Source organism: Sciurus carolinensis, chromosome 7, assembly GCF_902686445.1.
Source record: "Sciurus carolinensis chromosome 7, mSciCar1.2, whole genome shotgun sequence".
Lineage (NCBI taxonomy): Eukaryota > Metazoa > Chordata > Mammalia > Rodentia > Sciuridae > Sciurus > Sciurus carolinensis.
Genome location: NC_062219.1, coordinates 51,367,737 through 51,439,825, shown reverse-complemented (window position 1 = coordinate 51,439,825; position 72,089 = coordinate 51,367,737). Strand labels below are relative to the sequence as shown.

The 72,089-nt window shown below is 38.3% G+C and overlaps 1 protein-coding gene and 1 pseudogene across 1 annotated transcript; both read left to right on the top strand.

Moving 5' to 3' along the window:
- Window positions 1-44,240: 44,240 nt before the first annotated feature.
- Window positions 44,241-45,170, top strand: Rfpl4b (ret finger protein like 4B). The gene has a single exon (XM_047559171.1). It carries the CDS (start codon window positions 44,241-44,243, stop codon window positions 45,168-45,170), a length of 930 nt encoding a protein of 309 aa, XP_047415127.1.
- Window positions 45,171-47,871: 2,701 nt separating this feature from the next.
- Window positions 47,872-48,769, top strand: LOC124989213 (heterogeneous nuclear ribonucleoproteins C1/C2-like; annotated as a pseudogene).
- The last annotated feature ends 23,320 nt before the right edge of the window (window positions 48,770-72,089 follow it).

Genomic DNA, 72,089 nt, shown 5'->3' with positions numbered 1-72,089 from the left:
AGCATTGGAACATCTGGCGGTTTCCAATTTCCATGTTAGAGTGGGGTTTTGACCTCTATTTCACTTTCAAATGGGTCTCCTTGGCAGAATAACTCTTCTCTCTTGATTAATTTTACCGTTGCACCCTTAACAATGAATATGAAGCTTTAAACCTAATGCTTTAGAAGGGAATTGTGCATTTTCAGAGGAAACTATGACTCTTTCCTGCTCCTTTGTTAGATTCTCCTATTAACTGTGAATGTTCTGTGAATTTTATTCCTTACACCTGCATTTGTTAACATATTTCTGCATATGTGGCATCTGATGGCTTATCTATCCTCACAGTCCTAGTTATGGCATCTAAACCACTAACCTTTTAAGCTGGGTCATCTCCAGGGCATTGAAGGTGGAGCAGGGAGCAAGTGTTTATTGGGTGTCTGTACATGAGCAGAATTTGTGTGTGTGTGTGTGTGTGTGTGTGTGTGTGTGTGTGTGCACATAAATATATAAAATATATAAATATATATAAATTAAAAATTTTCATCTGGTCCTCTTCTCCAACTTTTCTCCACAGTTGCTATATCATTTGCCTCCCTTAGTTAAATTCTCTTGTTGCCTATCTTTCTTCCCTGGCATCAGACTATCTCCACTCCCTGAAGCTCAGCATTTGGGAAGAAGTTTGTCAGCATGTTTGATTCTGAATTTTTTCTTTTTCACCCCACTACCATCATAAAGGGCTCGGTGCTTCATATCTTCGTGGCTGCATTAACACTATAACTAATTTTTTAAGCCTCCAGCATCCTTTCCTTTTACCTGCTCAGCATGTGCTCATCACACTATTCTTCCTAAAGAACATGTCTTTACTCACTTTCCTCTCTCTTTGAAACCTGCAATTCTCCATTGCTCCAAGATTCAGTTTTAAAAGGTTCACTTTGGTATTCCAGGATCTTCAATTTCTGACTGAATCCCTCCAGCTAATACCCTCCCTCCTCTTAACAAGTCTTATTCCAACCAGGGCTGCCTCCCTTCCTCTCCACACCAGGCCTGCAGTCTTACCTTACTGTTTTCTCCTTCTGTTCCCCTCTAGAATGTTTTCTTTCGATTTATGTACCAAAATCTAACTTCCATTTAAAATACTATGCTTCCATCTTCTCTAATAATATGGCCAATATTGATATGATCCTTTCTTATCTAACTAGTCAGCATTTATTAGTAATATGATGTATTCATATTTTATTGTATTTAGTTTATATTAACTTTATTTGTATTTTTTGAATATTCCTCATTTTTCCTTCACTGCATCTTGCCTAACTCCGGATACATTCTTAACGATAAGAATATAGCCTGGTATTTCACACTGGGGTACCACACCAGGTTTAGCCAATTAATTAAACTCTCTGAAATTCGTTTTTCTCTACTGTAAAATGGAGATAATAATGCCTCTCTACCTATCTCATTTGACCCAAGGTTAAGATGAAATAATGTGGAAAAAATGCTTTAAAGCTTTTAAATGTATTTGTTACCATTAGGATGTCAGTGATGCATAACCTCCTTTAGTTCAGAGATGTCACCTAATGCAGGGTCATGGGATTGAAATATTCCTTTCCGAGGATAGTTAATCACCAAAGTGGGTCACTGCCACATGAGGAAGGCACTCTGAAGGCACATTAGATCAGTCAAATAAAAGACTGAGGTCAACATCTTCAGGTAGCTCTTCACCCCTTCTACCCATAGACTTTGTGGTGCCTGTCTCCTGCATAGAGATGCTCTGGAAATGTTAGACTGAGCTTACTACTCACACTATTGCAATTTGGGGGTCAAAGCCCACAAGTATATAGACACTACTCTCTAAATGCAAAAAAGATATTCCAATAGTTTAAAGGAATAACTAACTCTTAAGTCCTCATCTCCCTAGACCTCTCTGTAACATTAAATGCCAGTAGTAGAGTTGTAACACAGTTTCAAGAAAGTAATGTTTCAATGAAAAAGATCATGAAAGAAAAGACAGATTTGATTACAGTACATTTGCTAAAATTTGAAAAACATTTGCTGTATTTAACAATCTTATTATTATTCCTAATATTGAGGACTCTGAATACTGTGGAAAAAGATAAGTGCCAAAATAGAAAAGTGAGCAAATGTCATGAACATACAAACCACAAAGAAGAAAATACATTAATGTATATGCAATACAGATGGTCTCTGACTTACAATGGTTCAAGTTATGATTTTTGATTTTATGATGATGCAAAAGTGATATGAATTTAGTAAAACTGTATTTCAGTTTTTTAGAATTTGAGCTTTTACCAGGTTGGTGATATGAGGTACAATACATGCTCATAGAGTTGTGTAGTGGTGAAAGGTAGCCATGTAATTATGAGGGAAACAGAAACACTACAGAGGACTCTGTTACTAAGCTATGGTACTTGGTAGGTTGGGTGAATTAAACACATTTTTGACTTAGAAAGTTTTCAATTTAATGATGGGTTTGTCAGGATGTAAACCCAATATACATTGAGGAGCACCTACAGAGTATTCAAGTTCACTAATAATCGATGGAAGTCCGAGGCTAGTTTTAGGTCCTACATTTTCTTTTTGAAATATTTCAGAAAGATATTAAACTTTTCTGAACAAATTCCATAAAAAATCCTGTTTAACTTGCAAGGAGTTCTCTTACTGAGCTCAGAATGGAGGCCAGCTGGACACAAGCTTTGCTTTTTCCTTGAGGCGCAGGTGCACCCTAATGACAATCTTGAAGATAGCATCTGTTTGCAAATGTGTGTTCACATCAAGTTATGTCATGAACAAGGTGTACGGGCCATCCCTCATCCAATAAAAAACAGAATGTAGGAAACACAGGCAAATCATGTTAAGTTTTGTTGAAAGAATGAGTGAGGGGTTGTTTAGGAAGGTGAAGAATGAAACAATTCATTTCCATCTAAAGATTGCTGTGCTTCAACATGATAGGTTTGTATCCTTGATTTAAGGTTACAGATCTTACCTGGGATACATTAGCTGACTGCCATCAAATCACATACTATGTTGCCAAAAGCCTTCTTACCACCTTGAACAATCTCTGACTTCCCACTCCAATACTGAAATATGCTTTTAGGGACATAGCTTAGAAAAATGTGACTTTTTTTTTTTTAGAACTAGTAATTTAAAATGGAGCTAACACTCTGTGAAGAGTCTAAAAATATTGTCTTCTACCCTTAAAACAAATGCTCCATTATTGAGTGTTGAGATCCAAGATGGCGGAGTAGAGGGAGCCTGCTTTCCTTGTTGCTCCATAACTCAGGTTTCAAGCAGAGGATATCTGTTTCTTGTTGAGGCAGTCTTGTCTCTTGGCTGCTTATTGATCCCCTGCTATTTACCCCATTTGTCTACTGGGATCACCTGCAGTCTGCCAGCATATCAACTACTTTTTGAGTGAAGATTGCTTACTGTCTGGCACCTACCATCCGCCATTTGCCTGCCTCTTGCCTGTCCATCTCCTGCCTTTCACCTAACCATCACCCACTGCCTGAGGTTCACCTGCTGATTATCCGACAACAGCCAGCAGACTGACCACAGACCACCAGTGGGGCTCCAGCTGTCTGCTGTTGCCTGGAAGTTCACTGCCACAGTACCTGCAGGTTTGGTTACGTGGCTACCGCCATTGTGAGACAACAACCAGGACCAGTAGGACCCCTGGCTGGACTGACTGAGCCTTGTCTCCAGGATCCCTCAGCCCAACTGATCACTCCCTGCCTCCAGGGTCCTCAGACCGACTGTTCCCCACTGCCAGGACCCCCAGACCAACTGACTATGCCCTACCACCAGGATCCCCAGACTGACTGACTGTGCCCTGCCTCCAGGACCTCCATTATTGAGTGTTAACATGCCATGCACTTTTCATACATAGTTCACTTTGTCTCTGTAGAATAGTATAGGTTCCCCTCCACCACTCCCTTAAATTTTAAAGAGAACCAGCTCCTCAGATAAAAATCACTATTTCAGTTTTTTATTTTTTTTTCCCCACTGTGACCAAAAGACTGACAATAATTTTAGAGAAGGAAAAGTTTTTCTGGTATTCCTGCTTTCAGAGGTCTCAGTCCAAAAACAGCTGCTCCATTGCTCTGGGCCCAAGGTAAAACAGAACATAGGGTGAAAGGGAAGAAAACAACAGTCTAGGACATGGCAAGCAGGAAGCAGAGAGAGCTCTGCTCACCAGAAACAAAAAATATGCCCCAAAACACATCCACAGTTACCTACCTCCTTCAGCCACACCCTAACTACCTACAGTTAACACTCAGTCAATGCATTATCAATGCACTGATTAGGTTAAGGCTCTCATAACCCCATTACTTCACCTCTATACTTTCTTGCATTGTCTCACACGTGAGTTTTTGAGGATCACCTCATATCTAAACCATAACAATAAATGACACTTAAGTTTAATAGCTACTAAGATGCTCTCAGTGGAACTCAGGTCTCTCTGATTCTAGAACCCATGATTTTTCCATTTCTTTTTGTTGCATATTTTTTTCTTCCAAGTCTGTAACTTTTATGCCTTATTTATGTTAAAAATGAATACAAGTTTTACCATGCTCCCTTTGAGGTATGAATATATATCCCATGAGTTATGCTTTGGATGTGATGTGTCCCTGAAAAGCTCATGTGTGATACAATGCAAGAAGGTTTACAAAGAAATGATTGGGTTATGAAAGCCTTAACCCAATCAGTGAATTAATCCCCTGATGGGATTAACCGAATGGTAACTGAAGGCTGGTAAGGCGTGGATGGAGGAGTTGGGCATTTGGGGCATGCTTTTGTGGTATATACTTTGTATCTGGTGAGTGAGTGTCTCTCTCTGCTTCCTGATCATCATGTGAGCTGCTTTCCTTCATCACACTCTTCTGCCATGATGTTCTGCCTCACCTCAGACCCAGAGGTATGGAGCCAACTGTCCATGAACTGAGACCTCTGAAACAGTGAGTCCCCATATAAACTTTTCCTCCTTTAAAATTGTTCTTGTCAGGTCTTTTAGTGATAGTGGCAAAAAACAAACAAACAACAACAACAACAACAACAAAAACCCTGACTAAAACACCATGTAAAGTGCTTGGAACTATAGATTAGGGCACCAGTTTTTGATGGTTTCCATTGACTTTATACAATTATCTTTTCATTACATCTGGAACCTCTGAAAGTTCTTATCTATTATAAGCAAACTGAAAAACTCCCAGTTTGAAATGAAGAATAAAACAATAGTTATTGGAACACAGAATGCATTGTTATTAGAATTATTGATGGTCACAGGTAGATGATCTGATAGATGGGAATTTTTTTTAAGTTCTCAGGAGGGTTTTGGCAAAATCCTTTAAAGAACTCTGGCATGTTCAAAGTCAGTCTTAGCAAAAGCCAGGTGCTAATCAATTCAGTGACACCCTATCTTTAAATAAAATACAAAATAGGGCTAGGGTTGTGGCTCAGTGGTCTAGTGCCCCTGAGTTCAATCCCCCAGTACTCCTCCACTGCCCCCAAAAAACTCTTGCTCTGGTATATTCTTGGATGGTCATTGACATAATTTATATTGAATGCTCTGGCTTGACTCTGTTGGGGAGCTGTCTTTAGTGCAGATATACTAGTGTCACTAAATTTGGTGATATTTGGACATTTTTGCTTTATATATAAGAAATCTATGTCCTCACTAATCCATGGATTGTCCAGGGAGGACCAGATAGGTATTAAGTTAGATAAGCAGGGAGTCATCTGCCTGAGGCTGACTCTGTATTTTGTTTCCATATGTTGAACCACAGACTAACTTATACGTAAATAAACCAAAATGTAACTCAGGATTATGACAAGCTGCTAGGTTTCAGTCAATCACCAGAAACCAGGTTTCATGCAATCATAGGCAGCCAACTCATCACACCATGCCCAAATAAGGCAGTTGCTTAGCTGTAGCCAATCAAGTGGCTTCACTGCTTTGTTGTCTGGCCTATGAAAGTTCACTGCTCACAATGCTGGGCAGAGGTCTCTGCATGTCTTCTGGTTCTGAATGCTGCCCCATTCATGCATCATCCTTGGCTCAAACAAACTGTTGAATTTAATTTGTCTGAAGTTTTTCTTTCAATATAGGGTGTAAGAAAAAATTTCTATCTTCTTTTCCCAAAGCTCATAGTTATGGCAGGGAAATGTTCCTACTAGTTTCGAGTTCTACTTTGCTACTTGATAATATGATTAGTCTATCATCATCCTGATGATTTTTTCTTTTGATCAGTAGCAAATAACATTGTCATACCTTAATTTTCAATTTCTCTAAAATAATTTACTATGGTTCCTGAGGGAATAAGTGCTTTATGTTCAGAATTTTGTTCTTAAAATCTAGGATTTTTTTTTTCTTTTTCAGGATGTAACCTTTTAAAAAATTGTCGTCCTAGGAACTTTGGATTTTGTAGAGGGAAATGGGGCAGGAGGAGTTGGGGAAAGGAAAGATGGTGGAATAAGACAGATATCATTTCCCTGTGTATATGTATGATTATATGAATGGTGTGAATCTACATTGCTTACAACCATAGAAATGAAAAGTTGTACCCCATTTGTGTACAATGAATCAAAATGCAGTCTGTAAAAATAAAAAAAAAAAAATTGTCCTCCTAGAAAACAAAATGATTTTGTCCCATAGGAATTTGTTGCAATAAATTTTTATTTATTCTTCCTTAGTACATTGTACAGGCTTCAAGGATAAGGAGCTGTGTTTTATTTAACTTTGTGTCTTATGGACTTGGACCTTAGTCAGGCCTCAGCAAGTGTTTTATTGAATGATGAATAAATAAGAGAATGTAGAGCACAAGTTGAGTAGAAATACTAACATTTAACTGATAAACTGGGCTACCAAGATGGCCACTTTGAATTGGGTGAGTATTTCTCAGGGCCTCAGTCAATTAAACAATGAAGGCTTCAGATTTTGCAGGTTACCTTTAAGGGCTTACAGCAAGTTGAAATTTGTGCTCAATTTGAATTTTACAGGCTTTGACAAAGGCACTTTTGTGAGAGAAATCTCTTCTCAAATGAATGAGCATAATTGACCACCTGTCAACTGCATCTAAAGTCTGTGTGCAAGTATCTACTTAGCTTCTCATAGAGGAAAGAGAGGGAAAATAATTACTTGTGGTAACTGTATTCCAGAACTTTGAAGTTCCAGAGGTCTCCAGAAGCATCCCTTGAGAAATATCAACAATCTATAACACCAAAAGTGACTTAAAGAAAAGGTTAAAATCAAATTAAATATGAAATTGTGATGTGTGACAGGATTATGTAGATTATGAGAAAACTACCCCCCCCCCCCAGAGGTTGTTGTGAAATATGAGCAGGCCCCTTTCACCTTAGCAACCTGCAGAGTGTGTGGCGGGCTTCATTGGAAACCACTGTCACTATAGGTCACATGCTCCAGGGCCATCCATCATCCATTGTATTTTCTCTAATCTGTCACTGCCACCTGAGAGAATGTGGGTGAAATGTATTCCAAATAAGAGAAGCAAAAAAGCAAAAACAAAACAAAAACAAAAAGCACCTTTTGCACACTTCTGGAAGGCTAAGGGGCAATCTGTGACGTATTAGATTGTGAACAGGAGCAGTTCACAGGTTGCCAACCTCCACCACCCTCCCTTTTCTCACACTTCTGAATGCAGAACAATGTTGATGGTAAAGAATGCCTTTCTCTTTAATTTCCATTCTCCGAAAAAGAGTAAAACTCTACTTTGCATCTGTTATTTGACCACCTGTTGACAGGTCAGGCCAGTGTCCCCTTTGAGCATTTGCAAAGCATTCCCTTAATAGCTGATCATTTCAAAGGCCTCCCTTCCTAAGTGTACACACCTTACAGACCAAAATTGTATTGTTTGGGTTCACTTATTCTGAATCATATTGTACATGCTGACTTGGTAGCTTAATTACTTTTGGGAGTAATTTATTATAAATACTGAAATTGTATTGGGATATGCCCCAGGCACACTCTAAGTTTCTTCTCCTGGACAGGAAAATTCAAGAGAATAGCTAGAAATCAGGACATGTTGGATAGAAGAGAAGCTGAGAGAATAATCATCAGTCTCATTCTCTGTCAGGTAAATGAAGATACCCAGTTCAATCAGCTGAAGTACCCATTAGCTAATCAAGGATTGAATCTGAGTATGATCAAGGGTTTAAGTGCAGGGAAAGGTGAGGCAGGGACCTGGTCTTGTTTACTTAGCACTCAACAAATACATATCTGTGAGAGATGGGCCTGCTAGGAGCCGTGACATTTGCTTGTTGCCCTGAGGTTTTCATGATGACAAAGAACAAAAATCAAAGATACCATGAATGAGGCAGGTTATGTGCTACCAATGAGCTAGAGAACTCCTCACACTTCCCATTTGGGAGACTGAGAGAGAAGAGTTGGGCAAATTTAGGGAGCTCTCACCAACATCTGATGGTTAAAACTTAAATCTAAGACTTGGAGGAGTGAGAGACATCTCAAATGCAAAGACTGCTCAGAGGTGAGGTCCCCCTGCTGATTCAGTTTGCCATGAAGTCTTTTGAAGTGGGAATCAATTACTTTCTGTTCTCTGTTATCACAGAAATTCAATCAAAGCTGTTTCATATCAACAGCAACAATAGCCGCTCTTTTAACACTTTTACATTTAATATTTTGTTAAGTACTTTGCAAATAACTTTTTGGTTAAAAACTTTGTGATATATTATCATATCTATTTTGTGGAATGAAAATAGAGATATGAAGAGAAACAATAATTGAGTTAATCAGGTAATAAGTTTTGGAGGTGAGGTTTTAATCCATGATACGCTGCCTTGTTACAAATTCTTTTCATTAAATTCAATCTGCAAAAAATCACAATCCCTTACTTGCCCAATTTATCAGTACTAGCAAATGCTTGGTGAATTATGTCTTTGAATGCTTATTTTTAAGTGCTTAAGAATAAGATCTAATGTTGGGCTTGGTGGTTTGTGCCTATAATCCCAGCGACTTGGGAAGCTGAGGCAGGAGGATCTTGAGTTCAAAACCGGTCTCAGCAAAAGCGAGATGCTAAGCAACTCAGAGAGACCCTGTTTCTAAATAAAATACAAAATGGGGCTGGGGATGTGGCTCACTGGTTGAGTGCCCCTGAGTTCAATCCCCAGTACTCTCCCCACCCTGCAAAAAAGAATAAGATCCAATGAACAATTTTAAAAAGAGGAAACTCAAATGATGTCCTTTTCTACCTTGAGAGATAACCAGATGGCGAATATATGGAAAACTGAAGGAACTGGAGAGTTCAACAACTCTGAACAAATAAAAACCTTGACAGGGGCTCCTAAGAACTCACCTAGGGCTGGGACCAATTGCTTCATGTGTCCTGTGTGCCAAGAGGTCGTCTCTTTATCCAGAGTGTTCACTCTCTTCCACACTGGAGTAAGGAAGGAAGTAGATCCACAATTCAGTTTTGCTGTGTAAAAGCTGTGGAAGGAAGTAGTGATCAAGATGTAAAACAACTGGTGAGAGCAGGATTAGATTGTCATTCTGAACCTCGATACAAAATGCTTTACCCTCTTGGAATTGAATTGAAGAGGTGACTCAAATGATCTGAACACTCTCCTCCAATTCTAAGATTCTTTTCTTTTAGGTAAGGAAGCATGACATTTCTGTCACTGGTTTGTGAACCAAGGAAGGACTTTGCTAGAGTTTTGTCAAAAAAGGCCACATTATTGATTGTGGTAGGGGAAAAAATTCCATTTGAGGGCTATACCACAAGTACTGTTTGGAATTCAGGGGCATACCCATTCGTTTTCTCCATGGGATGTGTAGTGGGTAGTGTATATTTCTTGGTTTCTGATGTTTTGTTCTAAGGATCTGATTTAAGTGTTCATTTCCTTACACACCAGGAGCAGCGTTTACAGGTCAAGCTCCCACACTGTGAAATACTTGATCTCTCTAGGAAATATCCTTGGCATATGATTTCACTCCTGGCTGTGCTGGTTGTAAGTGGGGGCGTTAGAATATTTGGAACAGGAAGATGGGACCTCACCAGCAACTGTTGCAAAGTTGTCAGTTTATTTCTGACCATAAATGATTTTTGATAGTTGTCTTACATCATGAATTCTACATCTTTCCACTCTTTTGCATGGGAAACTAAAGTCTAGATCTACCTGCTTCCTTGCTCCAGTGCACAAGGGAGTAAATACTCTGGATGAAGAGACTACATCCTGGCAAATAGGGAAACTGGAAGCAATTAATCCCCAGCCTTAGCTGAATTCTCAGAACTGCCTGTCAAGTCTTTTATATGTACAAAGTTGTTGAACTCTCTGCTTTCCTCAGAGATTTCCATACCTTCACCATGTTTCTTACAGTCCCTCTGTAGTACCCTCTTCTTCTGCCTCTGCAGATGACCTTGCTTTTTCCTTCGCTGGGGACAATTATGTCTCAGGTAAGCCATCTATTGGCCAACAGTTGTACCTACCTGCTTCTCTCCACCCACATCTACACCAGTTCCCATAATCTGGCTTCTCCTCCCGGAGGATGGCTTGCTTCTTCCTCAAGTCCAAGTTTTCCAGGCCATGGATCTATATCCTTAACTCACTGGCCTCTCAGAACTCAGGTGTCTCATTCCTATAGGCAGTGGCCCTCTCTCTGGTGTCCCTACCTCTCCTCCACAGTTCTTAGTAAAGAAAACTGCCTTTGATGCCACTTCTCTCTCTAGCCATCATCAAGGCTCTCTCCTCTTTGAGAATTCAAATTTTTCAAAGGAATGGGCTGTCATGCTACTTTCTTACCTCATAGGGCTGTCTGGCTTTTCCCCCACCCCATTCCTTAACTATTCTCACTCAGGTCACCCAAAATGCCCCATTGATCAGGATGCAGTTGACTGTTTTAAGTCTGTGTCTTCCTGGGTCAGTGCGGTGCACATGGCAAAGCTGACCAATCCCTCTTCCTGGAAACATGATGTCTGTCCTTGGTTTCTCTAATACTGTATTCTTTTGGTTCTCCACTCTAGCCTGGATGTGCTTCTCTCTTATGTGGACTCCCTTTCTTCTACAATCACTGAGAAGTTGGTCGAAGGCAGGATTGGGTGGTAATCATGAGTGAGGTTTTCTGAGTCAGACTGCATCTTACTCTTTGTGCTTCTGTAGATTCTTAACTCCTCTCTGCCATGGTTTTCTTATCTTTTAAAATGGGTTTGAAAATATTTCACAGTGTTATCAGGATTAAATCAGATAATGCATATAAAGCACTTAATATGAATATTTCATTTCAAAAAGAAAACTTAATCATCGAATGCTTATGTAAAGAAGCAATCCAAAATGAGATATTTTCCCCAATTTTTAGTTTTCCAACAGCAGCACACTAATCATGCTTCAGGTTTTTCTAACTATAAATTTCCTAAAAACTATTTGAAAATGAAAGAAATGTGGCTTTCTGAATTTGTTATGGCAGAATCAATTAACATTTTTAATCATTGAGGGACATTTAATGAGATTTTAGAGGATCTAAGACTGTTTTAAAATAACTGGATATTGCAGGACATGATGGCCCATGCCTGTAATTCCAGCAGCTTGGGAGGCTGAGGCAGGAGGATTGTAAGTTCAAAGCCAGCCTCAGCAATTTAGTGTGGCCCTAAGCAATTTAGCCAGACCTGTCTCAAAATTAAAAATCAAAAGGGCTGGGGATGTGACTCAGTGGTCAATCATCTGCTACCAATAAATATCCCTGGTCCTGGATATTGAGTTTTGATGATTATCAGAGATTTTTAAATAAACTTGTCACAGAGAAATGAAGATTCAAAATCACACAAAATTTCAAAAGCATTTGACTTTTGGGATTACATAATTTTTGTTAAACTAGTCCCTATAATTAAAACAAGTCACTATTAGATTTTTAAAAAATACGTAAACAACCTTCTTTTTCTGATAAGTTAATACAAATGTCAGAGATTTATTGGCTTCTATATTAAAGTGTGATAATAATATATGCCTGACCTAAATAAGGTTGATTTCAAACTTATGGTGTATAACCCATCATAAATGAAAGCAAATAGTACTAAAATACTCATAAAAATTGTGATACATGATTAACAGAAAAATTATATTAGTTTTGATTTGATATTTCTTCTATATACTATTTGGTTATTTTAGAAAATTAAAAAACATTATGTCCATATTTCAGATTTCTGATGCATATATTTCCCCTAATCCCAAGCTTTACTACTTTTGATCAGGAAAGTTTTACAGATCCTTCTGAAGGTATATTAATAATTCAGTGTTAAGATTATTTTAGGGTTTTCAAGATGGCGGACTAGAGGGCGGCTGCATTTCATGTTGCTCCAGGAAGCAGGATTCAAAAGAGGAGATAGTGAGAGACTTGGGACCAACTCAAAGCCGCTGGGTGAGTCTCTCCCGTTGGGGAGGCGTCCCGGATGGGGCGGTAGCCCCGGAATGCAGGGAACTTTGTGAAGTAGAGTTGCTCGGCGAGACGCCCCTCCCCCCGCTGGAGCGGTAAACACGGACAACTGGGATCATCACAGAGGAGGCGGCTCAGCACAGCGCTTGGACTCGAGCAACCACTGGGGCTCCGGGCGGCTGCCTGAGGAGTGGCTGCACGGCGAGCTGTTTGGACTCAGAGCGATCGCTTCTGAACACCGGGGGGTTGCCCCGAGGAAGAGGAGGAACATGGCGGGTCGCTTGGTCTAGGAGTGACTGCATCAGAGCCACAAGTGGTTGCCAGAGGAGGAGTCGAGTGGTGAGTTGTTTGGACTCGAAGCGACCGCTCCCGAACACCGGTGGTCTGCCTGGAGGAGGAGCGTGGTGGGTCGCTTGGTCTCCGAGCGGCCGCTCCTGAACACCCGGGGGGCTACCCCGAGGAGGAGGAAGAACAGGGTGGGTCACTTGGACTCGGAGTGACTGCCTAGGGCTACAGGCAGTTGGCGGGAGGAGGAGACGTGAAGTGAGTTGCTTGGACTCCTAGTGACCCCGTCGGAACACTGGGCGGCTGTCCAGAGGAAGAGGTGTGTGGCGGGTCTCTGGGTCTCGGAGCTATTGTACGGGGCTCCAGGTGGCAGCTCAGAGGAGGGGCCGCATAGCCAGGTGATTAGGTGCAGAGCAGGATCCCAGGAACTAGGACGCTTCTTGCTGAAAGAGCCGCACAGAGACACGCCTAGGGACTGCGGGCAGATTCTCTGAGGAGAGGCAGCCTAAGGAGACTCATCTGTGAAGGGTGAGGCTCCCAGGCCCAGGAGGTAGGTCCGGGCCCCTGGGAACGTTGCAGAGGAAGACAGCCCAGCCCAGGTGGTTGTTGTAGATTGAGGGGAACCTCTAGGAGGGGAACTGACCGGCGAGACCTCCCCACCGGGTGAGTCTTCCCTGCCGGGTGAGGTTTTCCCACAAGGATGGTAAAACCAGAGACACAGGCACAAACAGGCCTTGCCTCAGCCCACAGCCTAGTTCCCCTTTGGATGACCATTGGTCAACAAGTGGAGGCACCTCTGCCCACTAGCAGGGAATATACCCCACATGAGGGTCACCAACCCTAGAGAGGCAGTTTCCTTGTGGAGCACCACATTATCAACTTCCTCCAAGACTGCAGGCTACTGAAGGATAAGAGGGTATATACTAGCAATCTTCCGGGACATTATAAGTCAATAGAGGAAATCTGCAATATCTTAATGACCCACTGATTCCTGAACAATATGAGAAAACAAGGAAAGAAAATGCCCCCAAAATATCTAGATGTTACATCAATAAAATTCAATGACAGCATGGCAGAAGAAATGACAGAAAGGGAGTTCAGAATGTACATAATTACAATGATCAGGGAAGCAAATGATGAGATGAAAGAGCAAATGCAGGCATTGAATGATGAGATGAAAGAGCAAATGCAGGCATTGAATGATAGCACCAATCAACAGTTAAAAGAGCAAATACAGGAAGCAAAAGATCATTTCAATAAAGAGTTAGAGATATTGAAAAAAAATCAAACAGAAATCCTTGAAATGAAGGAAACAATAAACCAAATTAAGAACTCCAAAGAAAGCATAACCAATAGGATAGAACACCTGGAAGACAGAACTTCAGATATTGAAGACAAAATATTTAACCTTGAAAACAAAGTTGAACAAACAGAAGATGGTAAGAAATCATGAACAGAATCTCCAAGAAGTATGGGATATCATGAAAATGCCAAATTTGAGAATTATTGGGATTGAGGAAGGCTTAGAGAAACAAACCAAAGGAATGAACAATCTATTCAATGAAATAATATCAGAAAATTTCCCAAATCTGAAGAATGAAATGGAAAATCAAGTTCAAGAGGCTAATAGGACTCCAAATACACAAAATTACAACAGACCCACACCAAGGCACATTATAATGAAAATACCTAACATACAAAATAAAGACAGAATTTTAAAGGCTGTGAGAGAAAAGAACCAAATTACATTCAGGGGAAAACCAATATGGATATCAGCAGATTTTTCAATCCAGACCCTAAAAGCTAGAAGGGACTGGAACAACATTTTTCAAACTCTGAAAGAAAATGGATGCCAACCAAGAATCTTATACCCAGCAAAACTTACCTTCAAATTTGATGATGAAATACAATCATTCCATGATAAACAAAAGCTAAAAGAATTTACAAAAAGAAAGCCAGCATTACAGAACATTCTCAGCAAAATATTCCATGAGGAAGTGATAAAAAATAAAGAAACAAATCAGCAAAGGGAGGAATTATCCTAAAGGAACTGTCAAATAAAGGAGGAACCAAGTTGGGTCAAAAAAATAAATAAATAAATAAAATTTAAAAAATGAACCAAATGACCGGGAATACAAATCATATCTCAATAATAACTCTGAATGTTAATGGCCTGAATTCATCAATCAAAAGACATAGACTGGCAGATTGGATTAAAAAGAAAGATCCAACAATATGTTGCCTGCAAGAGACTCACCTCATAGAAAGAAATACCCATAGACTAAAGGTGAAAGGATGGGGAAAAACATACCATGCACATGGACTCAGCAAAAAAAGCTGGAGTATCCATCCTCATTTCAGATAATGTGGACTTCAAGCCAAACTTAGTCAGAAGGGATAAAGAAGGACATTTCATACTGCTTAAGGGAAGCATAAATCAGCAAGATATAACAATCATAAACATCAATGCCCCAAAGAGTGGCTCATCCATGTATGTCAAACAAATCCTTCTCAATTTTAGAAACCAAATAGACCATAACACAATAATACTAGGTGATTTTAACACGCCTGTCTCACCACTGGACAGATCTTCCAAACAAAAATTGAACAAAGAAACCATAGATCTCAATAACACAATCAATAATTTAGACTTAACAGACATTTATAGAATATACCATCCAACCAAGAGCAAATACACTTTCTTCTCACCAGCACATGGATCCTTCTCTAAAATAGACCATATATTATGCCACAAAGCTAATGTTAGCAAATACAAGAAGATAGAGACACTACCTTGTATTCTATCAGATCATAATGGATTGAAGTTAGAAATAAATGAAAGAGTAAAAATCAGAAACTACTCCAACACATGGAGATTGAACAATATGCTATTATACGATGAATGGATAACAGGAGATATTAGGAAGGAAATTAAAAAATTCTTAGAGGTTAATAAGAACAAAGAAACATCATATCAAAATCTCTGGGACACTATGAAAGCAGTACTTAGAGGAAAATTTATTTCGTGGAGCGCATTTAATAAAAGAAGTAAAACTCAACAAATAAACAACATAACACAACATAAACAACATACAGCTCGAAGCCCTAGAAAAAGAACAGACCAACACCAAAAGTAGTAGAAGACAGGAAATAGTTAAACTCAGAGCTGAAATCAACGAAATTGAAACAAAAGAAGCAATAGAAAAAATTGACAAAATAAAGAGTTGGTTCTTCGAAAAAATAAACAAAATTGATAAACCTTTAGCCACAGTAACAAAGAGAAGACGAGAGAAAACCCAAATCACTAAAATTCGGAATGAACAAGGAAATATCACAACAGACACGACTGAAATACAAAACATAATTAGAAGCTATTTTGAAAATCTATACTCCAACAAAATAGAAAATTTCAAAGACATCAACAGGTTTCTAGAGACATATGAATTACCTAAACTGAACGAGGAGGACATACACAATTTAAATAGACCAATTTCAAGTAATGAAATAGAAGAAGTCATCAAAAGCCTACCAACAAAGAAAAGTCCGGGACCAGATGGGTTCTCAGCCGAGTTCTACAAAACCTTTAAAGAAGAGCTCATTCCAATACTTCTCAAAGTATTCCATAAAATAGAAGAGGAGGGAACCCTCCCAAACTCATTCTATGAAGCCAATATTACCCTGATACCTAAACCAGACAGAGACACATCAAGGAAAGAAAATTTCAGACCAATATCCTTAATGAACATTGACGCAAAAATTCTAAACAAAATTTTAGCAAATCGTATACAAAAACATATTAAAAAGATAGTGCACCATGATCAAGTGGGTTTCATCCCAGGGATGCAAGGTTGGTTCAACATCAGGAAATCAATAAATGTAGTTCACCATATCAATAGACTTAAAGTCAAGAATTACATGATTATTTCAATAGGTATAGAAAAAGCATTTGATAAAATACAGCACCCCTTCATGCTCAAAACACTAGAAAAAATAGGGATAGTGGGAACATTCCTTAGCATTGTAAAGGCCATCTATGCTAAGCCCATGGCTACTATCATTCTAAATGGTGAAAAACTGAAAGCATTCCCTCTAAAAACTGGAACAAGGCAGGGATGCCCTCTTTTACCACTTCTTTTCAATATCATCCTTGAAACTCTAGCCAGAGCAATTAGACAGACCAAAGAAATTAAAGGGATAGGAATTGGAAAAGAAGAACTCAAACTATCCCTATTTGCTGATGATATGATTATATATTTAGAGGAACCAGTAAATTCCACCAGAAAACTTTTAGATCTCATAAGTGAATTTAGTAAAGTAGCGGGATATAAGATCAATGCACATAAATCTAAGGCATTTTTATACATAAGTGATTAATCTTCAGAAAGAGAAATTAGGAAAACTACCCCATTCACAATAGCATCGAAAAAAATAAAATACTTGGGAATCAATCTCACAAAAGAGGTGAAAGACCTCTACAATGAGAACTACAGAACACTAAAGAAAGAAATTAAAGAAAACCTTAGAAGATGGAAAGATCTCCCATGTTCTTGGATAGGAAGAATTAATATTGTCAAAATGGCCATACTACCATAAGTGCTATACAGATTCAATGCAATTCCAATTAAAATCTCAATGATGTACCTTACAGAAATAGAGCAAGCAATTATGAAATTCATCTGGAAGAATAAAAAATCCAGAATAGCTAAAGCAATCCTTGGCAGAAAGAGTGAAGCAGGGGGTATCGCAATACCAGATTTCAACTCTACTACAAAGCAATAGTAACAAAAACGGCATGGTATTGGTACCAAAATAGACAGGTAGATCAATGGTACAGAATAGAGACATGGACACAAACCCAAATAAATACAATTTTCTCATACTAGACAAAGGGGCCAAAAATGTGCAATGGAGAAAAGATAGCCTCTTCAACAAATGGTGCTGGGAGAATTGGAAATCCATATGCCACAGAATGAAACTAAATCCATATCTCTCACCGTGCACAAAACTAAACTCAAAATGGATTAAGGACCTCGGAATCAGACGAGAGACCCTGCATCTTATAGAAGAAAAAGTAGGTCCAGAGCTTCAACATGTCGGCTTAGGACCAGACTTCCTCAACAGGACTCCCATAGCACAAGAAATAAAAGCAAGAATCAATAACTGGGATAGATTCAAACTAAAAAGCTTTCTCTCAGCAAAGGAAACTATCAGCAATGCGAAGAAAGAGCCTACAGAGTGGGAGAAAAGCTTTGCCAATCATACTTCAGATAGGGCACTAATCTCCAGAATCTATAAAGAACTCAAAAAACTCTACACCAAGAATGCAAATAATCCAATCGACAAATGGGCTAAGGAAATGAATAGACACTTCACAGAAGAAGATCTACAAGCAATCAACAAACATATGGAAAAATGTTCAACATCTCTAGTAATAAGAGAAATGCAAATCAAAACCACCCTAAGATTCCATCTCACCCCAATTAGAATGGCAATTATCAAGAATACAAGCAACAACAGGTGTTGGCGAGGATGTGGGGAGAAAGGTACACTCATACATTGCTGGTGGGGCTGCAAATTAGTGCAGCCACTCTGGAAAGCAGTATGGAGACTCCTTAGAAAACTTGGAATGGAACCACCCTTAGACCGAGCTATCCCACTCCTTGGCCTATACCCAAAGGACTTAAAATCAGCATATTACAGAGATATAGCCACATCAATGTTCATAACTGCTCAGTTCACAATAGCCAGATTGAGGAACCAACCTAGATGTCCTTCAATTGATGAATGGATAAAGAAACTGTGGTATATATATACAATGGAATAGTACTTAGCCATAAAGAATGATAAAATTATGGCATTTGCAGGCAAATGAATGAGATTGGAGAATATCATGCTAAGTGAGATAAGCCAATCTCAAAAAACCAAAGGAAGAATGATATCGCTAATAAGTGGATGATGACACATAATGGGGGGTGGGAGGGGTTAGTGTTAGGGTTAGAGTTAGGGTTAGGGAGGGGGGCAAGAATGGAGGAAGGAAGGACTGTATAGAGGGAAAAGAGGGGTGGGAGGGGTGGGGGGGAAGGGAAAAAATAACAGAATGAATCAAACAACATTACCCTATGTATATTTATGATTACACAAATGGTATGCCTTTACGCCATGTACAAACAGAGAAACAACATGTATCCCATTCATTTACAATAAAAAAAAGATTATTTTAGAAAATTTTTCAACTCATTAAAACATGAGTATTTTAGTTCTCTAAATTTTTTAAAATTTGAGAATCAATTATAATTTTATGTATCCAATGTGAAATGAAAGATTCAAGTTCATAAAAAAAACTTTGTTATTAAATGGCATTGATATTGATGTGACACCAAAAAGGAGATGTAAATTTTTCTGTCTATATGTGCCATATTTGTATGTATTTATACGTATGTATACATATATTACTATTCACATATGTATTATCTAATGTCATGATTACAATATCAATTAGATATGTTTAGCAAGACAGTACTGTGTATAAAAGCCAATAGAGTACTGAATTGTCTACCAATTATTTCCAGGTCTCAATTTAGATCAGTTGCCTTTGTTCTCAAAGCTGTTTAATATAACTAATATTTATAGTTGGGTTTCCATTTGCAAATCATTGATCTTCACATAACAAGTCAATGAAATACATGCTATTCTTAAGTTTGTTTTATACAAGAGGAAAGGGAGGCAGAGAGAGGTAAGTAGATTGCCCAATGGCACACAACTAGATGTTATTGGAACCAGCATTAAAACCAAAGCTGTGTGACTCTGGAGATTATGTTCTTAATCCTCAGGTGAACTGGTTCTTTATCCCCTTAATCCATGTAACAACCTTATGAAATAGGTGTCCTTTAGGTTGAAGCATATGAAATTGCCGATATTCACCTATTTTAATCCATACAAACAGAAATTTCATAGGGTTCAACATAATGTCCCCATTTTAACAAATGGAAACAGAGGTTTAAGTCATGAACTCTCTCATTCACATATGTGTCAACATGTAGGGAATGGAGGCAGGTTCCAAATCCAGACCTATTGGATTTAACGTCCCATCCTCCCCAGTACTCTCTATATAGAAAGTGGTGTCTACTTTCATTACTCTCACCATTTATTTTCTTTGTCCCTATTCCTTGCACTCAGGCTACTGGGCACTTGATCTTTTGGTCCCTTGTCAGATTGAAATTATTCTTGGTTAAATACCTACTGTTCTACTACCACTAACAATCATGGTTAGCTTCAAATTTTGTGATTTACATTCACTGTTGTCACTTCTTTTGTCATCATCTCTTTAACCTTGATGGCTCATACTAATACATTTTATTTCTTTATCTGCTTTTCAAATATTTTAGTAAGTTTTCTATACAATTTAAGTACTATGCTCTCTGTAGGTTCTTAATGCTTGCTGAGGCACTGATTAGCAATTTCTGCCCTCCCATGTTAGCAGAAGTCCCACATGTGCCTCTTCTGAAGAAGTCACAGTGTATCCTTGTCAACCTGCTACAAGTAGTTTTTCTTTGATATTTTCTTCTGTGACTTGTTTGCCTCACCAATAAATTATTGACCCCTTGTCATTATTTCCAACTCCTTTGAATATTGTCTTCAGGAACCCAGCTTCCCAATGGATTAAGCTATGGCTGAAGTGCAGTTTCTTCATCTCATTATTTTAAGAAAATATGCATTTTGTGAACAAGAAATTCTTTACTATAGATATAGTTCATGAAATCCCCCCATGGAACTCAAAGACTATGGAATCAATGTGTTACTCTGTCACTAGAGGAAAATTCCTTTTGGTGTCTGTTGGTTTCTCTGTAGTCATTCATTAGAAAGCCAGGCTCAGTGGATTTATAGATTTTGGAATGGTTATTGTTATCAAGCTTGAGGGAAACAGTCAAGAAGAAATAAATTGGTTTTAATTGTTCTTAGAAACAAACATCATAAAATGGTTCTTGAAAAAGATATGAGTATTAGTCCTTTGCAAAGAGTTCAAGCACTTCATTTGAAATCCTAAGTTCTTCATCTTTATGTAGAACTTTTTGCAATATAAGCCCAATAAGCAAAGCATTTCTTTCATTTCACTCATTCTGAGATCAATTTAAAATTATAAAGATTGAACCAGACAAAATATTTCATGTTTCAGGTGCTATGCACACTTTAGACTTGCTAAAATGACCATTTGTCCTGTTTTTTTTCTGGGGTGTCTTGTTTTTAGCAATGAAAGTCTTGCCATTTTGGGAACTCCTTGATCCCAGGCAAACCAGGAATGTTGACCACCTTCAGCTTGGCTACATCCACCAAATTTGATTGAACCCGTAATTTAATAAACTGTCTCTTCATTTCAAATGAAACTAACCAACCTTGTGCTTTCAATCCATGTATCTTTAATTTGAAACTGTTAAAGAGAGCAATTTTATGTTGCATGGAGCCCAGTCAGATTTGTTTATGTTCTTTGTATTTTTTTTTTCTTATAACCTAAAGCTGAATGGAAAAGCAAACATTCTCAGATCAAAATGGATAAAGTTGGTTGTACCTTTCAACATCAAATGTCTGAATAGATTCTTTTTATCAAGATAGCTTTCATCTTTCCCATCTCCTCACTATTTAGAAACTGATTAAAAACTTGAGGTCTTTTTACATTTAGAAATGTAGGACCATAGTAATATAAAAGTAGATTCATCTCTCGGCATCTTAATGGGAAGATTATTCTCATCTTGATTTATTTCATTTCGTTGGTTAACCCACTGAGCGGTTCATCATTTACTCCCCCTGTGGGAAGAAACAGAAAACTGCATCAGTTTCTAAGACATGCCACATGAAGGAGACACAATGCAAACTGGCAGCAAGTGGCAGTGCCACTTAGTGACTTCCCCCTCAACCATCTCTGGTGGTGCAATTTAAGGTGGATGAATGGTTTACTCTGGGCTCTAGGCCAACTAACTGGCCCTGGCGAAAATCATTCTCACACCCACACTTGATGCATACACCCTTCAAACCCTCTTTCCTGCCTTGCAACCCCCCAGATGAAATCCTTATACTCTAGGAAGCAGCATGTCCTTTCATTGCTGTCTCTGGGCTACAGGAATCAAAGAGCCAAATGGATGTTTTCCTCTGAGAACTGGCACTGAACAGAAGAAAGGAAATGCCTACTCCAATACAAGCATTTTTTAATCTCTAGAGAAGTGGGTACTAAGGAGGGGCAGAATTGGCTAAGGAATCAGTGGGAAAGTCATAAATTTTGTCTCTTATCCCAGCAACTGAGATTCTTCCTTTAGAGTACCGCCCACCCTTTTTATTTTTCTCTCAAAAGGATTTGGATAATGAACAATCACTTTCTAAATTCTCAAGTTCAAAAATCTCTCGGTGCAGGAAGAAAAAGGAGTTTTAAAGTAAATCTCCAAAGGCTGGCTGAATCGTTTAAAATGCTCAGAAATTTCAAGACTCACACACACCTCATGAATATACCATCTGAATCTCATCTAAAGAATCTGGCACCAAAACCCATCAACAATTCTTTACCTCTTCTCTTTGATATTTTCAATATCTAAAGAGGTCAACTCATATATTGTTAATGTCTTTTAAATAATTGTCTATTATTGAAAGATAATAATGAGTTGCAAACACTACTATGATCTACTTTTAAAACCTCTGATCGAATTTGACCTGAAACTAGTCACAAACTCACTTCAGACAATGGAGATGGAGGTGTGGGGATTCTATAAGTCAACGGACGTGGACTTATCAAAATGTCAGTGTCCTAAAAAGCTTTTTTAAAAGAGTGAAGGACTGCTTTAGAATGGAAGATTTAAGAGACATGAAGGGAAAATTGAATGTAAGTTTGCAGCTTGAGTTTTGATTGTGGTGATACTATAACCATGAAGGAAGATGTCTTTTGCTCTTAGGAGCTGTATGCTACAGTATTGAAAGATAAAATGTTTGAACTCATCCAGTTTGGTTTTTTAAAACAGCAGAGAGAAAGGGAAATGAGATAAAGAGAGGAGAGAGAGAGAGAGAGAGAGAGAGAGAGAGAGAGAGAGAGAGAGAGAGAAACTTGAAAATGAACAAACAATCTCTAGCCTAAATGTTGACTTGGTGCTCACACTGGAAAAATTATCTGGTGCTCACTCAAGCCCCGGCAAGTTCATGAGTTCACCAACTGGCTTCAGAGTATAAATCAGGTTATTTCAACATGTTCTAGAGATCTGTCTTTAGTCTAGTTTCCATTAGGTTTTAGCTCACAGAAAGAGGTGTATGAGGGTAGAATTTCATATAGCTGTCCTTTACAGAAATAGTCCAAATTTGTTTCTCTCAATTAATTTTTAAATTTCTATACCCATTTCATTATATTTTAAATTTAATTTGCAAATAATATGGCATTTGCATTTTCTTGAGTAACTTTGTTCCTCCTATTACCTCCCATTTCAATTTCTAGAATCTCAATTATGTTATAATACATTCTACAATGATTGCATTGTAAAATGTCATGAACCATGATAATAGGGAGGCTATTCATAAAACATTCCCTCACTGTTTATTCACACTAAAGCCTTGATTCATAAATTTGAAAGAAAAATTCCACAATTATATGAGCTAGTGGAGCATCTTTGTGTTTTAATAGGTCAAATAGCCCAGGGTACTGGGCATGTTCACTTATGGGAGTTTTTGAACTTGCCTTTAAAGTTGGTCTTTGGGATTTCTTCTTTTAAAAATATCATAGAAATTCATTTTTTTAAAAAATGTTATTTCAGTCACAAATTTGACCACTCTTCTTTTTTGTTGGGTCATCATTTTGAACATTTGGCAGTCAGCACATGGGTCCATAAAGTTTGATATTATTGGCAAGATGAATAACCTCACAATTTTGCCCCAATTATTTGACAGCTTTGAAAGACCCTCATCTTGGTCTATTACTCACTCTTTGGATGCACTTACACTTGAAGTTATCAATATTTTTTACTTGCTATCTGTTTTAGTCTGCTTTTTTCACTGCTGTGACCAAAAGACCTGACAAGAACAATTTCAGAGGAGGAAAGTTAATTGGTCATTCATGGTTTCAGAGGTCTTAGTCCATAGATGATTGACTTCATTCCTCAGCAGGAGGTGAGGCAGAACATCATGGTGGAATGGTGTGGTGGAGCAAAGCAGCTCAAGACATCACACCAGGAAGGAGATAGAGATAGAGATAGAGATAGAGATAGAGATAGAGAGAGATAGAGAGAGAGAGAGAGAGAGAGAGAGAGAGAGAGAGAGAGAGAGAGAGAGAGAGACTTCTCAACATGAACAAAATATAAACTCTAAGGGCAAACCCTTATGAACCAGCTCTTCCAGACACACCCTACCTGCCTACGGTTACCACCCATTTAATTCCTATCAATAGATTAATGAACCCATTAGGTTAAGACTCTCATAACTTAATCATTCCACCTCTAAACTTTCTAGCATTGTTTTACACATGAGCTTTTAGGGGACTTCATAACCATAAAAAATTATTCTATAACTGAAGTCATTACAATTATAACCTTAATAATGCTCTCCTAGGCACTGTGCTGAGCAATACTGGGGAGAGATGGAGGAGTAGAATGTGTACAGCTAGTGTGTAAGGAGAAAACCATCCAACAGAGAGTAGAAGACACATATGCATTTTGCTCTTATGTTAGGCAGAATATGGTCTATTGCATAGGAGAGTTGTAAACAAAGCATTTCCTACCCACTCTTCTAGCTGAATTAGAGCCTCCTTCCTCAGGATTCAACATCTCCTTTCTTCCCCACTGAGATAGGGCAACTACACACTCTATTGTTTATTGAGTTATCAACCTAGAGTATTTGTTTCTTAAGCCAAAGTCAATGGCATTCAGTTTACAATGTTAGCCCTTGTTAAAGTTTGAGATACATACAGGCCTTGCAAATTGGTGTTGTGTTAAATGAATGAATGGATGGATGGATGATGAATGATCAACACAAAAGACTAAATTCTTCCAGGAGCACAGTAATACAAGCTTCAGAGTTTTAATCTCTTACTAATATTTCTTTATGAACCCAGGGTTAAAATCACCACAGTGAGGACAATGAAAAGAAATTTGATTTTCTAATCTGTATCTTTTATTGCTACTTTTCCTTCATAGAAAACTAAAAAAAAAAACTAGAGCATATCTTCATCTCTAACAACCTGAACTTAGAAATTAGCCCCTGTACCTTCACTCAATACTTGTTCAATATCTGGCCTAGTGTTACAGTTTTCTCACCAATTCCCCTGTCTAGAACTAGTCCTGTCCTAAGTCAATAATTCGATTTTGGGACAACAGAGTTCCTTCTTTGTCTCTGCAAGTTTATAAGGAGATTGTAACACAGTTACTCTTGGCTAAATAAAAATAGAGTTTAGGTTCAATAGAAACATTATTCAGTACTATAAAAGAATCATTGAAGTGTTTTTAAAGGATAAAGAACTTTAAGTCCATCTGGTTGCTAGGACAGAATGAAGAAGGATGAACTCACTTTCAAATTACATCAGTTAATAGTAACATTATGTCTGTAATATATAGCCAGTTTAAATTAAATATTAAGAGGTCAAAGCTAATAAATGGCATAAATTTCAATCATTAGTACAAGTAAGTGGTAAAGAAAATAAGGAAAAAATACCTTTTCGTATTTGAGAAGATGTTAAGTAAATGGCGGTGAACCCCACTGGTGACTTCTGCCTCCTCTTTATGTAACCAATGAGATAATCAGAGTGGGGAATACATGCCAGAATAATAGATGCCTTACATACTTTATCTCAATCCTCAGTACTTTAAATTAACCTCTCCTTCCCCTGGTTTACAGATGAGGAAACTAAATCTCAGTGAGGTGAAATAACTTGCCCTGGGTCATGTACTTAAGAAGATACTCCTAGAAACTAGACTCACTTCATGAATTGAATCTCTACATAAACTTGAGAAATTAGTAAAATGAATGTCTGACTTCCTAATCAAACAATTTAGTGGTAGAACATGCTTGAAAGGTGGTGGGCTAGCTCCATGTAAAAGCAGGAAGTAGGTGAGGCCAGACTTCAATACTTGTTCCCTTTTGATGGTCCTTAGTACAGGATCAAGTAACCATTCTCTCCATCTTTCTTCTACAATTTTTGTCTTAATGAAAATTGTAGTATTGGATCTATGTACCTCTGTGAACTTGAGTTTTGTTACCTCTCTTAGGGATGTCAAAAGGTTAGCTTCCCTGACATTGTAGTAAAAGCTTTAGCCCTGTTATGAGAATCTCAGATGTGAGTTAGAAGAGACAGCTATTTTGGGGAGGACCTTCCCATTGTACATGAAGTTCACTAAACTGTATCTTTTGTAAGATTAGCTGCATAGTTACCTGTTTGTTAATTATTCTGTATATAATTACTTATGGAAGATAAATTTATTGAATATCTTCTGTGTGTCAGACACTAGGCTAAACATAAGACACCCTACATAGCTTGTAGGACATAATTCAAAATAAAAATATGGAACCTCCTGTATGAAAGTTAAGAATTTTTAGGCAGCAATAGCAGGGCATAAAACCCTTCTAGGCTCACTAAACTGGCCCTGCTTAAATGCTCAAGAAGTAGCAGTAAACAGAAACCACTCTTGCCCTCTTGGAACACAGAGACAGGCAGATGACAAACTAACAATCACATTGAATCATTTGATTATAAAAATAAAGACATGATAGGAATTATAATTTGTTTGTAAGATAAGTATTCCAAAGGAAAAGGATGAGGTTCTCTGGAAGTTTTATCAAGGAAAGAGATGTAGACCAGGGTTCAAAGAAAGCTTTCCAGAAGTATTGTTTTCTCTTTGTTTAAAAACAATGGAAATCCACTGAGGAGTTTTAACCAAGGGACAGGGAGTGGTGGGTCTGACTAACAATCAGGCTATAAGGGGGCAGAGTGGATGCAGGGCCACCAGGCAGGTGGCTGCTTTGCAAGTTGGGGCTAGAAAAAATGAAAGCCCTGCTGGAGATAATGGCCCAAGTGGTGGGAGGTGTGGATGGCTGTGAGGGTGAGCTCTCTGGACAAGCCATGCAGAGAGGAAGGGACAGCAAGAGAAGGCTTGGATGTTTCTGACTGAGCTTGTATGAGCATGGTGATGGGGGGGAAAGAGGCCCCAAAGACATTTTACTTGTCCTTGCTCTTTCTAGCAACTACTCAAGAAGATGAGATAAATACACTTTTGAGGGATGAGAAAGGGTGAAAAGCTTCCTTGTTCTACAAACCCATTGCACTTTGGGGGAGAAAGAAATCAGAGGTTTTGTTTAGTCCCTTGGGTAGTGAAAACAGTGGGTGGTCACGTTAGAGGTTTGAAGTCTCCTGTAGCTCTATCTGAAGGGTCAGATAAGTCTGGAGGGGAAGCATGTTTTGCTGTATTCTTCTTCCCCTAAGGGCCAGTCGTGTCTTTGCTTTCTTTGAAGAGGGAGCTCAGGTCTGGGCTACTCTTAGATCTGTGGAGATCTACAGGTTTAAAAGCAAGTCATACTTAGAGAAGTTTTATAAGTAAAACTGGTTACCAAAAACAAACAAACAAGCCCCCAACCCACTCACAATAATCTTTTCCCTTGAATGATTAATTTAAAAAATTATAATGAAGACTTCTCTATCTCTGGGATTGAGAAACAGAGGGTAAGAACCAGCAGAGAATGGCAGTGAACCTGAGGTTCTCTTTTCCTTTCTTCTCTATGTCCTTGCTCTCCTCCCCAATGTTCGCAGGACCCCTATTTCTTTTTAGGGACAAAATTCTTCCTTAACTGCTCAAGGGATCATCTTTGTTATTCTCTCCAGTATAATTTTTTCAAGGTCATTCCTATCACACTAGGAACTAGTGAGCTTGGGATTGTTGTGTTTCAAGCTCTCTGCTAATGCAGAGAGCTTCTCAGTAGCCAGCCAACTCCGAGCAAAGCCAGCCTTTCAGGGGCTCTCCAGAATTAGGTATTTGTTGTGTGCCACCTAAGTAGGGACAGCATATCTTTTTATTGATTACTTTGAAAACAAACTAGTATTCAGTTAGGTAAGTACAGTGATTTGATGAATTAAATCCATTATGAAATCCTATCAAAATCTCTTCTCCTCACTGACCTGTCAGAATTGCCCATAAACTCAGCAAGCAAGCCTTTGTGTGACAAATATCTCCTCTCTTTAACTTGGTTCCTAACTTCTGACCACTTCTCTGCAATAAGAAGCTAAAAGAAAAGGAGAGAATAGACCAAATGTAGGTCATTGACCTTTAAACAATTAATGCCTAATAATATTAGCAGAGAATTACACACGTTTGTTTTATAAATAAAACAGATCTGCATAAATATTTTCTTTTTTTCTATAGATACACAATTTAATAATATAAATTACAGTTATAAGCTTTGGGATTTGATAAAAAAAAACAGAATGTATTTTTGTCTTTTTTCTGTGATGCTAGGAAAAGTGATTACAAATTTTATAAACTGATTTCCCTTCAGTGAGGAAATTTCTTGTCTAATTTACTTCACTGTTCCTCAGATCATCCTAAAGATCTACTACATACCTGTGTCTCTCATTTGCATCTTTTTGTAATATTCATAAAACCTTCCACAAGCACAAGGAAAGTGATGAACATTGGTTTTTTGCTCACCAAGGCCCAGGAGCATAAACAGTGAAGTTTGAACTTTCAGTTCCACAGACACACAGTAGATGGCAGTGTGCAACACAAATTTCTAGTGTCTCAGTCCGGCAGGGGCAAAGGACTGGGAAGAGCTTGAATCTCTGGAAATGAATGCTGTTTTTTCCAACCCAGTAAGAGGAAAAAGTTGTCCTCCTAGGAAATGCTTTTTCCACAAAAACTTGGTTTTGCTGAATCAGTAAACTGCATTTATTTGAACTACTTTGACACCAAAGAATGTTAAGCTTCTTTAATCTAAGCCTAAAAAAAAAAAATCTGTACTTCAAAATTCCTTCAGTGCATGGCATAATCTTTCAGTTATATGATGTGCTGACCTCTCTGTGATTCATATTTTATTAACTTTATTAATACAAGTCACCCTGGGCACTGTACAGATAAGCATCCTGGATATTTCATAAGAATATGCTAGATTTACTGGGACTTGGTGGTTTGACTTTGTAGCATCATAAGTGGACTAACTTTAGCATCAGTGCATATGCTCAAAGGACACGTTTAATTAGGTGACCATGTTTTTTGGTTATTTTAAGGCATTTTTTATTTGTACATAGTATTTGTCCCACAATTTGTTCATAATCTCTCATCTTTCATTACAAAATATTATTACATACAATATGTAAGTAATATTATATATTACTTAATCTCATATTTTTCTTACAAAAGGGACATGCACTTGGGGTAGTTTTGCTGAAGATTTAAAAGATGTGATTCCTTTCTTAATAAGCAATTAAACATTTCTAATATGATGCTCACTATTAAACATTAGCCAAGGACTCAGTATACTAAAAGATATTTGTAAAAAGATAATTTCCCTAAAATAAGAATTATTAGAGGAAAGGGGAAATTTTTCAAGTGAATCTGTGAGCACTTGATTACACTGAGATTCAACAATTTAAATAGACCCATACTCAGACTTTCACAAACCTTGCTTCCTGTCTGGGCTTGTGTCCTGGGATTGGGGTCTTTGCTTTGCAAATTCCTGTTTTGCAGTATGCACAGCCTGCCTGGACTTTCCCACATGGGCTAATATACATCACATCATGTTTATTTTTCAACACCTCTTTGATTTTAGACCTCTGTCCAATTCCCCAGGCTCTTGGAACTCCCAGCGTGAACTTCCTCTGGCCTGACTCATTCTGCTGGCACCCAAGCCTGGTCCTGTTAGGCAAAACCATTGGGCATTATTGGAATTGTCTGCTTTTGACTAGAGCTTTCAGAATTCCAAAATCTTGTAGTTATTGCAGGCATCTCTTTCCTCAGAGTCTGACACAGGCTTTCAGAGGATTTCTTTTCCTCCTTCTTTAAATGCTGGTGGTTTTTAGGGTTTGACCTAGGTCCTCCTTTCTCCTGCACAGTTTTCATGGACAACCTCCAGTCAGGTTCTCTGACTCCCAGTTTTTATTTGCACTTACATGTAATCACTTTCATGTTCATGTGCATAGCCCAGAAATCTCTCCTGACCTTCAGAACAGTGTATACCTCATGGGTGTAGAGACACCTAGCTGCCTCACTGGCACCTCGATAGGACTGACATCTGATGCTTTGTTTTCCTCACATATTTCTTCTCCTTGCTCATCTCACTTCAGTGTCTGATACCAGCATGCATTTCTGTGTTCAGTTCAGAAATCTCACCTTCCTTCTTGATCTGTTTTTCTTCCTCCATACAGTGACCAAGTCCTGGTGATTCTGGCTACTAAATATCTTGAAAACTCATTATTCTTTCTCATCGTTTCTTTTGCTGTTACCTCCAATCTGGCCACCATGATCTCTTACTTGGACTTCGGCAACAGCCTTCTAACTCATCTCCTTGTTGTCAATCTTGCTCCTTCTGCCATACATGATGACCCTTGAATGATCATTTGATTCCTTTTCCCCTTGTTTACTCTTCAATGACTTACCTCCCTTCCTCTGGATTCCTTCTCATCCATCAGTTCTCTACCCAAGTTCTGAATTCCTATCCTGCCTCTTTCAAGCTTGTGTGAAGTGCTCTTCCATGTGCTCTGTTACACCATGTGCTTTTGCTACTATAGCATTTACAGAATATATTGTATTTTCCAGCTTGTCTGTATCCTCACTGGACTATAATTTTCGTAGAGGCAGAGACTGACTGGCTTTTTCATTTACTTTATCTGTATAACTAAGGACATTGCTGCCTAAATAGTAGGGACAGAGGATACAGAGGCAGAGGGTTACATTGTTTGTGGTAGGAATACATAAATTAATAATATAATGGAAACTATCAGTCCATGATATTCATTGAACACTTCCTGTGGGATGGTCATGGTGATGGGTAATTGGAATTTTGTTAGTGTTTTGGTCAGCTTCTTCACTGCTGTGACCAAAAGACCTGACAAGAATAATTACAGGAGGAAAATTTTATGTTAAGGCTCATGGTTTCAGAAGTCTTGGTTCATAGGTGGCTGACTCCACTCCTCTGGGCTGGAAGGGAGGTAGAACATGGCAAAAGAGCGAAGTGGAGGAAAAAATCTCATGATATGGCTCCAGGAAGCAGAGGGAGAGAGAGAGAAAGCTTGACTCAAAAAGGACAAAATATAAACCCCAAAACCATGCCCCCAGGAACCCACCTCCTCCAGCCACACCCTACCTGCCTAGAGTTACCATCCAGTTAATCTCTATCAGAGGATTAAACACAGGGATTAGGTTAAGGGTCTCATCACCCAGTCATTTCATCTCTAAGCTTTCTTGCATTGTCTCACACATGGGCTTTTGGTTGACAACTGATATCTAAACTGTAATATTCCAACCCTGGCAACCAAAAGCTCATGTCCATCTCACAATGCAAAACATATTTAATTCATTTCCAAAATTTTCCAGTCTCAACAGTTCTAAGATTGCCCAACAAAGTCCAAAGTTTTCCCTGAGACTAAAGTCAAACTCTTTAAGTGAACTCCTATAAAAATGAAAAGCAAGTTAGATATATCCAATATAGAAAGGCACATAGTAAATGTTTCCAGGTGAAGAATTAGGGACATATAAAGTGATGGGACCATAGCAAGACCAAAATCCAGGTGGGCAAGCAAGTCCTTGTCCAGCATCTGTAGCATGTTATCCTGATGTTCTCTCCAAAGGACTGTATAGCTCCGTCCCTATGGCTTTACCAGTTGCAGTCCAATTGCCTCTCTGTTGGCAATTTTTGCTCAATTCCTACAGATTTCCTCAGCAGATGTTCCACATTACTGGAATTTCTTACGGGGGTTTTCACTGCAGCTTTGGTTTCCTCCTCTCATCTCCATGCATTGATCTATCAGGGGCAGCCTACAGGGACTCCAACCCTCGAGCACTTTGCTTGCCCTTCCAGACCTTCCTCTGAAATCTCGGTGGAAGCCTCCATGACCACTTAACTTCAGCATCCTGCATCCCGGCGGAACCAGCACCGCATGGTTGATACCAATGTCTACCACCATCCCAAGCACTATTCAAGTCTCTAGAGACCAAGGCTGCAGCAACTTCTGTGGCTGGGTAGCTGAGCATGATGAAAAGAACTTCCTAGACCATCCTATAGAAGGAAGGTGTCCCACTGGTCTCTTCTCAAAGGAATTTTTACTTTTACCATCTTGAGCCTGAGATGAGTATTGTTTTGCAATTCTTGGGATGCTCTCAAGCCTTCTTTCCTATTGTCTCTGAGCAAAGTCTTTATTATTTCTTAGTGGCTGTAACGTCTTTAACAATCACAACTTCCTTAGCCCCAGTTTTACTCGAGATCTTCTGTCCAAACTGCAAGTTTTTTTTTAAACATTTCTGCTTTGCTTTATGTTCCTGATTATCACAATAAACTTGGCTAAAAATCCACCAACAATATCCATACCACTGCTTGAATACTATGCTCCCTATACATTTCTTCCAACAGATTAAGAAGTTCATCAGATTTAAATTCAGCCTCACAGAAAATCTCAGATTATGAGCAAAATGTAGGCAACTTCTTAACCAGAATGTAACACAGGTGCTTCTAGTCCAATTTTCAATAGAGTCCTCCTTCTCCTCTGAAACCTCATGACCCTAATCTTTGCTGTCCACAATATTATTGGCATTCTGGTCTTCTAAACTCCAACCAGAATTGTCCATTAGGGCATACTTACAACATTCTAAAGAGTTTTCAGCTTGCATCACTAAACTGTCCAAAATTCCTCCCACAAATTCCAGAAAGCTCCATAAGCTTCTAAACCACATGTTCAGGTTAGTCACAGCAGCAACCCCACTCTTGGTACCAATTTCTATTTAAGTCAGTTTTTTTGCCACTCTGACCTAAAGACCTGACAAGAACAATTAAAGGAGGAATAGTTTATTTTGATGCTCACAGTTTCAGAGGTCTTAGTCCATAGATGCTGACTCCATTCTTTGGGGCCTAAGGTGAGGAAGAATTTGGCAGAAGAGTGTGGTGGAGGAAAAAACACTCAGGACATGGCTCCAGGAAGCACAGAGAGCACAGCTCAAAGAAGACAAAATATATTACCCCAAAGGCACGCCCTAGGAACCCACCTCTTCCAGCCACGCCCTGCCTGCCTACACTTACCGTCCACTTAATTCCCAGCAGTGGATCAACACACTGATTATGTTAATACCCTCAAAACCCAATCATTTCACCTTTCAGCTTTATCTCATGAATGAGCTGTTGAGGGACACCTAATATCTAAACTATAACAGTTAGGATGGGAGAAGAGCTTGGTTAGAAAAGTAAAAGTATACCAGTTGCTTTCATTTCATTAACATAGGATAGATTGACATTACTTACAAAGGATTCTCATGTTTTTAAGACATAAGCATTGCATGTGTGAGGGTCCTGGAAAGAGAATGTCTTCAAATAAAGAAGATGTGGTTAAAAATGTCTATAGACAACAGTCTATTTCATAACTCAGTCTTACCTACTTCACAATATTATTTACCTTCTCATACATTTGTCTTACTTCTTTTATTTTACAGTAGTATAAGGGTCACTAGCTGCTTTATTCTTTTTTTGGGAGGGTTCCCTAGTACTTAATAGTAGTTCCAAAATAGCAGACACCCAATTAGATGTTCATGTGCAAAACTTGGGATATGACTGTATTTTCTGGTAACTTCTGAAGGAAAATGGTTATTTGGATTGGTTTATTTTGACTTACCTGGTGAAAGTGGGCAGCATCCTGCTAAGATGACGTGTTGTGTTTAGATGTTAGTTAACTGAAAACTTTGAATGAGGCATTCTCCACTGAGTTCAAAGCACTGTGCTGACTCTGCAAATTAGTCATTATCTTTTCCTGTCTTTCAATTATACCATGTCAAGAAACTCACTATTAGAATTTTTTAAAACCTGAAGAGCTAATGTCCAGGCAAGCAAAGGCTGAGGACATTTGAAAGTCTAAAATATCCAAGAAGTCACACCTGTGTCTTCAGTGAGGACGGATACTAACAGAAAAAAAGGTACAAAATGAAGATGGGATGCTCCATTTCCAGATACAGTCTGGTGCAGTACTATGAAAACAACATGGATTCGCAGTTCCAATAAGCTCAAAGAATTAGGTTAGCCCCTGTTTTAAGAGGATTAGATTGCATGCATGAAATAGAAAAACCATAAAATATACTGGTTTAAACAGTATAGAAGCTTATTTTTTTTTTCTCATGAGAAAGATGACTAGAAGTAGGCAATCAGGAGATCTTAGTAACACACCAAAATCACACAGTTTGGTGGTGATAAGAGCCTTAAATTCATTATCTGAGAGATTAAGATAATAGCAGCTACTGTAGAGAACTAACAGGATTCAATGATAGAAAATGTGTAAGGTGCCGAGAAAAATGCCTGGCTCACAGTAAGTGCTCAACAGGTGTTCTAGTTTGAACCTGGAGTGGCTCCCAAGGCCCATATGCTAAAGACTTGGTCATCAGCCTGTGGCCCTATTGGGAAGTGGTGGAACATTAAGGAGATAGGGCCTAATGGAAGGAAGTTAGGTTACGAAGGATGTGGACCCCAACCCCTCCTATCTCTCTCTTTCCTTCATGTACATCATAAGGTGAACAGGCTTCTGTCACATATTCCTGCCGTGATGTAGGAATTTGCCATAGGCCCAAAAGCAACAGAGCCAAATGACCATGGACTGAACGCACTCAAACCATGAGACATAAAAAAATTTCCTCTTTATAAGTTGATCATTGCTAGTATTTTGTCACAGTGACAGAAAGCTTGAGTTGTACAATAGGCATTATTTACTAAAGTGAGGGAACCCAAGATTAATCAACTGATCACATTAATAAATGTGTGACTAGTATATTGATAACTTACATGGAGCAAGGATGAAGGGTACTATGAAAAATATAATAAGAGTTTCTGAATTAATTTGGGGAATTCTGGGAACACGCTCCTGAGGAACTAACACCTCACCTGTGTCTGGAAGATGAGTTGGTAGTAGCCAGGTGGCTGACTAGAGGTGGTTCTTGTCAGAGAATTGACCTGTCCTGAATTAGAAGGGAGCACTTTCAAGTAGTAGAAGGAGGCTTTGTATCTGGATTTTGGGAGAGGTGGCAGGTCCAGGAAGACAAGGTAAGACTTTTTGTCTTTCATGGTAGGACAGTCACTAATGAGGGTTGGTAGAGGAGAACTTTGCTGTGGCTGGCTATCTGCTGATTTCTGAAGCAAGTTTGGCAGTTTCTAATCCTTTTGAGATTGATGAGTCTCACGTGGGATAACCTGTAGGCAGTAGACCTGGATGTACATTGAGTCCCTATTGTTTGTTTTCTGCTGCTAATAAGTGAATACCACAGGCTGGGTAAGGTTTGAAAAGGTTTATTTGGCTCATGATTCTGGAGGTGTGAGGTCAAGTAACTGTCTGGTCACTGACTTTGCTGACGGTCTCAAGTTGACTCAGGACATCACATGGCAAGACACAGGAAGTATGCACAAGTCTATCTGGTCTCTCCAGCTCTTCTTATAAGCCAATCAGGATTCAATCATGGGACATGCTCCATCCGATGACTTCATTTCAATCACAAAGGCTCCCTTTCTAAACACCATAGATTATGTTTTGATCATCTCAGTGCCCTACAGTGAAGTCCTGGGAGACACACTCAAACCATAGCACTCCCTAAGTAGTAGGGGTAGGGCTCCAGCTGCTTTGATAGATTCAAGGGTGCATTGGATAGTACATTGAATGTCAGATAATTAGGTCAAAAGGAAATTTATTTGGACTCAGACCTCTTCAAATACATCAAAATATTTTGACAACCTTAAACGAGAGGCGAGAACATATAAATAATCTGAAAACACCTAAGTTTGGCTCTACAAACCACAAAGAGAAACAGTTCAAGGGACAGGCCCGCCTATGTGTCTTTGTCCTGCACATGAACACTCATTTGGATTCACACTGAACCTTTCTGGAATCTGCTCAGAAGCTGGAACCTACCAGTGGAAGAAGGATCCGCCCACTTGGGGAGGCTAAGCACTACTTACTTGACAGTAACCTGAGTTCATTCACATTTACACAGGGACTCAGATTAGAGCTTGTTTCTTTTACAAACAATATGGTGTAGATAAGGAAATCTGTGGCCAGTTCTTATACACATATGAACATACCGTGTGCATAAGATACACTGACGTTATTCACCTTTTTTTCCTAGTACTTTTGAAAAAAATAAAAAAATATATGGAAATGAAAAATAAGGGAAGAGGTTTATTAATAGGTCTGCAGTAGGAACTACATATTATCAACTAGGTATGAAGCTTAATCATCCCTGTTTTTTTTTTTTTTTTTTTTTTTTTGTAGTCTGTCCTCTCATGTAAGCATCTAAGTAGAATAGTCTATGCATCGTAAATGCCAAAAATATTCTCTTTGTGAAGCTCACCAGATCTGCAAAAAACAGCTCCTTTTGAAGAGGAGAGTGAGGAAGCTCCATTAGCAGGCTTTGGTGGCATCAATAATTCAGAGGCACTCCCCATCTTCTTTCAGATAGGCAGAAGGGTCCACTTTAATGTGTAAATGGCCAGCAGAGAGAAAAAGAGGACTCAGATTGCAGAGGAGAGGGTGTTGCAAAACCAGTGGCTATTCTGCACCGGGGAATGAACGCTAACTGTAAAAAGTGGCCCCACCAGAACTGCTGCCTTTTGAAAAATGCAAACTGTGTGATGAGCAAATGCATCATCCCTTGTAGGCATCTTAGATTTCTGGTAGAGTTGATCAGTCCCTCCGCCCCACAAGTGGCTGCATCTTATCTAACTAGCATGTGTGAAAGTGGATTTCTTTTTTAATTAGGAAGCTATGGAAACAAGCTTACTTTGTGATTTAATCTTAACTCATGGAAACACTAACGATGATTAAAAATTATTCTAAAAGTCAAAAAAAATCTTCAGGCACATCTTTGATAGGTTGTTGTGAAGGTATTAAGATATCACAGATAATTGACTCTGAATATTTCTAGCACTTGAAAATAATAATAATTAAAAGACATTTCTCCCAGAATTCAGCTGTGGTAATGAAGAATTTGAAAATTGAAGTTAATATTTTTGGGAAGAGTATATTTCTTCTGACTGTCAAAGGCTCAACAGTAAGTTAGTGTATGTTCAAGCCATAATCAGAGATGACTGAAAAGGTAAAAATCAATGAGAAATGATGCTTTCTGTCAGTGTTAAACATCTATTTAGAGCCTCTTAGGTGTTACAGGGTAGACTAGAACAACTTGATTTGGTATCGTCACTGTAGCTAAATAAATTAGATGGAAAAAGTGAAAAGAACCTCATCATTTTTGTGAAAATGAAGAAAAAATTTCCACATTAAGTCACATTATCTGAATTTATTTTTTTAATGCAAAGCAGCTCATATAATTTTTTATAGAAATCTAATTACTCTGGCAAAGATGTTTACCTTGTATTTAGCACTATTTTGAACAAACAGGTCTTGGTTTGACAAGGTTTTGCAGCTCATTAGGGAAATATATTGTTGCTTAATTTACACTGATGAAATTAACTTCCACAATTTTCACCATATTAGAAACTTACAACTGGAAATGTACTGAACAATTGGATGACTATTCTTTATAAATCAAGATATGTGAAAAATTTTATAAATATCGAACCAGAATACTATTATTAAAGAAAACCATTTCCTGGAAATTCCAAGTTAGGAGAAACTTTAAAGATACTTTTATCCTTGGAAGAACAAGGTATACACAGCAAGATATCTTTACTATCAAACTTATTCAATCCAGAAATAATAAATCTATCACATGTGCTGAAAAGAAGCTCCCTAATAAACTTTGAAATTAAAACAAAAGATCTCTATGGCCTTGACTCATTAAAGGATCATCTAAAGCAAGAGAACTATTGCACAAAAGGACTGATGTCAGCAATGGCTTGAATGCAGGAAAAAAATGAGGTGAAAATATAAAGATTCTCAAAAAATTGTCTAAACTGAATTAGTTTCGAAATGGCAGAAGCTGTACAAAATCATGATTGGTTGCATTATTAGGTTCTTTAGTTGTCAAGATTTGCTGCTGCTTGTTGGAATTACAGAACTGATTGCAGAGCAGTGGTCCTCAATTAGTGTTAGAGGTTCCTGGGAGTCCCTGAGGTCCTGTTAGGTGATCTTCAAGGTCCTCCCTTTCCCAACCAAATATCTGTGGGAAGCCAGATTTTCCTCATGTACTTCAATCAAAACAACATATCACAGACCGAGCAGAAGCAGATTTGAGAATCCAGTTGTTTTCTATAAAGTCGGAATTACGGAGGCTTGCAAACTTGCAAAATAATGACACCCTTCTCATCAATTGCTTATTGTTTTAGAAAGTAGTTTTTATACTACCAAAAGTGCTATACAGATTCAATGCAATTCCAATGAAAATTCCAATGATGTACCTTACAGAAATAGAGCAAGCAATTATGAAATTCATCTGGAAGAATAAAAAACCCAGAATAGCTAAAGCAATCCTTGGCAGAAAGAGTGAAGCAGGGGGTATCGCAATACCAGATCTTCAACTCTACTACAAAGCAATAGTAACAAAAACGGCATGGTATTGGTACCAAAATAGAAAGGTGGATCAATGGTACAGAATAGAGGACACGGACACAAACCCAAATAAATACAATTTTCTCATACTAGACAAAGGGGCCAAAAATATGCAATGGAGAAAAGATAGCCTCTTCAACAAATGGTGCTGGGAGAATTGGAAATCCATATGCAACAGAATGAAACTAACCCCATATCTCTCACCATGCACGAAACTAAACTCAAAATGGATTAAGGATCTCGGAATCAGACCAGAGACCTTGCATCTTATAGAAGAAAAAGTAGGTCCAGAGCTTCAACATGTCGGCTTAGGACCAGACTTCCTCAACAGGACTCCCATAGCACAAGAAATAAAAGCAAGAATTAATAACTGGGATAGATTCAAACTAAAAAGCTTTCTCTCAGCAAAGGAAACTATCAGCAATGCGAAGAGCGAGCCTACAGAGTGGGAGAAAATCTTTGCCAATCATACTTCAGATAGAGCACTAATCTCCAGAATCTATAAAGAACTCAAAATCTCTACACCAAGAATGTAAATAATCCAATTGACAAATGGGCTAAGGAAATGAATAGACACTTCACAGAAGAAGATCTACAAGCAATCAACAAACATATGGAAAAATGTTCAACATCTCTAGTAATAAGAGAAATGCAAATCAAAACCACCCTAAGATTCCATCTCACCCCAATTAGAATGGCGATTATCAAAAATACAAGTAACAACAGGTGTTGGCGAGGATGTGGGGAGAAAGGTACACTCATACATTGCTGGTGGGGCTGCAAATTAGTGCAGCCACTCTGGAAAGCAGTGTGGAGATTCCTTAGAAAACTTGGAATGGAACCACCATTTGACCCAGCTATCCCACTCCTTGGCCTATACCCAAAGGACTTAAAATCAGCATATTACAGAGATACAGCCACATCAATGTTCATAGCTGCTCAGTTCACAATAGCCAGATTGTGGAACCAACCTAGATGTCCTTCAATTGATGAATGGATAAAGAAAATGTGGTATATATATACAATGGAATATTACTCAGCCATAAAGAATGATAAAATTATGGCATTTGCAGGCAAATGGATGAAACTGGAGAATATCATGCTAAGTGAGATAAGCCAATCTCAAAAAACCAAAGCATGAATGATATCGCTAATAAGTGGATGATGACACATAATGGGGGGTGGGAAGGGTTAGTGTTGGGGTTGGAGTTGGGTTTAGGGAGGGGGGCAGGAATGGAGGAAGGGAGGACTGTATAGATGGAGGGGAGGGGTGGGAGGGGTGGGGGGGGAAGGGAAAAAATGGCAGAATGAATCAAACATTACCCTATGTAAATTTATGATAACACAAATGGTATGCCTTTACGCCATGTACAGACAGAGAAACAACATGTATCCCATTTGTTTACAATAAAAAAAAAACTGCAGTGAACCTTTAATGATTTTCATATTTTAAGTGAGATAAATAAACCTTTAAAATTTTTGTTTTAACTTCTAATATTGCAACTGTAGAGAAATATAATTCATATATTCAAAAAGGTTTTAGGAGCCAGGCACGGTGGCATACACATGAAATCCCAGAGGCTCAGGAAGCTGAGGCAGGAGGATTGTTGAGTTCAAAGCCAGTCTCAGGAAAAAGTCAGGTGCTAAGCAACTCAGAGAGACCCTGTCTCTAAATAAAATACAAAATAGGGCTGGGGATATGGCTCAGTGGTTGAGTGACCCTGAGTTCACTCTCTAGTACCCTCTCCCCCCCAAAAAAGCTTTTGGGGTTTCTCATGCATCAGAGTACCAAGAATATCACCTCATACCCATAAGAATAGATTTTGTCATAAAAAGATATCAGATGTTGGTGAGGATATGGAGAAAAGGGGACACTTGGACACAGTTGATGGGGATTTAAGTTGCTACAGCCATTAAGAAAAACAGAGTAGCGGTTCCTCAATAACAATGAAAACCAAACAAAAAACTATAAATACAACTACAATATGATTCAATTATTTCAGTTATGGTTTTGTATCCAAAGGAAAGGAAATCAGAGATATGTGGACTTCTATACTTACTGTAGCAGTACTGGCTAAGGTACAGAATCAATGCAAGTATCCATGAACAGGGGAAAGGATTAAAAATGTGAACAAGTAAGATAACATATAACATTTTTAATGATAACATTTTTAAATTGTATGTTCATCATCTATTGAGAAAAAGTCCTCTGTCATTAGATTATTTCCAATTTAAAAAAATGTGGCATATGTACCCAAGGAAATGCTGTTCAGTCTTTAAAAATGAATGGGATCCTGTTATTTGCAGCAATAGGGAGAAAACTGGAGGGCATTATTTATGGGTAGTGAAATAAGCCGGGCACCAAGAGGCAATGACTGCATGATGTCACTCACATGTAGGGAAAAAAAAAAAAAAAAATTAACACAATGAAGCAGAGAGTAGAATTGTGACAAGGCAGGGAATGGGGAACCTGTTAGTTAAATGGTTTAAATTTTCAGATAAACAGGAGGAATAAATTCAGATCTATTATACATTATGGCAACTATAATTAGTAATATATAACTTGTACTACACGTGAAAATTGCCAAGAGAGTGGACTTTAATTGTTCTCATCACAAAATGATAAATATAAGCTGAGCACATTGATGTATGCCTATAATCTTAGCTACTCAGGAGACTGAGGCAGGAGGATCACAAGTTCAAGGCCAACCTCAGAAACTGAGCAAGACCTTGTTTCAAAATGAAAACACAAAACAAAACAAAGACAAAAACAAAGGACTGGGCTGCAGCTCAGTGTTAAAGGATGCCTGGGCTCAGTCCCTAGAAATGTAATATAGATACACACACACACACACACACACACACACACACACACACACACGATGAATATGTTAATTAGCATGATTTAATTGTTCAACAATGTGTACAGGGGAGATAGCTCAGCTGGTAGAGTGCTTGCCTTGCAAGCACAAGGCCCTGAGTTCGATCCCCAGTACCGCAAAAAAAAAAAAAAAAAAAAAAAAAAAAAAAAAATGTGTACATATATCAAACCTCATGTTTAAAAGAACAGGAACCCTAAGAAATGAGATTATTTTGCCTATTGATCAATATAGACAACATATAAGTCATGCTCATTGCTCAATAAACATTATATAATTTATTGCTTAAACAAGGTCACTTTTGAGGATGCACAATGATATAATTAATAATTATGACAGGATAAGGCTTACCTGGCTGCTATCTTTCTAGTAAGTGCCCCCCAATAGGTAGACTTGCTGAATTAAAGAATGTGAAAACTGTTTTAGATTTCATTCATTCATGAGATGTGAACACCAATGATTGAATTAGCCAAGATCTGATTAGGCTTCAACCATGCATTTCTGTATTTGCTAATACTTTCTGTTTTTTAAAGTTGTTTTCTGAAATTAGAGAATCTGATTTGAGTGGCAGTAGTTTGGCTAATTTTAACTCAAAGATATATTGTGAAATTTTGAATTTTGGAAAATAAAATTTCACATGTGCTTTAATGTCATCATCTTGCACAGAAGAGAAGCGATAATTAGGTTTACTTGATTTGATTTAAATAACACAATCTTTGGGTGGAGCCTATGACTCAGATTGTGGGTGGAGCCTGTCTTCAGGGCACTATAAAAGACCAGATTGTCAGAGCTTAGACTCACGTCAGAGAGGTGTTTAGGCTAGGAGAAGTGGAGCTGTGGTTAGGGAGATGTTCAAGACCTCTGCTGAAAATCTCCATGTCTAGGTAAGCTATTCATCTTTTCTGGGTTATTTTCACTATCCCATTTTCTCTCCCTTTGGCTACAACTTGTTTTTTTTTTTTTTTTTTTTTTTTTAGTGCATTAACCCTTGAAATTTAGAAGAGCCAGTCTTGTTCCATATTAGGAGAGTTTCTTCTTCTTTCACTCTAATATCACCACTTAAAACTATACCAATTTATTAACTTCAGGTCACTTTTCATATATACACATATATGTGTATATATATATGAAATTTCACATATATATAATTTCTCAAGAAGAAAAAAATTATACATATAATGTATATAAAACATACATAAATATATAATTTTTTTCTCTTTCCTCTTGAGAGGGGTCCTCCCTATGTTGCCCAGACTGATCTCAAACTCAGGCTCAAGTAGGCCTCCCATCTCAACAATTGGAGTAGGTAGGATTGTAGATACTTGCCACAGAGGCACATATATTTTTTATGTGATTTTGACTAAAATATATATATAGGTATATGTATATATATATATATATAGTTTTAGAATCATTCCTTTTTATTTTCTAACATTGTTGCTTAAAGATTTTTCTATTTTCATTTAAATGTCCTTATCACTTAATAGTTGTATTATAATTTACTGAATCATTTCATGATTGCTTAGGACCATAGTTAACATTGAAACACAACTTGATACAAATGTAGAATTTTTTATTTATTTATTTATTTATTTTTTTGCAAAATTGCTAGATACATTCCAAGGTGAACTAGGCAAACTCTTGCAGGTTGCTGGCACCATGTTTAATTTTCCTTTAAAAGAAGAATTTTGCTAAAAGAGCAACAGGAAAGCAGATGCACTTGTCTGCCAGTTCTAGTCAGACTGGAATGACCAAATACATCAAGTTGCATATGGGCAGATGTCCTGTCTATTATTACACATGTTTGTATTTCTAGTAGAAACCTGTAGCATGGAAAGCTCTTAGGTTGTTTTGAATGGAGATGAGAAGATGTAGTCTGGGATGCAGGACAGCACTGGTGACCCACTTCATCAGGCTGGCCTCAGTGTTCATTGCTTTCTTCTCTGCCTAGGGCAATGTTGATGCTCCAACCACAAAATGAATATGTGATTTGTAAACTTTTGGTAAGAAGCTCTGCTAGTTATTATTAGTGTATGCTGTTTTTGGAGGAGTCCTTGGTTCATATCATCTCATAGACACTGTCCAGGCTTGAGTAACTAACTGTCTTTGGTCCAATCAGCTGTGCCCAGCATGCTAGAGTTAACCCAAAGAACAGCAACCATGGTGGGAGGGTTCAGAAAAAGGCTGTAGTATAGCATCAGGGGTTCTGGGCTTTGGGAGCAGCCTAATGTCTTCCTTGTCAGAAAATCCTTTTGTGTTCAGGAATTATTATTTTAGAAGAATTGATGACAATTATTATATTTTAACCTTTGTGTTCACTCAGGTCTTGATTAGTTTTCTAAGTGAGAATGCTTTAAAGCATTTCACCTAATGATACTTTGTCTTTAAAATTCATTCTATCTTGGGCACCTTATTCATTTTTCAGTGGATTTTATTAGTTTTACTCACATGCAGTGATTTTATTTGAAATTCTGAGACTTCCTGAGTCATGTTTCTGTGACGGCCCTAGGATTGTCTTTACTTTTATGATTGGATTTAGACATGGAAATCCTTTTATTTGAATGCAGGTAACCCACAAAAGAATACTGATTAGAGTGGAGACTGCATTCCTACCTAGATTCTATCAAGGACCCAGTTCAGCTCCACTCTGCCAAGATGAAGCCTGAGTCAGAACAGAGAGTACCTCACCTAGAAGTCTCCAGACAAGGTAAACTGCCGGTCTGAAAAGATCATTTCTACCATCCTATTTCTCTCTTGTGATTACCTGGATTTTGGACAGTGCAATAGTTTTTATTACAGATGATTACATTTTGATACTCTGACTTAGTATCACTCTTATACATAAACTACAGAAATATTTGTATTATTTAATTTTTGTATTAGGTTTACACATATCACATCCTGAGTATTGAAGAACGGATTTTGTATGAAAGACTTCCAGTTGCTTCCAGAAGATAATAAAAGGTCATTGGACTGAATTCACTGTTAAAGAATGACCCTTGGGACCATGGCTGAAAGTTTGGAAGTTGAGATAATCTGTCCAGTTTGCCTGGAATTGATCTTCAATCCCATTTTTCTGTCCTGTTCACATATTTTCTGCGTTGACTGCATTCGAGATTGGCTGACAATTAGGGGAGATTTGGTACTGACCTGCCCCTTGTGTCGAAGAGAAAACAAGACACCTGTCATGGAAGAACTGCATGTTGAAGCACTGACACTTCTGCTCAAGCAGCATAGCTCATTCCTGGAGCAAAGTCTGTGTTGGAGCACTGAGCTCCTGAGGTTCTGGGTGGATGTGACCTTGGATTCTGCCACTGCCCACTCCCTCCTTGTGCTCTCCAGTGATCTAAAGACTGTCCATTGTGGGAAGATCTGCCATAACCTCGTGGAAGATCCCAGGAGATTCACTAGCCTGGCTTGTGTCCTGGGCTCCCCCTGCTTCTCCTTTGGTCGCCATTACTGGGAACTTAAAGTGGGAGAAGGGAAGGAGTGGAGCCTGGGTGTCTGCAATGAGTTGGTGGAAAGAAAGAGGACCATGGGTTTATCGCCTGAGCATGGTTTCTGGATCATTACCTTGAAGGCAGGAGAAATTCATGTCAGTTCCACCCAGGAAAAAATTCCTGCAAGACCTGGCCTTTGCCATGTGGGAATTTTACTGGATATGGAGATGGGAGAAATCAAGTTTTTTGATGTTAAAAATGGTGCCCTCATCTGTATACCTGGCTCTTTCATCTTCTCTGTTTGGGAGCATTTGCGTCCATTCTTTTATCCTGAGTCACCAGAAGAAGGGAATAGTGGGGCCCCCTTGAGCATCTGCCCACAAGAAATTCACGCTTCCCTGAAGCTTTCTGAGGTGTATGAGACCTTGGACTCCAAGAAAGGTCAGAATGACCAAGGAAGAGACAATTTACTGAAGTGCCAAGATTTGGTGGTTTAAAAAATAATTTGTTGCTCTCTCTGCTTTTTCTTTTCTTAAAATATTTTTTACTTGTCAATGGGTCTTTTGTTTTAATTATTTATTTATATGCAGTGTTGAGGATTGAACCCAGGGCCTCACTCATGCCAGGCAAGTGGTCTACCAATATGACACAACTCCAGCCCCTCTCTCTGCTTCTTGATCATCATGTAAGCTTCTTCCCTCTGCCACAGACTTCTGCCATGATGTTCTGCCTCACTTTGAGTCCCAAGAAATGGAGCCAGCTGCCTATGGACTGAGCCCTCTGAAACTATGAGCCCTCAAATAAACTTTTCCTCCTCTACAATTGTTCTGGTTGGGTCTTTTTGTCACAGTGGTGAAGTAGCTGACTAAAACAGAAATTGGTACTGAGAAGTGGGGTCATTGCAACTCACCTGACCATGTGGTTCATAAGTTTTTGAAGCATTTTGGAATTGGTGAGAAGAATATTGAGATGTGTAGCAGTGCAAGCTGAGAATTCTTTAGACAGTTGTAAGCAGAGATTAATGGCCAAATCTGGTAGGAACTCAGAAAGAAAGCAATAGAACCATGGATAGTGAAGACAGAATTCAAGAGGGTTCAGAGAAGGAGAACTCCATTGGAATTTGGATAGAGGCCATTCCTGTTATGTTCTGGTTTAGAAGTTGTCTGAATTTTGCCTATGTTCTGAAACTTTCCATTTGGCTGATTTTAAAAGTGATGAACTTCTTTTTCATGGTGCTGAGGATTGAACCCAGGACCTTGTGCATGTGAGGCAACCACTCTACCAACTGAGCCATATCCCCAGTCCCAAGTGATGAACTTCTTGATTTGGCAGAAGAAATTTCTAGGGAACCTAGGTATTCCTATTTAGGAAGTGGCACGGGTATAGCTGATGGCTTTCAGGCAAGTTTTTTTGATATTCAGGAATAGAAAACAACAGAAATATTTGAAAACCTTGAACTTGAAAGGCAGGAGTATAACTGGGGCTAAGAAAGTTGCAGTTGTTTAAGACATTACTGCCACTAAAGAAAGGCTAAAGATTTTGCCCAGACACAGTAAGAAAGATGACTTGAGGGCATCTTAGGAGCTGGCAAGATCACACCCATCTCAGGCTCAGGGACTAAAAGTGAAAATTCTCTTGAGAAGAGTGGGGAATACTTCTTACAAAAGGGGTCCTAGGAAGTTTTTTTGAATGTGCTCAGACACTCAGAGGTTGCTGCAGCCAGGGTCCTTGGAGGCTTGATTACTGTTCAAGATGGTGGCAGACCTTGCCATCGACCATGTGGTGCTGGTTCTACAAGACTACAGGATGATGGATTTTGTGAAGAGATGAAGGCTGATCGGTTGCAGCTGGCTGCCTTGTTGACTTCAAGCATTGGTCGGATTCTTCATATAGAATCTGGGAGTAGGAAATTCAGAATCGAATCTCTTCTCCCTTCTGCCTCCTGGTTACAAATCACTTGAAATATATGTTAGTGGAATTTTGCTTGAGGGCAGCAAGGTGAACCCCACCCCTACTCATTGGAACTCAGCTTTGATTTTTAACCTCCCTCCCCCACCCTTCCAGAACACACACATTCCCATTCCAAAACTGATTTTATAAAGATATTTTAAACATGAGGATGTAAATTGGTGTGCACTACAGCAAATTTACAGGTTTTTTTTTTTTTTTTTTTTTTTTTTATAATTTCCAAAAACAGGACCTGGATTTAAGATGTAATTTTAAAAATTTCTATTTCTATTTTTTCTGCAGCAGTTGGGTTAGAGGAGGAGGAGCCTTTTAACCTCTCATAAACTGGCCTCTATACTTCTTTGTGTATTTTTAAGATTGATTGATGATGTAGAAAGGGCTTTGCTTCTCTGCTACTGAGAACATTACCCTTACAGCTTTTGTGGAAACTGCTTTTGGAAAGAAAAAAGAAATGAACTTTACTGACTTAACATTTATGCATCTGCCGTTTTTCTAATCTGGGCTATTTTTATTTTTTTTGTTTTTTTATACAGTGAGATTTTTTTGATCTTCAGCTACCATAAGTTATTCCAAATTTTTTTACATTTTTCCTGACTTTCCACTGATTTCCTTTTTATTGTTAATAGTTATTATTATTTATTTATTATTATTATATACTTATGATGGTAATAATGATGATTATGACACTGATGATTTTTATTCTAATTAAAATCTAGTTTTTCAGAATGCTCATAAGAGAGAGTGACGGCATTAGCATTTTTAAGTGAATTGATCACATAAACCTTTTCTCTCCCAACTTAACCCCTTGTCCTCAACCCCCTTCCCCACACTGGAAATAATTTTACTGACTGTTAAGTCTGTGACCTTATTTTTTCTGATCTTTAACCTAACTGTTTTAGAGCATCTCTGGATGTCTGTATTTTTACTTTTTTAATCTTTAAATTTGTTAAATTTTTAAACTGTGCTGCAATAAAATGTGTGGGGTACTACCTAACACTTATAACGGTAATGGCATGTTCCCAGAAAGCCACCTTCTTCCTGTTTCCCTTGAAATCCCATCCTGCTTTCCCTGTACTCTAACCCTCACAAACCACAAGCTGCGGCAACATGAATGCCCAGCCTGGAGCAGCATCAGCCAGGATGACCTGGAGCCAGGAGGGCCACTGGAACAGATGCACACCCTTCCTGGGTGATGTTCTTGTGCCTTTGTGAGGAACCTTATCAATCATGATGGCTAGCAACGTGACCAGCGAGACAGATCCATGCTCCATGAACTCCCGCATATTCATTGGGAATCTCAACATTCTGGTGATCAAGAAGTCTGATGTGGAGGCAATCTTCTTGAGGCCTGGCAAAATTGCGAATTGCTCTGTCCATAGGGCTTTGCCTTCGTTCAGTATGTTAATGAGAGAAATGCCTGGGTTGCTGTAGCAGGAGAGGATGGCAGAATGATTACGACAAGGTTTTGGATATTAATCTGACTGCAGAGCCAAAAGTGAACAGAGGAAAAGCAGGTGTGAAATGATCTGCAGTGGAGATGTAGGGGTCAGCACCAGAACACCCTTCTCTGTCCCCTCTACTCAGCTCCTCTTTTGACTGGGATGATGACTTTCAATGTGATTATTATGGCAGGATGTACAGTTACCCAGCACGTGTTCCTCCTCCTCCTCCTCCTATTGCTAGGGCTGTAGTGCCCTCTAAACACCAGTGTGTATCAGGAAACACCTCCCAAAGGGGCAAAAGTGGCTTCAGTTCTAAGAGTGGACAGCAGGGATCTTCTTCCAAGTCTGGAAAGTTGAAAGGAGATGACCTTCAGGCCATGAAGAAGCAGCTGACCCAAATAAAACAAAAAGTGGATTCTCTTCTGAAAAGCCTGGAAAAAAATGAAAAGGGGCAGAGTAAACAAGCAGTAGAGATAAAGAATGATAAATCAGAAGAGGAGCAGAGTCACAGTTCCCTGAAGAAAGATCAAACTAATGTGAAGATGGAGTCTGAGGAGGGTGCAGATGACTCTGCTGAGGAGGGAACCTCCTGGATGATGATGATGATAGTGAAGATGGGGGACGACCAGCTGGAGCTGATCAAGGATGATGAAAAAGAGGCAGAGGAAGGAGAGGATGACTCTTAAGCACATATGGGGGTTTAGAAATCTTATCCCATTATTTCTTTACCTAGGCGCTTGCCTAAGATCAAAATCTCACCAGATCCTCTCCCCCAGTGTCTTTAGCACATGCTCACTGTTCTCCCTCTCTTTGTCCTTCCCATGTTCATTAATTCATATTGCCCCACGCCTGGTCCCATTTTCACTTCCTGTGACACTCCTAGTAGTTTTGTTAAGTCTTACCCTGTAATTTTTGCTTTTAATTTGGATACCTCTTTATGACTTAACATTAACAAGATGTATGATTTTTATCAACTGTCTCCAAAATAATCTCTTGTTATGCAGGGAGTATAGTTCTTTCCATTTATACATGATTTCAGTAGTTGCTTTCCTAACTACAAAGATAATCTCATTTATTTGTAGCACATGAGAACAGCTTTGAGTTAGAGGTACGTGTGTTATCCCCCACATAATAGTACTGTGTGGGGCTGTTCAACACAAATGTAACAATGTATTTTTGTGAATGAGAGTTGGCATGTTAAATGCATCCTCTATAAGAATAGTGTAATAGTCTTTATTTGTTTTCTAAAGTTGATACTGTGGGTTATTTTTGTGACTAGCCTGATGTTTGGAAACTTTGTTCTCAAAATAAACAAGCCCTTATTAAACCAGGAAAAAAAAATTACAGAATGCTGGAGTTAGGGGGTTGTGCAGGATTCCACCAAGATTTCAAAGGAAGGCCTTGGAGGCCAAGCAAAGTGCAGCAGGGTCGGAGTCCCTGCAGGCAGCTCCTGAGAAGCCAAAATGTGGAGATGTGAGGAGGAAGCTGAAGCTTCAGTGGGAACCCCAGAGATTAAGAAATGCCAGTAATGTGGGACATCTTCCTAGGAAAACTGCAAGAATTGAGCAAAGACAAGCCAACCAAAAGGCCACTTGGGCTGCAACCAACAAGGCCACAGGGGCAGAGCTACAAAAGCCTCTCCTTTGGAGAGGACATCATGCCATGTGCTCCAGATGCCAGACACAGAACTACAGGACGTGTTTGCCCAGCTGGATTTTGGTCTTGTTTTGGTTCCATCCCTTTTTTCTATGCCCCTATTTTTGTGAATGGAAATGTTTACTTTGTACCTTTATATATTGGATCCTTGTAAATTGCTTTTAATTTTGCAGGAGATCACAATGTGAGATTGCCTTGAGCCTCAGAGAAGACTTTGGACTTAAACTTTGAGCAATCTCAGAACTGTTGAGACTGTGGGGACTCTTGGAAATGGGCAGAATGTATTTTGCATTGTATGATGGTTGTAAACTTTTGGGGGCTAGGGGCAGAATGTTATGGTTTGGATGTGAGGTGTCCCCAAAAAGTTCATGCGTGAGACAATGCAAGAAGGTTCAGAGGAGAAATGATTGGATTGTAAGAGTCTTAACCCAATCAATGATTTAATCCTCTGACAGGGATTAACTGAGTGGTAACTGAAGTGGTAGGATGTGGCTGGAGGAGGTGGGAATTGGCAAGGGGAGACCTGTCGAGGTCTTAAGCCCCCCTGCTCTTCTCGACCAGCGACAAGGGAAGGGGACACTCCCCAACAAGGTCAGACCGGGATAGGTAGGGCTGACTGACCGCCCGCTCCCAGCCCTCCCGGCGGAGGATAATCAGACGGGTCAGGGAGACCAGTCACAGCAGGAACTCATTTATTGAGGAAATCTCACAGCTTTTATGTAGGGTGGGGGCTAGGCGGGAACCAATCAGCTTAAAGGTCAGCAAGGCATGGGGGTTCACACGTGAGTCCCATAGGACTATATGGCAGGCATGAGCTGATCACATTTGCGGAACTGTTGTTAACCAATCCCTGACGGTGGTCCGATTTATCATCATGAACCTTTGAAACTGCCTTTGAGGCCTTGATCCTGCTCACTCACCAGGGAGTAAGGAGTCAGCCTGAGTTAGTTAACGTGTCATTAGTCCCAACAGAGACCTTTTTCTGGTTCTTGATCATCATGTGAGTTGCTTTCCTCTGCCACCTTCCTTTGCCATGATGTTCAGCCTCACCTTGAGCCCCAAGGAATGGAGTCGGCCTTCTATGGACTAAGACCTCTGAAACCGTGAGCCCTCAAATAAACTTTTCCTTCTTTACTTAATAAATAAATTAATTAATTAACTAATTAATCTTGTAGACTGTAGCAAAACCACAGACTAATTTTTTTTTGTAAATTTGTAGACTTTGTAACTGATATTTTTTGTACATTTTTTTAGACTATCTGTGGTGTCTTCATGAAAGTTAATACAACAAACCTCAGTTTTCTAGTCTATAAGGCGTAATTATATATCTCAGGCAAATAACTGTGATGATTAGAAACAATACTGTATATTTGTCTTCCAGTAAATAACAAATGAAGAATGTTAGACTGTAAGGATTTTGTGGGTAAGAACAATATCTTTTTCATTATTTCATGCTGTATTTTTCCTGTACAATTTCTGAAAATGATAGTTTTCTGGGAGAAAGAAGAATCAGATAGCCGGTGAGATATTTTGACATGGCATGAAATTTTAAAGAGGGACATACAGCTACTGGGAATGATCTAAGTTTCCCACCTTTATTTTTTTCAAACGCAACTATGTAGGGTTTCTCAAAAGGACAAGAGCTTTGAGTAAGGTAAATTGTTAATGATTCATACTTCTTCTAATGGGAATTGCCCTTTGCCCTTTTCAATAATTGACTGATTGTGTGGCTGTCAAAATGATATGGCATATATAATAGGAAAAAAGGTGCCAATAGGTTCAATCAGAGAATGTTAAGTTTTTAAAATGGCAAAAGATTCTGAACCTTCTGGAGTCAATTACTTGAAGAGGGAATGACTGTTTTGAAGATTGGATTTCTGAACTTCTGCTCGCCAGGTGCAGTTTCATTTGCAAAAATCCCTGCACCTTCTGTCAGATAAAAGAATATCTGCCAGCAAGTCCTAGCTTCAGGCCATTGCTGTGGTTTTTAAATTTGTTTTATTTGTAAGAACTCTTATCAGCCATGTTAACATTAACATATTCGTCAGGTTGTTTGAGGTTGCTTTTGGATTTATTTGTATTTGTAGAATTCATTTTTTGAAGTGAAATCTACCAACCTTCTGATGTTCTCATGCTTATGCATGGCCCACCTCTCATCCCGTCTGAACTTGGGATCCCTTTTCCCCACCACATCTGATTTCCCATACCTTAGTCTTGTATTTTCATGGTGGCTCCTTTTCAAACTATTCAGGTCCTTTAGGATTGTTCTTTTTCTGATATACTGACTCAGCCACTTCTGAGGTAATATCTGCCTCACAAGGAATGGATTGGGATATGTTCTGGAATTTGCCTTTGATTCCCTTCCCAAAGAGATGAGGAGAGGTGTCAGTCAGTGCCTTGTCTCCCTGACCACTTTTTCTCTTTTGTTCGGTCGGATTTGAGCAGCTGTATGGGAGTGGCAGGTCAATTAGAAACCTACTGCAGTGCGGAGAGGAGAGCGGGGACATCGGGCAGTCGCAGGTGGTGTCTTGCAACCGCCCGTCAATCAACGGAGTCCCCCGCCAACCCCAGGAGTACACTCAACCCTCAAGTCTTCCCCCACCTATTCCGGTCTATAACCACCAGGGCAACCGGGGCCACGTGTGATTTTCTCTCGCCCCCCACCCTGACCTGTACCCCTGAGGGCTGGGAATTTCCCCTAGGAGCCAAATTCCAATAAAGCTTGCTTCGGCTGCTTTTGTCTGACTTCTGTTTGGCCACCCGCCCTCGAGCTCACATCTTTTGGTCCCTATGATTTTTTTTGTTGTTGTTTATTTTCAGGTGCAGCCTTGCTCTTCCTTGGGCAGCATGGGGTTGTTATGTCCATCCACCCTTATCTACTTCAGTAAGTCTTTGAAATGTCAAAACAAAATTTTTCTGAAACAATACCTATGAGTAATACACTATAATTTTCTCTTATTATCTTTCATTAGAAAAAAAATGTTTGTCTCACATACTAATTGAATTTCACAACTCATCAATATATTCAGACCTGTAGTTATAAAACACTAGTAAGATCCTTGTGATCCCAGACCCGTCTCTTGAGTACTAAAGAGAGGGAAACCTCCCTTACCTAGAACCAGAACTCACAGCTTATGTTTATTTGCTTCAAGGAACTGAAGGGACTTTCTAATCCTTCATCTTGGATATTTAACTTTTTTTTATTTGTTTGTTTGCTTGAGGAGACTTGAACCCAGGGGCATTTAACCACTGAGCCACATCCCCAGCCCTTTTTATTTTATATTTTGAGACAGGGTCTCACTAAGTTACTTAGAGCCTCACTAAGTTGCTGAGGCTGTTTTTGAACTCACAATCCTCCTGCCTCTCAGCCTCAGGTACTGCTGGGATGACAGGCATACACCACTGTGCCTGGCAGGTATTTGACTTTCAAGCCTCCCTTTTGGCAGCTGAAGGACTTGAGTGGTGTTTTTTTCCTCTTTCACTTGGGGAAAATGCCTGAGGCCAGTGATTGGCCTAGTTCCCTTTCTTCATCTGATTGAATCTCTGAGCCCAGGGGAAAGCAAACTTTGATGGGGACTGGGCCACATGCTCCCAGGACTATCAGTATGTAGGAAAAAAATCACATATCCAACTCTAGCATCTCACTTTGCTACAAGCATAATCTAATCTACACACATGTGCCTTTGGGACTGGTGTGACAGCCTTCTAACTCTTCCCAGTCCCACTCTTGCCTTCCTACAGTTCTATCCCAGCCAGCCACCAGGTCAATTTGATTTAAGCGGTCAGGCCCATTCCTGCCTTAAACCTTGCAAGGACTTGAAGGGTCACCTAAATCAGTGCTCTCAGTTGCTGTCCCCTGCACTCACCCCTTGGGCCTTCTCCGGGAACACGTTCAGCTTGCTTTCTCTGAGACACCATGGAAACCAGATTTTGGGGACTCATCTGATTTCTGTGACTTTAAGCTTTGTGATCTTGGACAAATTATCTAATTTCTCTATGTTTCAGTCTCTCAAGAAATAAAAATTAATACCAAGCCTAACTTTTAAGATTACAGTTCACCCTCTATATTTGGGGCTTCGCATCTCCAGATTCTACCCATCTTGGTTTGAAAATATTTTTTTAAAAAAAGAGTTGTGTCTGTATTAAATGTGTGCAGACCTTTATCTTTTCTCTTATTTTCATACCGATACAGCAGAAAAATAACTTACACAGCATTTGCACTGGATTAGGTATTACAAGCAATCTAGAGCTGACTTAAAGTATCCAGGAAGGTATGCATACATTATATGCAAATATGACTTCAATTTATGTGAGGGACTTGAATAACTACAGATTTTGATATCATCAGGGAGTACTTAAATCAATCCCCCAAAGACACTGAGGATTAAATAAGATTATTCACATTGATTGCCCAGGGCCTTGGCTTATAGAATGTGATGACAATTTGTTGCCAATTATTAACATCACTTATTATTATCAATGGTTAAGTGTGAAATTGGCTATTAATTCAACATACTCTTTATCATGTTAGAAACATACTTTTAATACTACTTTTAAAAATGCTTTAAAAACTTATTTAGGAAGAAGTTTTACATCTTGACTGTTTGTTTTACTAATAAAATGATTATTTGATATTTTCTGTCTTATTCCTACTCCCTTCCACCTATCACTCAGCCTCTCCCACTCCCACAAATTATAATGTGGAGGTGAAAATATGGAGAGAATTTCTAATAGCTGGTAGTGGAGGGGAAGTCAATTTAGGGAATAGAACTCTGGCTTCCTCAAAAAGCAATATTAGTGTGGGAATACATTATAATTCTAAATTCCAATTTTCATAACAAGATTACATCAGTTATTATAGCCTCTCTCACCTTCCCTCCAACTGCCCTCCTCAAATTTCTACTTTCTAGGTATCAATCCATCTTATTCCCACTTGGGACTCCCTAATAAAATATCACCTCATGAGAAACCAGAGCAACATTTCTCCTGAGAGATCTGTCCCTATTCCATTTTTTTTTTTCCCAATGACACAAACTTGACAACTCTATTCCTCTTGCTTTGGTTCAAGTTTGAGTCTTTTAAAAAAATGGAACAATTGAAGAGAGGGAAGAAAGGGGGAGGCTGGGTCGATCTAATTCCTTAGTGTGTTCACAAAATTTATCCAGCATCCTGGATGTTCTTGTCTACTATCACATGCCCGCCTCCACACGCTAAGCTGTAAGATTTCCATCATTAATTCTGATAGCCATGTAATACCCAAAAGACATATGAAAATAGATATTCACTGTAATTGCCCAAATCTGTCTTCTCCTTAATATTGGATTGAGATTTTTCTGCAAGAAAAAGTTTCTTGTTTCAGGCCTTTCTGGGTCCAATTTTTTCATAGGCAGCAACCAGGAAAAATAATGAACCATTTGGCTTCTTAAGCAGTTGCTGTCATTGGACAATGAATAAATACTGGTTTAGAGTTTGGTGGAATGCTGGTTCTTTTGGTTTCTCATAGGCAGCAGGTTCTGTCTTGGCTCTACAATGTGTATAGAGGTGCTACCTATGGCCTGGTTTCCCCTTAGCATGGTAGTTTTAAGAACTTTCCTAAAATACAGCTAGATCTCTCACTTTGCATCTGCTTCCTAGAATGCAGACACTTGACCACAATGTTGAGGGACTGCCTGAGGGCCTGGGACAATAGCAAACTGAAGAGTATGGGTGGCTAAAGGCTATAGAGCCATCTACAGCCCTGGAACTATCAGCTACAACTTCATTGATGTGATAAAGAAACAGATTTATATTTAAACCACTACTATATTTTTGTGTTCTACTTGCCTTGAACTCATTCCTAACTCATGTTCTGCTGTACCAAATTATCTGAGACATGGTGATCGATTCTTGTGTGTCCTCTATAGGATTTACGTCTTCATCTAGAATTCACTTTGCTAAGTTCCAAAGAGCAACTTGGAACACTCTTGTTCATTTTCTTGTTTTGAATTATCTACCTCACCTTTGGTCATTAGAAATTTGTTGGGCCTATTCTAGGGTCTTGTACTCATAGACTGCCCTCAATTTCTTCTTTCCTTTTATGTCAACTTCAATAAATTTAAAAAAGTATGAGTAAAAAAAAAAGTATGAGTACCTAACTTTCCTTTTTTGACAGAAAATTTCAAATAAATACAAAAGTATAGTGTGATAAAAACTCTTGTACTACTCAGTTCCAGCAATTATCAACAAATGGTCAACTTTTGACTGACCCACTCCTCTACATTAGATTATTTAAGAGAAAATATCACATTTTATATCCCTTAATTTATAAACCCTCAGTAAATAGTTCTAAATAATATTAAAAAGAAAATGAGGAAAACAATCCTATTCACAAACCTCAAAAAATAGAAAACCTGGGAATTAATCTAGCCAAAAAAGTAAAAGACCTCTACGATGAAAACTGCAGATCACGGAAGAAAGAAACTGAAGAGGACATAAAGGAAAAGACTTCCCATGTTCATGGATAGATAGAATTAATAATGTTAAAATGGTTATATCACTAAACACAACAAACAATTCAATACAATTCCCATCAAAATACCAATGTAATTCTTCACAGAACTAGGGGGGAAAAACTGTTTTAAAATTCATTTGGAAGACTAAAAGACCCAGAATAGTCAAAGCAATTCTAAGCCAAAAAATCAATGCTGGAGACATCACAATACCTGACTTCAAATTATACTACAAAATGATAGTAACAAAAACTGTTGATACTGTTATAAAAACAGACATGTAGACCAATGCAACAGAATAGAAGACACAGAAATACACCTACACATTTATAGTCATTTGATCCTTGACAAAGGTGCCAAAAACATATGTTGGAGAAAAGACAGCTTTTAAAACAAATGGTGCTGAGAAAAATGGTTTTTTTATGTGTAGAAGAATAAGTCTACATCTTTATCCCCCACCCTGCACAAAAGTCAACTCTAAATAGATCAAAGACCTAGGAATTAGGCTGGAAACTATGCAACTATTCTCCCAGAAATAAACATTCTCCTAGAAAAAAAATGTAGGAATACTGCCATAATTACTTTCTCAATAGAACACCTAAATTTCAGGAAATAATAAAAATAACTAATAAACAGGATAGCATCAAATTAAAAAGTTTTTGTACAGCAAAGAAAAGAAGTATGTGAGGAGACAACCTACAAATGGAAAAAAAAAAAAAAAAACCCTACTCTTCTGACAGAGCATCAATATTTAGAATTCAAAGAGAACTCAAAAATCTTAACACTGAAAAACAAATAATTTAAAAATGGACAAATGAACAAAGTAGGCACTTCTCAAAAGAAGAAATACAAATGGCCAACAAATATATGTAAAAATGTTCAATATCCCTGGAAATTAGAGAAATACAAATCAAAACTTCACTGAGCTTTCACCTTGCTCCAGTTAACTGAGATGAAGTGAAATAAAATCTCAATGTAGTTTTTATTTGTATTAAAACAGTAAATGCTGGAGAGGATATGAAGAAAAACACTTTTATACTGTTGGTGGGATTGCAAATTATACAATGGAAATCAGTATCAAATTTCCTCAAAAGACTAGGAATGGAACCATCACATGACCCAGGTATAAACATACCTTGGTATTTATCCTAAAAACTAAGTCAGCATACTATAGTGATACATACTATTTTAGTCAGTTTCATCATCACTGAAACCAAAAGACCTAACAAAAACAACACAAAGGAGAAAAAATTTATTTGGGGTTCACACTTTCAGAGGTCTCGTTCCATAGATCACTGATTCTATTGCTGTGCACCTGAGGTGAGGTAGAACATCATGGCAGAAGAGTGTGTCAGAGGAAAGCAGCTCAGGAAATGGCAAACAGGAAGCAGAACTCCATTCATCAGAGACAAAACATAAAACCCAAAGGCAGGTTCTCAAGGACCTAACTCCTCTAGCCACACATTACCTGCCTGCAGTTACCACCCAATTAATCTATCAGTGGATTCATCCACTGATTAGGTTCTAACTCTCATATTCTAATCCTTTCACCTCTAAATGTTCTTGTATTGTCTCACAAATGAGTTTTTGGGGGAAATCTTATACCAAAACCATAACATATATACTCATGTTTATTTTAGTGCAATTCACTGTAGCCAAATGATGGAAGCAGCCTAGGTTTCTTGTAAACATATGAATGGATAAAGACAATTTGGTATATACACTCAATGATGATTCAGCCATAAAAAAGAATGAAATTATGTCATTTGCAGGAAAATGGATGGAATTTGAGAAAATTATATTAAGCGAAATAAGGCAAACCCCAAAAGTCAGGAGTTGTATGTTTTCTCTTATAGGTGGAAGTTTGAGCAGAAAAATGAAAAGAAAGATGGGGGAGGGATCTCATGAAAATTGAAAGGATACCAGTAACATGGAAGTCAGGAACAGGGGGAGGGTTGAGGGGAGGGAAAGGGTGGAATACTTGGGAATGATATTGGCCAGATTATATTGTTATACATGTACATGTATGAATATGTAACAATGAATCCATCATTATGCAGAATTATAATGCACCAATAAAAATATGGAAAAAACTTCTTAATGACATGTATTTATTGGTTCCATTATTGTATGTAATAAACAAATTATTCCTAAATATTATCAAGTATCAACAATGTCAATTCACCTTCTTGACTCAGCTTTGGGAGTTCATAGCTCTAGTAATGCTGAACTTCTTCAAGGGTATTTTCTGTATCAAGGTTTCCAACCTCAAAATAGGCAGGTACTTTTTCTCCAGGAACTACTTCTATGTGCTATTAGGAACCAGCCAGGGTTTTCCTCTTTCCTATCCCATGTCACTACCTATCCCCACCCCCATGTCACTGTACCAGCCTAAAGCCTTGTCAAAAGAAAAAAATTTCCAACTATTAAATTCAAAACAGTTTATTTGAGCATTTATAAACAAAACAAGACAAAGCAAAAGTAATTTTTGAATTGCACTCACCAGAACCAAAACACGGTTGAGAATACACCTGCCAATAACATGATTTGACAGTATTGATAAGGAATGAAGTGCAAGTGTAGTGTAGACACCTTAATTGGTAGCAGCTTAACTGGTTCATTGGTTGTAGAGCTTCCTGCAATTAGCCACAGCTTGATTGCTACAGTTAAACTCCATATTTGTTTGGTTTCTTAGATTTGATGCAGGAGTGTAATCCTAATCAATGGCCTCCCTAAAACTTTCTTCAACAACCTTCATGGGTGGAATGATTAATTTGAATTGTTGATTTGATTGGATTAAGAGATGCCAAAGATTAAGAGGCTTTTGGGTGTGTCAGTGAGGGTGTGTCTAGGAATGATTGGCATGTGGGATAGCGAACTGAAGCAGAGACCCTCCCTAAGTGTAGGCAACACCATCCAGTAGGATGGTGGCTTGGATGGAATAGGAGCTGGAAGATGAAGGAAACAGTAGCAGATAAAATTGATTTTTCTTGAACTCTTTTTTGGTACCAGGGACTGAACACAGAGGCACTCAACCACTGAGTCATATTCTCAGTCCTATTTTGTATTTTACACAGGGTCTCACTGAGTTGTCAGTTACTGAGTTTGGCTTTGAACTCGCAATCCTTCTGCCTCAGTCTTTGGAGCTGAATGAGTTCTTGATTGCTGTTGCAATTGCCTGAGGATATTGGACTCTGGCTCCTTCACTTTTCCAAAGTGGACTCTGCCAGTGATTCTCCAGGAAGTTTCCAGAAGCCTTCGGTTTTGGACTGGGGTAGCACCCTTCAGCCTCTTGGACTCCACAGCTAATGGTTCCTTCAGCTCTCCCACCTGCAGATGGCCATTGAGGACTATCCAGCTTCTGCTTGTATAAGCCAATCTAATAAATCCCCTTTTATAATCATACTTTCTATTGATTCTGCTCCTCTAGAGAGCCCTGATTAATACAATGGGACATGTGGGCATCCCGACATAGTGGTGAAGATATAGCTCATTTTGAAGGCAATATTGATCTCAAAGTTTTACCACCGGAGATATTTTTCACATCCTGATAATTGATGTAACATCTCAGTTCTAAGGCCTTCACATGGTTCTGAAAGTCATTTCTACTTTATTTTCAAGTTTCCCTAATCACGAGGGAATAATTTCTGGGCCTGGTGGCCAGATTCACTTTTCATTGAACCTGTGGGTTTTCAGCATGCATAGGACCAGGTGTTCTCCCTCAAGGAATGAACTTATCACTTTTTAAGAAACTCTATTATGTTAAATTTACCTTTTTATTTTGCAGTTATTGTGAATGTGATTGCTTTTTTGACTTCCTTTTCAGCAAGTTCATTACTAGTGCTACTTTTGTTTTTTGTTTTTGTTTTTCATATTGGGGATTGAACCCAGGGCACTCTAACACTGAACTACATCTGCTTTAGTCAGCTGTGACTAAATGATCTGATCAGCACAAGGATAGAGGAGGAAAGGTTTATTTGAGGGCTCTTGGTTTCAGAGGTCTTAGTCCATACAAGGCCAGCTCCATTCCTTGGGGCTCCAGGTGAGGAAGAACATCCTGGAGGAAGAGCATGGCAGAGGGAAGCAGCTTGCATCATCAGGAAGCAATTATACCAATTATATATCCCATAGCCACGCCCAATTCCTATCTCCTCCAGACACATCCTACCACGTCAATTAATCTCTAATGGGTTCAGACTCTTACAACCCAATCATTTCTCCTCTGAACCTTCCTGCATCGTATCACATGTGAGCTTTTGCGGGACATTTCACATCCAAACCATAACAATATCCTCAGCCCTTTTAACCTTTTATTGTGTGACAGGGTCTTTCCAAATTTCCCAGGCTGGCCTTGAATTTACAATCCTCCTCTCAGCCTCCCAAGTAGCTGAGATTACAAGTGTGTACTACTGGATCTGGCAAAATGCTACTGCTTTTGTATGTTGATTTTTGTATCCTCAAGATGTACTGAATTTGTTTATCAGTTCTAATAGCTTTAAGATGAAGTTTTTAGGTTTTTCTATGTGTTAAATCCGACATCTAAAAACCTGGATAATTTAACTTCCAATTTGGGCACTCTATTTTTTTCTTGCCTAATTGTTGTGCTAAGACCCTGCACTCCCATGTTTATTGCAGCACTATTCACAGTAACGAAGGTATGGGACCAACCAAGGTGTCTCTTTTATTTGTGGAAACCAAAAATTCAATCTCATAGAAGATCAGAGAGGAATAGTGGTTACTAGAGACTGGGAAGGGCAGTGGGAGGGGAGAAGGAGAAAAGTTAGACAGGGAGAACCAAAAAAAGAGAGAGAGAAGAGGAAGTAGTTCTGCTTTCTAGAGCACAGTTAACAACTAACAGTTGCCACAATCTAGGATAAGACAAGTAGAAGAGCACAAAAGTTTCCAACACATAAAAATGATTAACATTTGAAGGAGATGAAAGTTCTTACTACGTTGATTTTTATCATTATCCATTGTATTCATGAGTAGAATTAGAATTATATTGTACACCATAAAGATGTACAAATATTATGTCTCAATAAAAAATAATCTTTATTTTTTTAAAAGAAACTTCACCAGGGAGCATAAGTCAATGACTTTCCAGATCAATAGAAACGTAAAAATGAACCTATACTCTCCTAGGAACATGATTTAAGTGTCAAAGATTAAGAGAGACCCTAGGAGAAATGCATATTCTTTCAAAACTCATCTGCTTATGGCCTTGCCACCAAATTAGCCACAAATTAGGCATGGGGATTTTATACAATTATGTTAGGAAAATTACTTGGTTCAGTCTTTCTTCAGTTGAAGAAGTTGTGCTTAGTCATAATGATTATTTAATGTGCTATAGATAATGTGAAATTAATTTTAATTAGTCTTTAGTTCTTCAGAATGACATTCCAAATACAATTTTTGTCATCCTTTTTCATGAAAAAAAGTTCCTTTTTCATGTAAACTTTATTTTTTATAACTATTTATAATTGTTTGTTTAGGTATCTATGCATACTTTAGGATGTTTGCATTTCTTTTTAACCAGATGCTAAATGCACATGGTACAGTGTTTTAAGTAACGCCTAGTGAAATTGGCAGTTGATATTCTTGTCCCCATTCACCTCATTTTTCCTCAAATCAATTCTCGTTAGCTTCTTGGGAATTCTTCCAGAGCTGTTCTCTGTGTATGTATGTAGAGTTTGCCTAAAAGTGAATTTAGTATGTACATCTTGCCTTTTTCACTTGATATTTTTAAGGAGATTGACTTTAAATAATATTTTCCTAGGACTCAGATAATGAATATTCATTTATTATATTTATCAACTTAGTCAATTTAGTGAAAACTATTATCAATCAGATTTATAAGTGTAAACTTTCACTGAGGGTTTTCCCAGGAAGTCATTAGCACTTCTTACTCAAAAATGTTCAACACCATGACTGTTATCAAAGAACTGCTGGAAGATCTAATTACCACAAAACATCAGTAAAAACAACTTGACCTCAGACCCTGAATCTTTCAAATAGGAAATGCTTTCCTCAAGTATGGTTGTTGAATATAGTAAAAATGAGGTTTTGGAAAAATCTGAAACATCGGACTCTTTACAGGGCATCAAGTGGAATCTCAGGTGGTTCCCTGGATACCTTAATGAAAAGTAGAAAGATAAGCAGGAAAATGAGAATAGTGTCCTAGAGAGAGAAGAAAAAATGCTTATACTTTGCTTTAATGGGCACAATTTGAGAATTCAAGTTGAGTTTTTAAAAAAAATGTGTCTTGTTCCATTTGGATTATTTTTCAAATCCTTACAGTCTCAAATTATGATAAAACAAGAAAGTCCAGTGGTCAACTGTGCCAGTGACCAGAGCTAGGCTTGTAAGCATATATCAGTATATTACAATGTTTGTTATGAAAGTTGCTAATGTTTTGAGAACCTGGTGTTGGTGGAGAGTCTACTGCTGAAGGGAAAAAAAAGAGGTGGCCTTTGACTTGTAAATAATTAGCCCCAAATCCCAGATTCTTCGGAAAGCCTGAGAAGAGCAATTTTACACTCATATGAAGATAGTACCAAAGGTATGGTTACCTACCGTTTGTGTCATTGATGATTTAATTAAGTTAGTGAACCAGAAGAATGTAACCCAGATCATTCTTTCTCCTGATTAAAATGCACCAAAACCTTCAAAAGTTGAATACTGCAATTCATTCTGGAACATATTTATAATTATTACTAAAACTTTATTTATTTATCCAGACATTGTATCATGCTTACAAATTATAATTTTGTCTTTCTAGATACTGCTTAGTAAGTTCAGTGGTTGAGTCTTTAAGAGAAAAGGTAAATACAGATTTCAGAAATCACAAGTGAATTTTAACATCTACTTACAAGTACAAATAATTCTCATCAAAATTTATGGCACATTAGAGTTTTTATTTTTCATTCCTTCTTTTTCTTCCACTTCTTTTTCTTTTCTTCCTCCTCCACCTATGGCAGAGATGATGAACTAATGACATCTGACTTTTAGAGAATATGACAGTTTCAAAATTAATGTGACATTGCTTTTGTGTGGATTTTTCAAATCCCTATATTTTCTCATGCAGACACAATTTTGCTTCAAATACTTGAAGATGTGGGAACAGGGAGAGATAGGATTTCTCTATTTAGTGCATCAGGTAGAAATCAAGAGATTAATGTGGACCAATTTAGGGCTCAGGAAGATGGTAATTCTCCTTAAATGGAGCAATAACCTACTGGAGTGAGATATGAATACATATGATTTATTACAGAAGTTTGAAATGATGTGACCTTCAATGTTGTCTTTGCCACTTACTGCCTTATTCTCCAATGACACAAACCGTATCCAAAGTGGGAAGAACTGTCATATTTAATTGCTGGCCTCAAGACATTCACCAACATGTCCTATGTCCTGGATATTCCTGCTTCACCTCTGTTACCATTACCATGTGGTAGAAATGGGAGATATAAGTAGACTCTGGGAGTCTCCTGGGACCTGTTCATGGAAGTAGGAAGGATGACAATCCTCTGAGGACACCAGTTCCTTTCCATCCACCAGACTTTCTGCAAGCCCTTACTTCCTGTGATGGTTAGTTTTAGTTGTCAGGTTGACAGAATTAAGGCACACCTAGAGATTGGCAAAGTATTATTTCTGGGTTTTCCTCTGAGGGTGTATTATGTTTGGATATGAGGTCTCCCTCAAAAGCTCCTGTTAATGCAGGAATAGTCAGAGGTGAAACCATTAGATTATAAGAGGTGTAACCTCAGTCCACCCCAGTTTGAATGGACTGTGTGGTAACTATAGGCAGGTGGGGCATGGTTGGAGGAGGTGTGTCACTGAGGGTGTCCCCTGGAAGGGTGCATCTTCCCTGTGGCCCTCCTCCCCACCCTCTGCTCCCTGATCCTGCCATGAGCTGTGCAGCTTTCCTCCACTGGGTCTTTCCCCCATGATGTGCTGCTTCATCACGGGCCTAGAGCAATGGAATCTATGAACTGGGACCTCTGAAACCATAAGTCCCAAATCAACGCCCTCCTCTAAGTTGTTCTTGGGTATTTTGGTGCCAGCGATGCAAAAGCTAACTGAAATTGAGTGTTTCTGCAGGAGAACGGCATGTGAATTGGAGGACTGAATGGGGAAGTTTGGCCCACTATGTTGTCAGTCACCCTCTAGTTGGTTGGGGCCCCAGGTAGAACAAAAAGGCTGAAAATGGAAAAAGTTGTTCTTTCTCTGTCTTCTGAAGAAAGGATACTCCTCTTCTCTTGCCCTCAGACACCAGAAGCCCAGGTTCACTGGCCTTTGGGTTTTGGGCATTGTGCCAGTGGCCCTTGGGTTCTCAGGTCTTTGGTCTTGGATTTAGAGTTACACCATCTGTTTCCCTGGTTTTGAGACCTTCAGATATGGGCAGGAATGGTACCAGCCTTCACGGTTCTTTAGCTTGCAGATGTCCTGTCATGGGACTTCTTGGCTTCCCTCACTGTGTGAGCCAATCCCCCTCTCATCTGTCTGTCTCTCTATTCTATACTGGTTCTATCTCTCTGAAGAAACATGACTCCTCTACCTCTACTCTGTGGGAATCTTTTTAGATGCTGACTTCAGAAAAATTCATTTTTTTTTAAACTTAGCTACTCACTACGCAGTCAGTTCTTTCTTTCTTTTTTCTTTCCCCCCACCTTTTTAGAAGCTTATGTATTGTTCTTTCTTCATTAGCAGAAGATAGTAACATTGAGACCCTACCAAGCACTTTATTAAAAGTACTCTGAGCACAATGTTGTGGATGTAGAATGTTTTATGATTTTAGGGTTATGGGATATGCACTATATAGCATACAACAACAAAATTCTGGATAATAAATGCCTAGATTTTATAAAAGTCTCCTTACTCTGCAATAGTACACCAGGACTTCTTGTTCTTACCTAACAGTAACTCAGTACATATTGATCAACCTCTCTATTCTTCCTTCTACATTCTCCTCAGTCTAAAGTAATCATCATTCTACTCTCAACTTCTATGAAATTAACTTTTTTAGATTCCACATATAAGTGAGATCATACAGTACTTGTTCTGTGTGCTAATTTTACCTAATATATGATCTCCAGTTCTGACTATGTTGTATGAATAATATGATTTTTAGTTTTTAAGACTGAATAGTGTTCCTTGGTATGTTATGTACCACATTTTCCTTATTCATTCATCAATTGATCAACACAGGTTGTTTGTATTTCTTGGCTATTTGAATAGTCCTTCAATAACACAGAAGTGCAGATGTCTCTGATGTACTGATATTACCTTTTTAGCTATATACCCAGGAGAGGGATTGCTGGATGTTACGGTGGTTCTATTTTTAATTCTTTGAGGAACTGTCTTGCTGTTTTGCATATGATTGTACTGATTTGCATTCCCACTGAGTGTGCAAGTGTTCCCTCTTTACCACATCCTGGCCAGCCCTTATTATCTTTAGCTGTTTTGATAATAACCATTCTTTTTAAGATTTTTTATTTGTTCTTTTTACTTGTACATGACAGAAGAATATATTTTGACATATTATACATACACATAGTATACATTCCCATTCTTGTGGTAGTACATCATGTGGAGTTTCACTGGTTCTGTATTTATATGTGAACATAGGAAAGTTATGTCTGATTCATTCTACTGTCTTTTCTATTCCCATCTTCTCTCCCTTCTTTTCATTCCCCTTTGTCTAATCCAGTGAATGTCTATTCTTCCTTCCCCCCTTTATTGTGAGTTAGCATCCACATATTAGAACATTTGGCCTTTGGTTTTTTGGGGATTAACTTATTTCACTTAGCATCATAATCTCCAGTGCTATCTATTTATTAGCAAATGCTACAATTTCATTCTTCTTTATGGTTGAGTAATATTCCATTGTATATATAGACCACATTTTCTTTTTTTATCTGTCAAAGGCACCTAGGTTGGTTCCATAGCTTAGTTATTGTGAATTGAGCTGCTGTGAACATTGATTCTTAATGGAGTGAAGTGACACCTCACTATAGTTTTGACTTGCATTTCCCTGAGATGTAATGATGTTGAACATTTTTTTCAGATACATGTTGGCTATTTATATGTCTTCTTTTGAAAAATGCTTATTTAGGTCTCCTGGCAATTTTTAAATTAGGTTATTTGGTTTTTTGAAATTAGTGTTTTGAGATTTTATATATTCTGGAAATTAGCTCTTTGTCAGAAGTATGGTTTACAGATATTTTTTCCAACTCTGTAGGTTGTCTCTTTGTTGATTGTCTGTTTTGCTAAGTAGAAGCTTTTTAGTTTGATTAAATCCCACTTGTCTACTTTTGCTTTTGTTCCCTGTGGTTTGGGAGTCTTGAACAAGGAAGTTCTTGCCCATTCCAATATTTTGAAATATTTACCCTGTTTTCTTCTAGTAGTTTCATGGTTTCAGGTCTCACATTTAAGTGCTTGATTCATTTCGAATTGATTTTTGTAACTGATAATTTCTAATTTGATTTTCCTATATGTGTACATTCAATTTTCAAAGCATCATTTATTGAAGAGATTTTCTTTTCTCTTACATATGTTCTTAATACTTTTGTCAAAAAACAATTGGCTGTATGTTCCTGGATTAATTTCTGGGTTTTCTATTCTGTTCCTTTGGTCTTTGTGTGGGCTTTTAGGCAAGTACCCTGCTATTTTAGTTTCTCCAGCTTGGTAGTCTGTTTTGAAGTCAGTATTATGACGCTTCCAACTTTGTTGTTTTTTTCAGAATCATTTTGACTATTAAGGATATTTTGTGATGACATATGAATTTTAGGATTGTTTTCTAGTTCTGTAAAGAATATCCTTGGTATTTTTGAGGCAGATTGCATTGATTCTTTTCAGATCACTTTAGGTAATATGGTCACTTTAATTATGTTAATTTTTCTGATCCATGAACATAGGAAATATCATTTTTCTACATCCTCTATGTCTTTCCTTTTATTGGTGTTTTGTAATTTTAAATTTAGAGATCTTTGACTTCTATAGTTAAATTTATGTCTAGGTATTTTATTTCTTTTATTGTTATTATTATTATTGGGATTTCCTTCTAAAATCTTAGTACAGATGATGTGCTATTGATGTACCCCAGACGTGAAAATGGTTCAACAAATGAGAATCAGTAAACATGATGTAACTCATCAATATAATGAAGAACAAAAACTGTATGATCATCTCAATAGATGCAGAAAAGGCATTCAATAAAATTCAGTATCCCTTCATGATAAATGGTAAACATATTTGGTATAGAAGGAACATACCTCAACATAATAAAAGCTATACAAAATAAACCAGTAACTAAAATAATGCTGAATGGGGAAAAGCTGAAATTCTTTTTCTAAGATCTGAAACAAGATAAGGATGCACATTTTCACCACTTTTATCCAATCTTTTACTGAAACCCTAGCCAGGCAAGAGAAAGAAATATGGTGTCCAAGCTGGAAAACGGGAAGTCAGATTTGCATTGTTTGCAGATGACATTATTTAAAATATAGAAAATCCTAGAGACTCGATCAAAAACTTTAGAATTAATAATTCAGCAATGTTTCAGGATATTAAATCAACATACAAAATTAAATAACTGTTTTTTGCACCCATAGCAATTAGAATTTCCCCTTTTGACTAATTTTTCTCAATTATTCAAATGTCTTGTAGTGAAGCCCTCTGATTGTGGGATTTTCTTTGTTGGGAGACTTTTTATTACTGACTCTATCTTATTACTTGTTTGATTTCTTCATGATTTAATCTTGGTAAGGTGTAGGTGTCCAGAAATTTGTCCACTTTTTCTAGGTTATCAAATTTGTTGGAGTAGTGTTCATAATAATATTTAGTGATCCTTTTTGTTTCTGTGGTGTTAGTGTGATGTCTTCCTTTCATGTGTGACTTTGTGTTCTCTTTTTTTCCCTTAGCCTGCAATGCGTTTGTTAATTTTGCTTATAATTTCAAAGAAACAGCTCATAGTTTTGCTGATCTTTTGTATTTTAAAAAATTTCTAGTTTGTTAATTTCTGCTCTCATCAGTATTACGTATTTCCTTGTACTAACACGGGGTTTGTTTTTTTCTTGCTTTTCTAGTTCCTTGAGATGCAGCAACAGATTGTTTATGTAAGATCTTTCTCCATTTTCATGTTGGGATAGCTTGCTCTAACTTCTTTCTTACTATAGCTTTTGCTGTATCACATAGATTTTGGTATGTTTTATCTCCATTTGTTTCAAGAATTTAAAAAATTTCCTTCTTGATTTCCTCCTTGCTCAAAACAAAGTTGTGGTAGAGAGGTAGCGCAAGATGGTGACTGAGTAAGATCCTCTACCTAGTTCTCACACACTAAATTAAACGGCTATTCATACACCACAGAGCTAAGGAGACCAGGTGAGAGACTGCAGTGACTGTTTTAGATAACAATATGAAAATAGACATTGAAGAAGACAGGAAGGAAGGAGTTTGCAGCATTACCACCTTCTTTCAACTCAAGGCAGTCCAGTACACAGAGGTACCTCCCACTTGGGGAAGAGGGATTGCTGAGAATTAAGTCCTGGCCTTAAACTTGAAACCTATTACCAGGTCCACCATGGTGAAACTCAGTGCCAGGCAAAGCCCCTTGGTCCTTACCACCAGGCCAATAGTTGAAGAATACGACTGTGGAACTGTAGTAGGCCAGGAGACAAAAGAACAGCCTCCACCACCTCTCTCCCAACTTTGGGCAGCACAGCAGAGAGCAGGCCTCCAATTCCTAAGGAGCAGGGAGTGAAAGATAGCTCAGGGCTTTATCTCAGACCTCAATGAGGGGCCATGATGGTGAGACCAATCTTAGGTGGAAACTGAAGGCCTCAGATATAGGCCAGGGCTCAAAAATAGAGCCTCCAAACTGACACCAGCATTGGACAGAGAGCTGTGTACTTAAAGGACAGATCCGAGTTTTGGCCACATCAGTTCCAGCCTTAGAAGGGGCTTGGGGAACATATATACTCCTCCAGTGATTGTGCAGGACCCTGTAACTGTGAGACTCAGGTGTGACCCAGCTTAGTCTAACCTTGGTGGCCAAGGGACTATTGTACAACCCATCCCCCAACCTTAGGTAGTCTATTTATCAAGAGGGAAGTTCTTACAGCTGGGAATCCAGAACCAATCCAGCACCAGACAGAGAACTGCATTCCAGGCTCATTTTAGCTAACATCACCACTGACTATGCTGAGGACCTTAGTGTACCCTTGAGTCTATGCAGGACTTTGTGACTGTGAAACTCAGGCACAACCCAGCACAGTTTCAACTGATAGCCAAGGGTCTGCCTTCAGCAACACTACCTCAACTTGGGCTGATAGCATAGTGCAAGACCCAGTTTGCTGGGAATAGGCCAGGGTAGCAAGCATAAGACTTTTCCCTGAAACTTAATGCGGAATGATGAAAACTACATTGGGCAGACCCAAACTGCCCCCATCTCCAGGCCTGATGGTTGACAATCCTCCACCATAGCTCTAGTGCCAGGGGAAGACAAGCAGCCCCAGTCTATCAAGTTTCCCTTCCAGCTAGCATCACCTGTGTTTTGCTATGGTCTTGGTCCACAAGTCCAACTCAGCATTAGGTAGCTCATAGCAATGTAGACCTTGATTCTAATCAGTGTTGTGCTGGTCTTGGTGGGCATGGGCTCAGGGTGTGAAAACATGGTGGAGTTTTTGGCCCACAGGTATGACATAGAAACCCTTCTGTTTCTGAACAAAAGCTAGTAACTGCAGATATGCCATTTGGGCCTACTCTTGCCTCAGGGAGAGGTTTATAAGGACAGAGTTCTAAGACTGAAATAAACACCAGATCCTTTAATGCCCAGATGACACTGGACATCACTAAGCATCAAGAGCTTTCAGAAAATCATGGCCCCGCTTAGGACCCAAAATTAGGTGCCAGAAACTAGGCAGACAATAAGCAGTACAGGAGTACTTTTAGATAAAAAAAAATTTAAATCACCATTTTAAAGAAATTCAAAGTGCTTGAAGGAAGGACAAGGAAACATTTTAAGTCTCTAACAGAGAAACTTAATGAAGAGATGGAGGCAATTAAAGAGCCAAACAGAAAATTTTGAATGGAAAAATATACTCAGCAAAATAAAAATATGATTGAAGGCATCATCCCTAGATAGATCAAACAGAAGAATTAGAGAACTTAAAAATAGGCCATTTGTAGTTACACATTAAGAGGTGATAAAAGAAAAAAAGGATGAAGAAGAATAGAGAAAGCTCACAGAAACTTAGGGCAAATGTTAAAAGAGTAAATACTTCCATAATTGGGGTTCAAGAAGGACTTGGGAATGCCAAAAGGAGAGAAAGCTTCTTCAAAGAGATTATAACAAAGAGTTTCCCACACCTAGAGGAGAATATAAATATTCAGGTACAGTAAGGTCAAATGTCACTAGTTAAATTTGACTCAGTAGTTATGTCTTATAGTCAAGCTCTCACAGGAAAGAGAAAAAATCTTTAGTTTCTTTTTTTTTTCCTGCCATGCTGGGGATTGAACCCAGGTCCTTGTGCTCATGAGGCAAACACTCCACCAACTAAGCTATCTCCCCAGTCCCAGAAAGGGAAAATTCTTAAGGTTACAAGAGGAAAAGAACACCACATGGGGGTTTCTCAAATCACCTGAAAGCCAACTTCTCTGCACAAACCTTACAAACCAGGAGAGAGGGGTCTGAAATTTTTTCCAATGTTGAAGGAAAAACTCTTTTGACCTAGAATACCACATCCAGCAAAGCTATACCATAGAAATGAAAGAAGGATGAAGTGATAGCAACATGACTTTCCCAGATAAGAAAAAGCTGAAAGAATATATTTTTCTACAAACTTTTTCTACAAGAAATGCTAATGAAAGTTCTCCAAAAAAGTAAGTTTTAAAATTTAAACCTATTTGTATAGTTTCCAAAATTTTCCTTGTAATTGATTTAAAGTTTCATTGCATTGTGGTTGGAAAAGATATTCAATGTGATTTAATTTTTAAAAAAATTTTGTTGAGAAATTCTGTGACCCATCATATGATATGGCCATGTGCTGTCAAGAAGAATTATGTATTCTGCAGTTGTTGGATGGAATGTTCTGTAGATGTCTGTTAGGTCCATTTGGTTGAGGTGCTGTTCCCTTGTTGATTTCCTGTCTGGAGTCTATCTTTATGTGCATTAATATTTACTTTATATACTTGGGTGTTCTCATATTGGGTATATATATATTTATAATTGCTATTTTCTCTTGATAAAGTGACTTTCTTATCATTATGGAATGACCTTCCTTTTTCTTTTTACTGCTTTTAATGTTAAGTCTATTTTAACTGATAGGGGCATGCCTGAACTTGATTTTTTTTAGAATCTATTTGCATGCAATATCTTATTCTACTTCTGAAATCTCAGTCTGTACATATCCTTAGAGATGAAGGTAGTTTCTTATGAACAGCATCTAGTTGGGTCTTTTTAAGACATTTTTTATCTGTTCAGTTACTCTATTTAATTGGTGAATTTAATCTATTTACATGGCAGGTAATTGTCAATTGGTATGGTCTCGCTATAGCTATTTGGTAACTTATTTTATAGATTTATTGTTGTTTCTTTCTCTTTTCTCTCCCTTCTCTTAAAAACTTGCTTGTTATTCCTCCCTATTTTTTTTTTTTTTTTGGTTTGTCTATTACAGAGTTTTGCATTATGGTGACTAAAAGGCTTACAAAATTATCTTCCAATTATAACAAGCTATTTTGAAGTGATAGAAACATGACTGTAGAGAAGAGAAAAAAGAGAAGATATACCAATAAAACTGTATAGTTACACACCCATTCTCCCAAAATTTTGAATTTTTATGTTTAGTTTACATTTTCTGTTGCC

Excerpts from the sequence above, each read along its gene's own strand:
- Rfpl4b (XM_047559171.1), top strand. The coding sequence starts at position 44,241 with ATGGCTGAAAGTTTGGAAGTTGAGATAATCTGTCCAGTTTGCCTGGAA.